The 68033-nt window shown below is 52.8% G+C and overlaps 3 protein-coding genes across 9 annotated transcripts; 1 reads left to right on the forward strand and 2 right to left on the reverse strand.

Moving 5' to 3' along the window:
* Positions 1-2347: 2347 nt before the first annotated feature.
* On the reverse strand, positions 2348-7105 carry RAP2B (RAP2B, member of RAS oncogene family). The gene has a single exon (XM_071566113.1). The coding sequence runs from the start codon at positions 6856-6858 to the stop codon at positions 6307-6309; it is 552 nt and encodes a 183-aa protein (XP_071422214.1). The 5' UTR covers positions 6859-7105; the 3' UTR covers positions 2348-6306.
* A 195-nt stretch (positions 7106-7300) lies between these two features.
* On the forward strand, positions 7301-39545 carry LOC139676788 (putative per-hexamer repeat protein 5). Of its 6 annotated transcripts, XR_011698734.1 has the most exons (9): positions 7301-7333; positions 9078-9144; positions 15069-15120; positions 17056-17182; positions 17807-17926; positions 21758-21960; positions 23100-23187; positions 24343-24444; positions 38738-39545. XR_011698734.1 is itself a non-coding variant. In XM_071566108.1 (8 exons), the coding sequence occupies exon 1, from the start codon at positions 7678-7680 to the stop codon at positions 8995-8997; it is 1320 nt and encodes a 439-aa protein (XP_071422209.1). In that variant the 5' UTR covers positions 7647-7677; the 3' UTR covers positions 8998-9144; positions 15069-15120; positions 17056-17182; positions 17807-17926; positions 21758-21960; positions 23100-23187; positions 24343-24444; positions 38738-39545. The 6 variants fall into 6 exon arrangements, 4 of the variants coding, with proteins under 4 accessions (XP_071422209.1, XP_071422212.1, XP_071422213.1 ...); XR_011698733.1 differs by lacking the exon at positions 15069-15120; XM_071566108.1 differs by lacking the exon at positions 7301-7333 and having other exon boundaries at positions 7647-9144.
* A 6418-nt stretch (positions 39546-45963) lies between these two features.
* On the reverse strand, positions 45964-49938 carry P2RY1 (purinergic receptor P2Y1). Of its 2 annotated transcripts, none has more exons than XM_071566563.1 (2): positions 49723-49938; positions 45964-48941 (listed from the first exon to the last, which is right to left on the reverse strand). In XM_071566563.1, the coding sequence occupies exon 2, from the start codon at positions 48871-48873 to the stop codon at positions 47782-47784; it is 1092 nt and encodes a 363-aa protein (XP_071422664.1). In that variant the 5' UTR covers positions 48874-48941; positions 49723-49938; the 3' UTR covers positions 45964-47781. The 2 variants fall into 2 exon arrangements, with proteins under 2 accessions (XP_071422664.1, XP_071422663.1); XM_071566562.1 differs by having other exon boundaries at positions 49719-49938.
* Positions 49939-68033: the final 18095 nt, after the last annotated feature.

Consider the following 68033-nt stretch of genomic DNA (forward strand, 5'->3'; position numbering starts at 1 on the left):
AACTACTGAGTGCTGGAAACCATGAGAGATGACAGGCAGTGCAACACCTGGAGCAGCTGCCACCAGGGGCACGTTGAGCAACTCCAGTCTGGCGAAGCCCGCAAAGAATCCAGGACTATCCCTCCCTCAGCTCTGAGTAGCTCAGGACGGGTTTGGGTCCGTGTCTCCAGCACAAGGAACACAGAGGTGGCACAAGGCTGGCTCCCCTTGCAGACAGGGCTGCCCACAAACCCTCAGACGAGTCAGACAGGTCACTGCTCTGCCACAGGGAAAGGCTGCACACCTTTAATCCCCACGGGGGCCTTCTGAAAATTCATCTGTGCCAGGTCAAAAGAGCTTGAAAGGAACCCAGAAAACTCTTTTTAGGTGCTTATAATTGGCTTAATAAACACACACTGACATTTCTATGCTGCTGGTCTGAGACTCAGGGAATGCAGGCACACAATTCCTGACTTTCTGTGCTGGCAGGACAAAAGTGTGGATGTTTCCCAAATTGTGGACATCAGATACAACTTTGTATGTAAGCACAAATATTTATGCTCAGCAATCTGTAACTGTCCCTGCAGAGGCTGAAGTACAGCAATACTGTAAGGGGAATAAATGCCTCAGGATCTGTGAACTCTCATTCACTCCAGGCTGACCCAGTTCTTTGGGAAATAAGCTTTTCCAAGCTGTTTCTTTGCTGGAAGTCCAGGCCTTGGAAGTATCTTAAACATACAGTGCTCTCCTTAAACTTTATTGCAAAAACATGTGGAGTGCAGGGCGAGTATTTCTGGAATCTGGGCAGACTGTGCTATACAGAAACTCAGATGTGAATCTCCTCTCCATTTTTTCCTTTAATTGAAGAAAAAAGAAAAAGATCCAACAAGCCAAGGGAAAGCAAAACTCACAGTAAAGCAAACATAATGTTTGAAACAAGAAAACCAGCAGAAAATAGGCAGCCAGCCCGGGATGAGGCAGAGTATCCCAAAAAGAAGGGAAGTCAAGGTCTGAAACATGAGAAATTCAGTGATTCAAGTACTCTGCTTGGAAGCTTTTATCTTAACTTTGTTCCTCATCAGTAAACTCGGCAGCAAAGTCCCCATACAAACCAGAGTACGTGATATTGTTGTAGTTCATTCAAGGGATAAAGTTATCATTAATCTCATTCTTCAGCACACACTCCCCTGAGTCACATTGCAACAATCAGCACTGTAAAGCTCCACAGAGATGAAAAGAGATTTTGGTGATTAGTGGTGTAGGGAAGCTCAGTCTAAGCATCAAATACCCTTGGTGGAGAGCACACTCACTGGGCAAACTTTCTTTGCACTTTTGGATCTGCTAAGCACCAGGAAGGGGAAAAAACATTAAATCCACAACACACACACACTGAGGGATGTTTTATACCCAAACCAGGAAAATGGAACCACCTTCTCCCAGCTGCCCCTGGCCCCAGCAGGACCTCCTCCTCCTGTCCTTCCACACCACGGTTTAGGGGAGCTGGCAGTGTGTGTCCTGCTCCCAGTCCCACCCCACAGACCCACCCCACGCTCCTCCAGGGCAGATCCTGCCCTTCCCAGCCAGGACTTCACCAGCCCTCCCTGCTAGGCCTGGGTCACTCTCTCCTAACAAGGCAGGAGGTGCTGTGTTTAATCCCTTGGCTGTCCCAGATGGGTGCACAAGAGCACCCCACAGTTCCTGCACACACTTCTCCCCTGCTCAGTCCCAGGAGCCATCTGGGCTCTGCTCTGAGGTGGGTGCACGGGCAAGAAACCACAATCCAGCAGAGAAGTCAAACACAGGGCACATTATGTGTTTCCTAAGAACTACAAAAGATTCAGTTTTGACCTCTAAATGTGTCTACTTTATGCTTTTGGAGAAAGTATTTTCAGAGTATCTGCAGAGACTTATCCTTCAAGTTCTCTCTCTGGACAGGAATAGACACAGAGCACCTCTGTCCTGACTGCTGAAATTGGGATAACTGGAAACAAAGGACTGGGTGAATATACCCACGAACGAGGAACTGTGAAGGGACATCTGCTGCAAATGATGGCCTGTACCTTTCTCAAACCCAGCAGAAGACAAGCAGCACTGCCCAAGGGGACAGAGAGGGTCCCTCAGGAATGGTGTCTGGGTTCCTGCTGGACAAACCTGGAGAGGGGCAGAGCTCCCAACAGCCGCCGAGCTCCAGCCGGTCTCCGTGCACCTCAGGGGAGCTGCCCTTGCCTTCCACAGGAGAACACGTGTGCCACCCCTTCTCACACAAAATTCTGAAAGAACAGGCAAGTTTCTGCATTTTGTCACTCCTGGAGGAAATCTGACCCCAACCAACACCTGCACACAATGAGTACCAAGTGAGGAAGTCATAAAGAGCCAGCTGCCCTTTATTGAAAATGCCCTTTGCACACAACTTGCTTTACATTCTTTTGAGAGAAGCAGAACCACCAGATCCCACAGCCACAGAATTCCACATCAGCTCCAGCACCATCAGCATCAACAAAGCCTGAGCATCATGGTGAGCAGACCCACACTTGTCTTGGGACTGAGGCTGAGAACATGGCACAGTTACAATCACAGACACTGGGATACCAGACACACTTTCTTGCAACAGAACAAGCTTGGATTTTTAAAAATACAATCATTATGTACAGCAAAATGTGTGACCACAAGACCAGCCTTAAACCAAGGCGTTGTTTACACAATTTCTGCACTGTCAGGAAATATTTTGGCTGGGAATGTAATTTTTCTTCCAAAACAATTATATATTTGCAATTCTCACTGTGAAAAGAGCAATATATCACCTCTGTATTGACATGGGTGTAACATATTCCCACAGGGAAAAGGAATAAAAGAGTACCTTTATACTGATACATTTCCCTCACGTGTTGAAGCTAATATAGCTTTCATTACTCAGTCAAGTTAAAGCAGGATGATTTTTTTCAGACTTTTCATAGACAAGGCCTATGTTTAACAAGCACCAAAACACTTCAGAGTATTTGGAAGATCAGACTACTGAGCTCTACACTTTGTACTGTCCCCACCAATCATACAGAACACTGAACACCTAAATACAGCCAGAGCCCTGATCAGACCACGCCACAGCTGCTTAAACACTTCACTGTTTAACAAATACACCTTTGGGGCCAGAACTTCAGTGTAGCACAGCAAGGCCCAGCACAGGGTGGGGCTCAGCAGGCTGCCCTCAGCTGGGCTCAGCAAAGCTGGGCTTGGAGTGTCACTGTGTGCCACCAACACCTGGGTTTGCCTTGTTCCTCTATCTCAGCACAGGCAGTGGGGGAACCAGAGGCACTGGAGACCAGGAGGATCTGCTGTCTCGTGGGGAGGACACAATAAATACCTGCTTTTATCAGCCAGAACAAGCTCTGTCAATGCACTGACGTAGAGCAAGGCCTGTTGGGTGCTAGAAACTGTACATTCCCATTGAATTTAAGGCAAAATTGAACCATGGCAGTGGCTGAGATGTGAATTTATGTCATTTTTTCTAAAATTTCAGGTGTGGAGTTTTGAAGCTGCAGACATGGCGACAGCTGAGCTTCCTGAGCTTTCACTGCAGCACTTGGGTTAAAACAAACCCCTAACCATGAGAGTTACTGCCCTGCTCTCCTACCATGAGAATCCTCTGGCTTCCAGTTCATTTGTAGGAACTTCTGGAAGATAAGCTGCAATGAGGTTTTCAATATTCACTGAAAAATGGGGGCTGGATCAACTTTTCTGTTCTAAGCAGGCAGAGGCAGCAGTGAGGGACCAGCACTGACACTGCCTCCTCCAGCCCTGTCAGCAGAGACAGACACAGCCCCACTGATGGCATCAGAGCAGTCCTTGCTGCAAGGATACATATGAGCTCAGGAGGAGAAACATATTTTCAGGCTGTAACTAAGTCCAAATTTTCAGTAGATACTTAACATTGCTACAAAAAGTGTCCAATTCTGACTAAAGCACAAATTCGAATTCCGTTTCCATCACTGTGAATTTCACTTAGAGAATCAAACACTGCACACTGTTCTTCCAGTGCTGAGGCACAAAGTTTGCACAGAGGAATTAGGGCAGGTAAGTTTTCAATTGGCCTGATTAAAAACCCTTTTACACATCACTGCTCAACCTTTGTTTTTGTGATGTAAGATAACTTCAAGTCTTCTTGGCAGAAAAAAAGGAAAAAAAAGGAGTTGCAGGGTTTGTGTGCAAATCTTTAAAGGGGCAAAGAGAGGAAGATGATGGAGGTAAAACAAGCTCCTTGCATCTTCCAGCTGAGAGGGGGCACAGGTCTCCTCCAACCCCAATCCCTCATCAACCAGCAAACAAATAAAGATATGCTTTATAATTTTAAAGAGTGATAATGCAATGAGATTAAAAGCTTAAATTTCATAAATAACTGACCTTTAGAATTTCACCCCAATAAACCATGTTGTTTGCAGTAAAGAACGTGAGCCTGACCTGCACTAAGGGCACACTACCTTCCTAAAGCTGCCTCTGAGCTCAGCCTTCCTCTGCCAAGCTGGCATCACTCTGGGCCAGGACCTGAGGGGAGGCAAAAACTGCATTAGAAAATGACTCCATGTCAGGTCAAACAGCAATCTTCTGCTTTGCCTTTTTTTTAAACACTGCCCTTAGATAAACCAACCCACCCACCTCTCACTGCTATCGAGATATAAATCAGGATTAACAGCCTGTGTGAAAGTCAGTGTTTCATGTGATACATAACAGTGCACAAAGTTGTTTTCTAAAAAACAGGATTTGTATTAAAATTCTTAAAATGGATAGACATCTCTTCAATGCACGTCTGCAGTTCAAATGCCAGTTGTTAGAATTTTCCTGGTACATCACAACGATGGGATTTCCTTCTTTGCCAGCTGGAGGTACATCCCACGACAAAAATCTAAGGGGAAAAGAACAACAAAAAAGCCCTCCCCCCAAAATCCCAAGGCTAAATTCTTGGAAATTTGAAGTAAATGAAGCCCGAACTCGCAAGACATGGAAATAACAGTAAAAAGGCTCAGATGGAAATAAGAAATAAATTCCACTAACAATAGGCCCTTTTGTCCTGGCTTGCTCGGTGTGATTACTGCAAGGAAACTGTTAAGTAGTTTTTGGAGTAGTAGATAATGGGATTCTGTGGAGCTTTCACAGGTTGGCACCGGCTGGAACAGCTGAGTTTTGAAGGCACTCTGCAGACACAGGGCTGCTGTTGGCCCTGCATCACTCATAGAAGTCTTTGCACTTGAGAGAGCTAGTCATCAAAATCAGTTATTGCCAACCCAAACCCAAAACCCCTCGGCACAAAAAGCACCACGGCTCCCACCCGCCAAAGGAAAAACCAGAACCACAACGAAATCACACACACACGCACGCCTAAAAATTGTGCAGATTTGTAACATTTTCACAGCTGATTTCAAAATAATAATAAAAAAACAAATAAACCCAGGAGACATCCACCACGCTACCACTCTCCTGCAAACTCCCATCCGATACAGCAGGTAAACAAAATAGAGCATTATTCCAGGGCTCTCGGCAGCGCTGCCCGGCGCCCCGTGCCTGGCAGCACCGATCGGGCACAGTCCCAGTTCCATGTGCAATTCTCCGGGCGGGGCGGCCCCGCACGGCCCCGCTTGCATAGAGACCCGGGGGGCGGGCGCGGGGCCGCGGGGTGGGCATCGCCCCCCGGGGATGGGCAGCGCTCCTCGGGGGTGGGCATCGCCCCCCGGGGGTGGGTAGCGCTCCTCGGGGGTGGGCATCGCCCTCCGGGGGTGGGCATCGCTCCTCGGGGGTGTCCCGGGATGTCGGCACCGCTCCCGAGGATGGGCACCGCTCCCCGGGGATGGCCAGCGCTCCCCCGCGGGTGTTCCGGGATGACGGCACCGCTGCCCGGGGCTGTCCCGGGATGTCGGCACCGCTCCCGAGGATGGGCACCGCTCCCCGGGGGTGTCCCGGGATGTGGGCACCGCTCCCCGGGGCTGTCCCGGGGCTGTTCCGGGCTGTGGGCACCGCTCCCCGAGGGTGTCCCGGGATGCGGGCACCGCTCCCCGAGGGTGTCCCGGGATGCGGGCACCGCTCCCCGAGGGTGTCCCGGGATGCGGGCACCGCTCCCCGAGGGTGTCCCGGGATGCGGGCACCGCTCCCCGGGGCTGTCCCGGGGCGGGTTCCCCGCGTGGCTCCGCTCCCCGGGCGGCGGGACCGGCTCCTCCCGCGTCCGGCGCCGACGCCGACAGGAAATATGCCACGACCAAGACTGGACGAAACGTACATGCCGAGAAAAGCCACAGTGCCGAACGCTGCCTGGGTGCCGCCGTGTGTCCCGGGGCCGCCGCCCCCTCAGAGGATGGCGCAGGAGGCGCAGCACGGCTCGTCCCCGTTGGGCTGCGCCGCGTAGTTCATCTGCCTGACGATCTCGGCGAACAGCTCGTCCACCGAGGCTTTGTTTTTGGCCGAGGTCTCCATGAAGGGGCAGCTCCACTCCTCGGCCAGCGCTTTGCCCTCCCCGAAGGAGACCTCGCGCTCGCCCTCCAGGTCCACCTTGTTGCCCACCAGGATCATGGGCACCCGCTCGTACCTCTTGACGCGGATGATCTGGTCCCGCATGGGCTTGATGTCCTGGAAGCTCTGCTGGTTCACCAGGCTGTACACCAGGATGAAGCCCTGCCCGTTCTTGATGTACAGGTCCCGCATGGAGGCGAACTGCTCGGTGCCCGCCGTGTCCAGGATCTCCAGCACGGACGGGGACGAGTCCACCTCGATCTCCTTGCGGTAGAAGTCCTCGATGGTGGGGTCGTACTTCTCGATGAAGGAGCCGGTCACGAACTGCACGGTGAGGGCGGACTTGCCCACGCCGCCCGAGCCCAGCACCACCACCTTGTACTCCCGCATGGCTCCCGCCTCCCTCCGCCGCCTCCCGCTCGGGGCCGCCGCGGCGGGCGGGGCCGGGCCGGGCCGGGCGGAGGGAGGGCCCGGGGGGCGGGCGGCGGCCGCGCCCCGCGGAGCCGCGCCGGGACAGCCCCGACAGCGGGCAGTGCCGAGGAGGAGGAACGGCAGCAGGAGGAGGAGGAACGGCAGCAGGAGGAGGAGGAGGAAGAGCGGGCGGAGCAGAAGCGGCGGGAGGAGGCGGCGCGGCCGCCCCCGGCCCCGGCGGGACGGCACTGCCGCGGCCCATGGCGGCCCGCCCCGGCCCCATTGGCTGAGCCCGGAGGTCCGTGCGCTCCCATTGGCTGCGCTCCGCGTTCCCTGCACGACCATTGGCTGCGGCGCGGCGCCGCCGGCTCCCATTGGCTGTCCAACGGCGGGCGCAGCCGCGCTCGCCCCGCCCCGCGCGCGCGACCCCGCCCGGGAGCCGGGAGGGCTGAGGGTGCGGGGAGCGGGAACGGGCACCGGGAACGGGCACCGGGAACGGGAACGGGCACCGGGAACGGGCACCGGGAACGGGCACCGGGAACGGGCAGCGGGAACGGGCACCGGGATTGGGCACCGGGAGCGGGAACGGGCACCGGGAACGGGCAACGGGAACGGGCACCGGGAATGGGCACCGGGAGCGGGAACGGGCACCGGGAGCGGGCACCGGGAACGGGCACCGGGAACGGGCACCGGGATTGGGCACCGGGAACGGGCACCGGGAACGGGCACCGGGATTGGGCACCGGGAACGGGCACCGGGAACGGGAACGGGCACCGGGAACGGGAATGGGCAACGGGAATGGGAATGGGCAACGGGAATGGGAACGGGCACCGGGAACGGGCACCGGGAACGGGAACGGGCACCGGGAACGGGCACCGGGAACGGGCACCGGGAACGGGCAACGGGAACGGGCACCGGGATTGGGCACCGGGAGCGGGAACGGGCACCGGGAATGGGCACCGGGAGCGGGAACGGGCACCGGGAACGGGCACCGGGAACGGGCACCGGGATTGGGCACCGGGAACGGGCACCGGGAACGGGAATGGGCAACGGGCACCGGGAACGGGAATGGGCAACGGGAGCGGGAACGGGCACCGGGAACGGGAATGGACACCGGGAATGGGAACGGGCACCGGGAACGGGAATGGGCAACGGGAACGGGCACCGGGAATGGGCACCGGGAGCGGGAACGGGCACCGGGAACGGGAATGGACACCGGGAATGGGAACGGGCACCGGGAACGGGAATGGGCAACGGGAATGGGAACGGGCACCGGGAACGGGAATGGGAATGGGCACCGGGAACGGGAATGGACACCGGGAATGGGAACGGGCACCGGGAACGGGAATGGGCAACGGGAATGGGAATGGGCACCGGGAACGGGAATGGGCAACGGGAACGGGAATGGGCAACGGGAATGGGAACGGGCACCGGGAACGGGAATGGGCACCGGGAGCGGGCCGGGGATACCGGGCAACGGGCACCGGGAGTGGGCCGGGGGCACCGGGAATGGGCACCGGGAAGGGCCCTTCGGAGCGGGCCGGGCAGCCGCAGCTCCTCTGCCCCGCGTCCCCCCGCCCGGCGCGCCCCGGCCTCGCTGTCCCCGCCCGCTGTCCCCGCACTGCCTGCGCCGTCACTGGGGCCGGTGCTGTGGCCGCCGCGCCGGGGCCGGGTCCCTGCCCAGCTGGCTCCAGAGGCTGGAGGTGCCCCCTCTCCACCGGGACCGTCCCCGTGGGAAGTGAAGGGCTCGGCTCGCTCGGGAGCCGCTGCCGGGACACCCGTTCCCAGCCCTGCCCGCCGGGCTCGGCACCGCCGTGGCATTGCCCCTTTCGGGGCCATGGGCGCTCCGGGAGCTGCAGCGGGGCCAGGCAGGGCAGAGCCACCGACTGGCCACTGCCACTGCTGGCAGAGGTCGGCCCTGGGGATCGCTGTCAGTCACATTCCTTTGGAGAAAGTGTCCTTAGTTGTTTTGGCACCCTCCAGCCTTTGGTGTTACATCTTAGTTCTTTCCTATTCTCAGTATTAATCCAAGCGGTTGTGGCATGTTGGTCCTTTCTGTCACACCTTCTTGTTTCAAAATCTAGTTTAAATACAGCACTTGGGGAAGACAAAGACTAAAGGATTTGAAATAATTTTGTAAGTAACATTCTCTTATTCCTGAACAGCTTTGAGATTAAATTCTGGAATTATTTTTGCAGCCCTCGTGGTGGGGATTCATCCCCGTGGTCACCTGATGATCCCCTGGGGCTCCTCTGCTGCTGCTGTGTAAGTCTGCAAATAAAACCTGTGCTGAGGAACAAGCATTGTGTTCCAGCAGCCCTGCTGTGGGGTGGGCAACAGTTGGAACAACTTGCTTGCAGACATCTGGTCTCCAGGGCACAGCATTGCCTGTGGCCTGTGCCTGGCAGTGCAGTGCCCTGTGACTGGCAGTAAAGTGCCCTGTGCCTGGCAGAGGAATGCCCTGTGCCTGGCAGAGGAGTGCCCTGTGCCTGGCAGTGCAGTGCCCTGTGCCTGGCAGAGGAGTGCCCTGTGCCTGGCAGAGGAATGCCCTGTGCCTGGCAGTGCAGTGCCCTGTGCCTGGCAGAGGAGTGCCCTGTGCCTGGCAGAGGAATGCCCTGTGCCTGGCAGAGGAATGCCCTGTGCCTGGCAGTGCAGTGCCCTGTGCCTGGCAGAGGAGTGCCCTGTGCCTGGCAGTGCAGTGCCCTGTGCCTGGCAGAGGAGTGCCCTGTGCCTGGCAGAGGAATGCCCTGTGCCTGGCAGTGCAGTGCCCTGTGCCTGGCAGAGGAATGCCCTGTGCCTGGCAGTGCAGTGCCCTGTGCCTGGCAGAGGAGTGCCCTGTGCCTGGCAGAGGGATGCCCTGTGCCTGGCAGTGCAGTGCCCTGTGCCTGGCAGAGGAGTGCCCTGTGCCTGGCAGAGGAATGCCCTGTGCCTGGCAGTGCAGTGCCCTGTGCCTGGCAGAGGAGTGCCCTGTGCCTGGCAGTGCAGTGCCCTGTGCCTGGCAGAGGAATGCCCTGTGCTTGGCAGAGGAGTGCCCTGTGCCTGGCAGTGCAGTGCCCTGTGCCTGGCAGAGGAATGCCCTGTGCTTGGCAGAGGAGTGCCCTGTGCCTGGCAGTGCAGTACCCTGTGCTTGGCAGTGCAGTGCCCTGTGCCTGGCAGAGGAGTGCCCTGTGCCTGGCAGTGCAGTGCCCTGTGCCTGGCAGAGGAATGCCCTGTGCCTGCAGAGGAGTGCCCTGTGCCTGGCAGAGGAATGCCCTGTGCCTGGCAGTGCAGTGCCCTGTGCCTGGCAGAGGAGTGCCCTGTGCCTGGCAGAGGAGTGCCCTGTGCCTGGCAGTGCAGTGCCCTGTGCTTGGCAGAGGAGTGCCCTGTGCCTGGCAGTGCAGTGCCTTGTGCCTGGCAGAGGAGTGCCCTGTGCCTGGCAGAGGAGTGCCCTGTGCCTGGCAGTGCAGTGCCCTGTGCCTGGCAGAGGAGTGCCCTGTGCCTGGCAGAGGAATGCCCTGTGCCTGGCAGTGCAGTGCCCTGTGCCTGGCAGAGGAGTGCCCTGTGCCTGGCAGTGCAGTACCCTGTGCCTGGCAGTGCAGTGCCCTGTGCCTGGCAGAGGAATGCCCTGTGCCTGGCAGTGCAGTACCCTGTGCCTGGCAGTGCAGTGCCCTGTGCCTGACAGTGCAGTGCCCTGTGCCTGGCAGTGCAGTACCCTGTGCCTGGCAGTGCAGTGCCCTGTGCCTGGCAGTGCAGTGCCCTGTGCCTGGCAGAGGAGTGCCCTGTGCCTGGCAGTGCAGTGCCCTGTGCCTGGCAGAGGAGTGCCCTGTGCCTGGCAGTGCAGTACCCTGTGGCTGGCAGTAAAGTGCCCTGTGCCTGGCAGAGGAATGCCCTGTGCCTGGCAGTGCAGTGCCCTGTGCCTGGCAGAGGAATGCCCTGTGACTGGCAGTGCAGTGCCCTGTGCCTGGCAGTGCAGTGCCCTGTGCCTGGCAGAGGAATGCCCTGTGCCTGGCAGTGCAGTGCCCTGTGCCTGGCAGAGGAGTGCCCTGTGCCTGGCAGAGGAGTGCCCTGTGACTGGCAGTAAAGTGCCCTGTGCCTGGCAGAGGAGTGCCCTGTGCCTGGCAGAGGAGTGCCCTGTGCCTGGCAGTGCAGTGCCCTGTGCCTGGCAGAGGAGTGCCCTGTGCCTGGCAGTGCAGTACCCTGTGCTTGGCAGAGGAGTGCCCTGTGCCTGGCAGAGGAGTGCCCTGTGCCTGGCAGTGCAGTGCCCTGTGCCTGGCAGAGGAGTGCCCTGTGCCTGGCAGAGGAGTGCCCTGTGCCTGGCAGTGCAGTGCCCTGTGCCTGGCAGAGGAGTGCCCTGTGCCTGGCAGTGCAGTACCCTGTGCTTGGCAGAGGAGTGCCCTGTGCCTGGCAGTAAAGTGCCCTGTGCCTGGCAGTGCAGTGCCCTGGGTGGGAGCTGCTCTGCCAGGCCCTGCCTGGGTCTCCCAGGGGTACAGGCTTCTCACCTACAAACCCTGTGGGCTGCAGCTGCTCCCGAGCTGGCACAGATGCTGTGCGGGTGAGCCTGGCATTGATAGGTATTTTATCTCCCCTGGCATCGCGAGGGCCAGGCTTTGGTCCTCTCCCTGCCTGCTCCCCAACAGCCCTTACCTTGGGACAAACCTGTGGGTGCTGTTTTTCCCAGAGCAGGACTGCAGTTCCTGGAAAAACTGAAAAAACCCTCTGTGAGTACTTGAAACCTCCAGTTCCATGAGTGAGTTGTCTCTCAATGTCTGCTCAGCCCATCCATAGATTTTGGCTTTGCAAACTAAATAACTGAGCCCACTTGGAAACTTTTAAGGCACTTCCCCCCCTCTTCCTGTCATTCCTTTGGTCCTCCATCCGATTCTCCCTCCCTGCAGTGCTCTGGAAGCAGAGCTACCCTGTCACCCAGCTTGCTGTGAGCCAGCCAGGCCTGGCAAGGTGCCCTTTCAAACCAGCTGTAGCAGGTGCTGGAAGGCTGCAGCATCACTGCAGAAATGTTCTTATTTCTTGTTCTGCTGTGCTCAGCTTTGGGAACAATGTGGGTTTCCTCTCCTCCTTCATCTCTGTAGCAAACCCACGTCTGAATTACCCATGTTGCCCTTTCTCCCAAGATGCCAGTTGCCAATTTCATAAAGACCAGACTGTAATGTTGGTTTAAATCCAGTCTATTCAATCCCAACTCACTGCTGGATTGTGGTGTAGGTTGTTTTTTCAGTGACAGAATAAAACTGCTCTCTATTTTTTTATTCTCCACTATGCTATTAATTGCTGATATTTCTGAAGAAGGGAATGTATCATGTTCAAAGTAACAAATGATCTTTACACTGTTGAGTTTAAATATGGAATATTATTTCTCAAGTCCCAGTGCTCTACTACATATATTAATTTAATCTCTTGTTAGCAGCCAGCTCTAGGTAATTAGTCTGCAGTGCAAAGGAGTCTGTGGGAAGTAAGTAAAAGCATCAAGTCTAGTTTTGTTAAAAATAAATTTCCTGTGCATGGCTACAGACCACTGAGGAATCTGCATGTTGGAAAAGCTGAACATCCCTGGCTGAGGGTTTAGACATTGAAGTTAAATAAAACATGAGAGTATTCAGCACATAATGTTTGAATTACAAAACACACATTATATTGGGTTGTTGTGCTTCTTGAATGGCACAGTGGTTTAGATTCTCAGGAATAAATTAATATTATCCTGAAAAAAGCTCTGGTTGTGCAGCTTTAAGGCCTGACAATGCAGCAGTCTGGGCAACATACCATCATTAGAGTTGGCTATATTAATTTGATTTTAAAAATGATCAAACCCATTTTAAAATTAATTTCAGGATGATTTAATACTATCCTAAAAATGTTAAAATAAAAATCACCTGAAAAGTATAGATTTAGTCACCAAACAGTTCACCATAAAATATTTACATGTATAACCAGCTTTTACTGCACTGAGTAACCTTTTCTGCTCAGTAAAACTGCTCATACCAGCCAAGGGTATTTCTGTGCATCATTAGAAATATGGGCTCAGTATCTGCTGCTCTTGGAGTTATTTGTCTGTGCCAGTAAAGGAGTGGGTTTGGGGTGGGGTTTTTAATGTATTGTACTTATTATAGGCAAAGACTAAACAAGTGTAGTTAAGAACAGGAACAGATACAATATCTAAAATTTCAGTACCCTGAAAAATTGGCCTGTGTCTGATGACAAAAAGATGTAATGCTCTAAAAATAAGCAAAGATTTTTTGATGCCACTGAAGGGACCTGCAAACCAGCTCTTTGGTGCTTCTTTGGAGAGGCATGGCCAGAGACCCAGAGCTGTGGGGTCAGTGTCAGCACAGGGATGTGGCACCCCCTGAGCCCTGACTGAGGAGCTTCTTTGGAACGAGGGTTTTCCAGACAAACTGGGCCACACCTGAAGAACAGAAAGGGCTGAGAGGAGTGGCCTGAGTTTCCAGGTACATCCTGCACAGGGTTTGCTGCTGAATCTTGCAAGGCCTGAGCTCTGTAAATGAAACACAGCTACACTCTAGGAAATGCAAGGCTGAGTAAAAGAGACACTTTGAAAACATGCTCAGAATTAGGTGAGTGAAGGTGCTTGTGTCTGAAATGTGAAGCTGCAGCTCTCCGGGGGGAAGAGCTGATGCCTTTCAGTCAGAGTTTCTCTGGCTCTTGTGAGTGACTACACATTGAAATAATTATTAATACATGGGAAGCTCTTGTGGCTCTGAAAGAGACTTCTGAGCTCACAGTGCTCTGCCAGGTACTCGCTAGGCAGGGTCATAATTGAATTTTAAGTCTACAAATCACACTAAATGTTGTATTTTGATTTCTCAGCATTGGTGCTGAGAAAATCCTGAGGGCAGTCAGGGCTGAGGATACTGCACACAGTCATTTCACTCCTGAGGTCAGCAGTGTTCCCTGATGTAACAGACATACCTTACCATTCACTTAGGATTGAATTATTTAACTGGTTCATAATCCAATATAAAACTGTTAAAGTCAGAATCATTTGGGGAAGAGATGCTGTTCTGTCACTGCCATACTGTCAGTGTGTGACAATTCATGTTGGCAGCAAACCTAAAAGTAAAAGGAGAATAATTACTGAGGGAAACTAAGATGAAATAACCTCAGAGGGTTCAGAGAACAGAATTGCACCAAGTGTTCTCTGGCATTGGACAAATCTGGATAAATTTTCAATATTTCTCATTTTGAATGCATGAAATTGAAAAGGGTTTCTGGGCCTGAAATAGTTTTTAGTGCAGTGGTATGCAAAGTCTTTATTCTGGATTTAGTGGCAGGATGATTTAGGTTAATTTAGGGTTCCTCTGGGGGGCTGAGGAAGGAGATGATGACACAAAACACCCAGCATCCAACAGCATTTCAATAGAATATTTAACTTGTCTGCACCTTGAGTTATTCTTGATTATTCCATATGTGAATACCCATCTGCAACAAGACTGCCTGGTGTGTGTTTATCTTAATCCACTGGCATTAGGATTTCTCATCCCAGAATCAGAGTGTGCACATATGGAGTGAAATGAGATAGTCAGCCCGGGTAATTCCATGGACAGGTTTCATTGTAAGTGAAACTGTTCCATCTGCTCAGCCCCAGACAGTCAGAGAGGAGCTGCTGCCACAGATTGCAGGTGAGTCAGGCCTGAGCTGGGGCTGTGACGGGGCTGTTTGCAGCGGGCTGAGCTGGTTCCTGCCCTGACTCAGCCGGTGCAGCGTCTCCCTCCTGCCAGCGCCTTCCGGAGCAGGAGCTGCTTTGTGCAGAGTCATCCCTGACCTCCTGCCAGGGAAGGGCAGCTCCACTGGGACTTTCCTCTGCCAAAACATCCTCAAGTGCAAAATACCCGAGTTTGGCTTTTTTAAAGAAATAACCACAGCTGCTGGTGGGTGTAAATAACGTACGGAGAAAAAAAACAAAGAAAAAACTGGCACATACACAGAAGAATAAATGCATTATTTCCATCAAAAGTACTGCCAGAGATCTTATCGCTATTGCAAAAGTAGCCTGTGCTGCCAGAACTTATCACTTATCATCTGCCTTGAATTGGTGTCATAATGCCACTTTATTTTTCTTTATAAAGAACACGTTCAATGGCGTGTTTGTATCCCATTCCTAGATACGATGTTTGTAGTCAAAATATGCATAATTGTCAAAGTTCAGATCTATATCTGTGTTCTTTATTTGTTGTCAGTCCCCTTCTGTTGGCCCCAGGAGCAGTTTACCTGAAAGGTGAAGGATTTTAGGTAAGCTCACAGAACTGAGAGAGCACTTATCTGTTATGTGTGCAGCACTCCAGTTGTTGTAGGTGTGGTGAAACAACTTTTGGAACCATAAATGTAACCTTGATAGCACTTGCTTGGAAACAGGGCTATTGTATGGTAATGAAACTGGTATAATCAGCCTGGAGTGAAACTGGTGACTAATTCAAAAAACAAACTTCCTGTCTGCAGCAAAAGCCCTTCTATAGGAAAATGCCTGTTCTTCTCTGTCCCATGGCATTGTGTCACACTGCAGCATTAACTCTGCTGGCACAGCAGACACTTACCATTTGGAGTTTTCACTCTTCACTTTCTTCAATTCCTCAGTCTCCTGACCAGGAGCAAAGAGCTTTTCCTGACAGAATCTCCTGTCATTACAGTGAGAACTGAGTGCTTCCAGCTGGGATCTCACTGTGTTTTGTGAGCTGGGAGAGTTTCAGAGGTCCCAAAGAGGCAGAAATTGGTGTTGCAGTTCTCCAGGTTATGAACTTCTCCTCTGTGTGAGGACTCACTGTAACAATCTGTCCCTGGCCTTGGATTCGTGGTGTAAAACTGGGGTGTGAGTATTGGTAGGGTATTGAGGTCTGGAGAATTTTCCCTAAGCAATAATGGGAGAAACACCTTCTTATTACAAACATTGCGAGTGCATCTGTGGAAGGAGACCTCCTAGATAAAACCAGAGCTGTAGTCCATTCCTCTTTCCCTGCCTGTAATTCCCAGGAATGTTATGGAGTGATAGATGAATCCAGCAAACCAGTGGGTCTGTAGCCTTTGTGTAGATAATGTGGAACTGGTGTGAGAAAGGGCCCCTGGATGGCAGAACAAAAAGAACCTGATGCCTCTTTGTGTCAGAAAAAGAGAAATAAAAATACTTGTTCCATTTATTAGCAAAAACTTGTGATTTGAACATGATTAAAACATATGAAAGGTTTTGGGTTTTAGGGGTGTTTGTATTTTTCAATGGACAGCATGGAATTTCCCCCCAGAATGCCATTTAATCAAAATACCTACTGGCTTAGCAGGTGTCTCCAGGTTTAAAAAGTGTCACACGGTAACCAATGAACAGTCAAAGCTTTAAAACCAAATAAATATGCAAAATAGCCAGCAAGACCTTTTGCCTGCTTTTGGCTTTGTGTTGGTGGTAAGAGCTGTGCAAGAGAAAGCTGCCACACAAGCAAGTTTGCTCTTTGTCCAAATCTTCCCCATGTGATTTTTTTTTTCAGGACTGGACTTGCAGAAGCTCACAAAAATTAACCTGTTTTTAGGCTCTTGGTCCAAACTCATGAAATATTTACAGTGTGGCCCACAAGGGAGCTGAGCCTCTCCAGGGCTCATGTAGGCAGGCAAACCACAGATCCCTCAGCCTCACCCTGCTGAGCCCTTGAGACTGGAGAAAAGAAAAGAAAGGAGGCAGGAGGAACTGCCCTTCCTTTCCTAACACCCAGCAGGTAGCAGGGTCAGCACACCCCGTGGGCCGGGTGGGCAATGGCAGTGCCAGCTCTGGCAGCCTTGGTGGTGATCATGGCACACCAGGGAAGGCCTGGCAGAGCAACTTCACTCTCCAGTCAGCTGGGAAGGACATGTGACACCAGATTTTGGGAATGATGGCATTGTTTCAGTTCGGGGCCGTGGGCTGTGTTCAGTAGTGCACAGAACAGCTCCTGATATACCCAGCAGAGTTCTGCTGCTGCTGCATCTTGAGTCGTTCAAAGCATTCAGGTGTAAATACTGATTGTTCTCTAAGTGTCTGTAGACTTGAGTATTTTGAAGTAATTTGGTAGTAAAAATAACAGCAAAGTAGATAAGGATTTTTTGATATGCTCAAGTAAGGCTCAGACTGATGTCACTTGTTTGCAGGCTCAATAACCTTCAAGTCCCTTGCAGTGCTCACAATGCCTTGTCTTCTGATTGCTTTACAAGGGTGCTGCTGTGGCTGTTTTCTCTGCCTGGTCAAGGCTGGAGGGATCATTGTGGCTGACCACTGATTGTGTCACCAGGCAAAGCACCTTTTCATCATCCAGGCCTTCAGCTGCTGGGCCAGATTAAGGTAAAGTGGGAGCAAACTGAGTCTTGCAACACCTGCCCCTGCAGATAACCCAGCCCAGCCCAGCTCAGCTCAGCCCCGGGTCAGTCAGGCACAAACAGCTGCTGGTGCACTGACAGATGAGCTCTGGGGGTGAGCAGATAAGACCCAGTGATGCTGATACCTCTTGATCTGTGAGCCTTGTTCGATATTGTCAGCAGGGCAGTCAGCAGTGCTGCTGTGGCCTCCAGCCCCTGGGGTGTGTGTGAAGGCTGGCTGTCCTCATGGCCTGTCAGGACACAGCCTGCTCCCCTGGGGCTGAGCCCTGCAGGCTCCTCACCCCACTGGGAAACCTCCTGCTCTGAGCTCCTGCACAACTGCAGCAAGGAGTAGGAGATAACAGCCACTGAGTGCAGATGTATTTCTATTTCTACGTACTTTATTTTGTCATAAATAGTTCCAGTAAGAGGACACCAGTCCATCAGTGCAACAGCCTCTGCTGGTGGCACTGAACGGCTCGAAGTGCCCCAGTAAAACACAGCCCAAACCAGTCCTGTCGTGACAAATGTCTGATCATGTACCAGAAAAAACAGAGTGAAAAATACTTGAGACATGAATTGACTCTGTGTGTGCTCCATCACTTCCCAGGGCTGAGGGACCCCCAGCAGGCTCAGAGATCCCACAGGGCTTCACCAGGTGCATTGTGACTGACCTGGCAATCATGGCTGCAGGAAAGCAGAGTGATGTGGAATCAGGAGCTGATCCATAGTAAGTGGGGAAAAAACACAAATTACTTTATTTATGAGAAGCATATTCCCCCAACAGAGTTGAATTCAACTTGTTTGTCCCACTTGCAAACAGCCAATGAGCCCCCTGGTCTGAGGATCTGTTCCAATTAATCCTGCTAATGCTGCTGTTCATTTTGTTCTTGATTGCTCAGGCAGAGGTGAACTTTGACACTCTCTCAGTAAGAGACAGATGTGGCATTTTAACATTCTTAACAAAATCAAATGTCAAGATGGCCAGAGAGTTCCAGTTTTCCTCTGTCCCTCAGGGGTTTTGCCTGGTTTCCCCCCTCCAGCCTGCCTTCCTTGCCAGCAGATCCTTTTGGGTAATGGTGAACTAAAAGTTTAAACTTGATGCACCATTCCAGATGGCATCCAGGCACAATGTCTGTCAGAATCCAGTTTATCAAAATCACTGAAAATTCCAATTCTGTTTTCCAGAGTGCTGACAGCAAACTTGATAGCAGTGGCAAATTTTGGGTTTGCACTCTAATTTTCAAGGCATTAATACAAATATAAGCTGCAATACAAAGCTCTAGTATGTCTTACAGTTTCGTGGCAAAGTATTGACACATCAGAAGCTTTTCAAAAGGTTATTTATCTTCTAGATGCTTTCCCAGACTGTTTAATGAAGCGTTGTGGTGTTCAGCCTGGTTTGTGGGCACTGAAGTGACTGACTAATGCAAATACATATCTAAGAGTCGGGTTTGATTTCAGTGGTAACAAGTGCCTTGTAACCTGTCTTTGTTCAGTAAACAACATATTTCATAGTTTACATCAGGTTGAATCCTTCTGCAAATATAAACAAATGCATTAATGGAACAAGAAAGTAAACTCTGGAGGACATTCATGGCTGCAGTGACTAATCAATTGCAAAGTTTTTTATTGTTGACTATTCCAATTAAAGCACCCAGCCCTGTAGTGCATAGCATCTAAAGAAAGAACAGTTTGGGGTCTGCACAGCCTGGAGAAGTGTTTGGAGAAGGTTTGGGATCTCCTGATTGCTGGGATTTGGAAGAAATATGCTGTGTCATGGCCTCAGTCTGCACTGTCATTGCTTAAATAATGTCATTGCTTTTAAAACTCCTTTAGTCTTCCTGATGACAGATTCTCAAACAAAAACATTCTCCTTATCCAGGAAGTATTGCTGGGGCAGGCAGGCAAACAAGGGCTAACAAAGACAGGAATTTCCCTCTGGGTTCACTGGAAGCAGAAGTGACTGTGATGCCTTTGCTGGTCTGGGCACTTCCCTCTGGCTGGGGAGAGGCTCTGGAGTTTGGGGAAGGGCCTGGGTGGGATGAGGCTCTGGAGTTTGGGGAAGGGGCTGGGTGGGATGAGGCTCCTCCTGTGGGGATGGGGAAGGGGCTGGGTGGGATGAGGCTCCTCCTGTGGGGATGGGGAAGGGGCTGGGTGGGATGAGGCTCCTCCTGTGGGGATGGGGAAGGGGCTGGGTGGGATGAGGCTCTGGAGTTTGGGGAAGGGGCTGGGTGGGATGAGGCTCCTCCTGTGGGGATGGGGAAGGGGCTGGGTGGGATGAGGCTCTGGAGTTCGGGGAAGGGGCTGGGTGGGATGAGGCTCCTCCTGTGGGGATGGGGAAGGGACTGGGTGCTGTACCCGGCCTGGCCGTCCCAGGTGGCTGGGTCAGGTTGGCAGCAGAGTGGCACAGGGAGCGCAGTGCCCGGATTGTGCCGTTCCTGCTCCGTGCCAGACTCTCACCCGTGTCAGTACCTGGTCTGCACATAAATACCAGCCGAAAGGTGAGTCACACCTGCTGAGTGGGACTGAAAGCCTTCCTGGCAGCTCCAGGGAGTGGAGGGAAGGGGAGAGCACTGAATAGCTGGCACATTTTACAAGGTGTGGTGCTGACTCAGGGTAGCAGCAGCCAAATCTGACAATTTTCCTGACCAAAAACCAGAATTAACCAGTAACCACCACACCACAACCCCATGGCTTAAACCGCCCCGAGTGGCCCTCAGCCATGCCAGGGGTAACACCGGGCTCCAAACCCAACATCTGTCCTGGGGAGGACACAGCTGGGAGCTGCAGGGCTGGGACCCACCACAGCCACGCAGGCAGCTCTGGAGCAGGAAGGGACACCGTGGGGTGACAGCACACTGGTGAAGGTGTCCCATGGCTTTGGATGGCACCAGTTGTGAAAAATGAGTAAAAGTTACCCAAAACATTAAAAACCTCTAATAAGTGATAGTGTTCCTGTGTGTTGTAGCAGTCCCATGAGTCTGCAAACAGACAGGCTGTGTTCTTAAGACAGTTACTTCACTGTTAAAATAACATATTGGTAGCAAAAGTACAGTTTCAAAGTAAAGTTTAGTGCAGATAAAGACCAAACCAGCATTCCTACTCCTACTTACCGTATGGAAAACCACTGACTGTTACAGCTCTGCCAATAACTGAGCTCACAGCACAATGAAACTCTGTAAATAGTATTTAAGCGTTGACAGTATTTAAACATTTAACTCACCGAGCCTGGTGTAAATGCACTTTCTCAACATTAGGAAATTTATTGCTTAATTAATGTTTTATGGCAGTTTGCATATGTAAAGCACTATATATGAATGCTGAGTATGATTCAATTGTCAGTATTTGAACATGAATTACATTTCACACAGGGTTTGGGAGAAGAAATTCCATAACATTAGGCAAAATGGCTTATGCATTCCCAGTAATTTTACATAAAATCTATTCATAGTGCCCATTGACTAGAAACAATATATGGGATTCTTTTAGCTGAACTGCTTAATTCAGCAGAGAACCACTGCTGCTTCACAGTTCATGGAGGAGAATTTAAGGGAGCAGCTGAGGCATCCAGTTGGATTCGACTAATGACAAAGGAACGTTTCAGAGGACAGAGGGGACACTGTCCACTGTGCTGAGGCACAGGCTGAGAGTGGAAGTGACCACTCTGAGCTGAGCCCTCAGACCAGAGCTGGGCCTGCCCTGAGGGCTGATCCTGCCCCCCCAGAGCTCACCCTGCCCCATAGAGCTGATCCTGCCCCAGAGCTGGGTCTGCCCTGAGAGCTGATCCTGCCCTGAGATCTGATGCTGCCCCATAGATCTGATCCTGCTCCCCAGAGCTGATCCTGCCCCAGAGCTGATCCTGCCCCATAGATCTGATCCTGCTCCCCAGAGCTGATCCTGCCCCAAGCCAACCCCACCACGGGGGTAACAGAGGCATGAGGAGGTCTCAGACACAGCCAGGCCTGAGCAGTCCTGCCAGATCCGAACTGTCACAGTAATTTTTTCTGACATTCCATCAAAGTGAGACAGTGCTTTTAGCTTCTGGGTTTGTTTTTCTTTCCTGTTTTTGATAATATCAGAGTCCTTAGGGCCTGGTACTGGAGGGCCATTGTGGACTATAGCCTTAGCACAGCAATTACCAGTGAAAAACGGGTGATTGTGATGAAATAATTGCCTGATGGTGTCTCAAACTGATTCATGCAGAAATTTCTAGCAACAGAAATTTTCTCTGTGCTGTTATTTTATGAAATAGTGTTAATAGTCACCCAAATAGCACAATACTTCTATAAGTAATTTTTTTCTCCGTGCTGAGTATCTCACAAGTCAGTGCAGTGCTCTGAGTGTTTGTCTCCAGAAGGTGACAGTTTAAGCTCAAGGAGGAAATGATTACAATACACACAGTAAAAGAATGGGCTCTCCTTGTCCATTGTTTTGGACAACATCCATGAGATCTCATTCAGAGGGGTGTAAAACCAGCCCCAAGGACTCCTGGTACTGATTATTTCCTGAAGAATGAATTTTCTTTTTTCCTTTCCTATTTTATGCTTCCTTGGGGCAGATCCCCTGCAGATCTCTTGGAGCTCTGAAGGAGATGGCCAGACCCCCCTGTGTGACCAAAACCCCCCTCTCAGCATGGTGTGCCTGGAGAGAATCCCCCTGTGGGGGACCAGCAGCCTCAGCTGCTGTTCTTACACCTTCAATTTGAGGAAGAGAGGTCTGAGACTCAAAAGGCTTTGTCCTGCTATCAGCTCATCTGCAGAGGTAATGAGAGGGTGTCCCAACACACTGTGCCTTTCCTGGATGGTTTTATCAAATGCCAGATACCCTAAATGCTGGTGGAGCTCAGGGATGCAGGGGCTGTTAATGGGATTAGATCACTGGTTCAGGACTATGTCAGAACCCTGTAATCTGATCCACGTGCTGTCAGTGGGCTTTGGTGGGGAGATCCCATCTCTCTCCTGCAGACCCTGCTGCAGCAGTGGGACATGGGCCTACAAACACTGGGATTTAGTCACTGGGTTTGATCCCATCTCTCTCCTGCAGATCCCACTGCAGGCAGTGGGACACAGGCCAACGACCACTGGGATTTAGTCACTGGGTTTGATCCCTTCTCTCTGTTAGATTATTTTATCTGTTATTTATTTATTTCTATGTGTAACTCATATAATTCTCTATTTAATAGAGTACCTCTATTCCATATTAAAAATGCACCTAAAATTTTGGATTCTGTATATCTTTTGCTATTCTGTTCCTGGGAAGAGCAGGCGTTCCCCATCCCTGCCTGTTCCCTGAGGATTCCATGCCCTGAGCCCACGCCCCCAGCTCAGCCCACGGCCGAGCCAGCTGCCTCCTCCCACAAATCCTCTTTTTATTTTCTTTCTTTCTTAGGTTTTCTGTTCCTCATAAATTGTTATTCTAGTTTCCAGCTCTTCCTAAATGACTTGCAGAAGCAGTGACAGGTTGCAATTTTCAATGCACTTAGCTGTTTTTTGTGAATAATCCTGTTTGACAGGCTTTCCTGCCCTCCCTCCCTGTCATTAGGCTGCAGCTCTGGCTACAGAGGAGCAGAGAAGTGGTTTGGTTGGGGGCACAAAGGAGAGAGGGGGAGATTTCAGCTGCTGCAGCCAAAGCAGAAACAACAGAACTGGTGTATGAAATCCAGCTGAAAAGCAGTTTAATTTTTTAGATACCATGAATATCTATTAATTAATGCTTGGACTGACATTGCAGTATTGTATTTGACTAACTTGGTCTGTGCAAAGTTGTAATTTTATTCATATAGTTTTTAACAATGATCTGTTAGCTATTATGAATCTCTTTTTTGCTAATGCTTATATTAATGCTTTCCAGTAGCATAAAATATGGAATCTAATCAATTTTAATTGTGTTTCTTCCTGAAGGGAATGAAAGGCTGACCTGAAGTGAGTGGTTGGAAGCTGAGCTCAGCCTGCCCCTGCCCTGCCTGGTCATGGGTTGGGCTGTGCAGAGGTGAGGGCACAGCACCTGCCCCAGGGCTTGGGCCACCCTCCTCCACCTGCACTTGCCCAGCACTGCCCAGGAGTCCAGCAAAGCTGGCTGTGCAAATATGTCCCCTTCACACTCACCAAAATGCCTTTGGGGGACTCCATTAGTGGGGCACAGTGGAGACAAGCCAGGACAGAGGGCAGGGTTGGGGCAGGATGCAGGTGGGATGCTCAGCCCCTTGCTGAGCTGCTGCTGCCTTGTGCCTGGTGCCTCTGTGTGCTGAAATCAATGTCATGGGATCTGGGACAGGGAAGCCTTCCCTGGTGAATAAGGGATACCAGGATATTCCTGGGCTGGTACAGGCCTGGGCTCACCAGGCCTTCTTGGGGGCTGTGGATCTGGCACAGGTCTCTGCATTTCCACTGCTGCTGTAGGTGGCTGCAGCACAGAGTGGAGTGAATGAGTACTATGTAAGTAGTTTATGTGTTGCACACATATTCAGTGGATAGAAAAGGTGCCCAACAAACCCAGCCTGCCTGTGTGGAGCATTAGTCCACATGTGCCTAGAGATATGTTAGTTATCATGTCAGTCAGCAGCCAGCCATGGAATCATGAGCAGGCAGCAATGCAGGATGGCCAGGGACACACAGCCACCCCCAGCACGTCACCCATCCTGGGGGAGAGCTGAAGGGTGGGTAGAAACACAGTCACAGACTGGTTTGTGTTGGAAGGGACCATAAAGCTCATCTCTTTCCAACCCCCTGCCATGGGCAGGGACACCTTCCCCAGCCCAGGTTGCTCCAAGCCCTGTCCAGCCTGGCCTGGGACACTTCCAGGGATGGGGCAGCCACAGCTGCTCTGAGCACCTGTGCCAGGGCCTGCCCACCCTCACAGGGAAGGACTTCTCTCTTATGCATCTTCCCTAAATTGGTGGGACAATCCAAGCTCGCCCTGACTGTGCCCTGAGCTGTGGGATACACCCAAAGCAGCAGCCAAATATTTGCCTAAGAGGTGTAGCACCAAACACCCCTCTCTGAGCCTGGCACAGGCACAGCCTCGTGGCTGTTCCCCTTGTTCACTGGGGCTGGGTCAGATCTAGCCAGGACCAATGTGAGCAGGAGTCTGTGGGTGCACAGCTCTGCAGACATGAATTTACACCTGGATCCATCCCTTTTACAGGCTCAGAGGAGATGCTGATGTGAGAAACCAGATCACCAGGGTCCCTCATTTCTCACCTATGGTGAGAAGGAATGAGCTTTGGGCAGGTGATGCTCCAGCCTGGTGAGTGATGTCTCTGCTGAATTGTTCTGGGAGTGCCACAGTTAACAGGGATGAACCCACATATTTGGATGTGATAGCATTATGGGAAGCAGCTATTTCAGTAAAACCTCACTTTTTCACTGGGAATTCTTGCATATATCCTGTTTTCAATGTTGATTCACCATACAGTTGGGCTCTCAAGGCCAAGCCCATCAGGGTACATGAACTCTTTCTTCCTTAGGCCCACACTTGTTTCTTTCTCTCCTTTTCACACCTTAAAACCCCTCAGGGAAATGTGCCTCACAAAGGCCTGCAGTGCCCAGAGCCTCTGCCAGTGCTGTCACTGGCTGTGAGGACACTTTGGGGAGCAGTGGCAAAGAGGGCTGTGGTTTGCAAGCACAGCGGCCAAGCTTCCTGGTGGGACATGTCCCAGGCACTTCTTCCCTCCCAGCTCAGGCTGTGGCCAGGGAGGGATGTGCCTTGGGATGCTCGTGGCACCCCGAGGGTCAGGGCCCTCAGCTGGGCACAGGGACCTTCACTGAGCATGGCACAGCAGGGCTGGGCCCTGGAGCCAGGGAGCTCCAGCAGCCCCAGCCATGTGTCAGCAAGATCACACTGCTCAGGAGAGCTCTTGTTTGGGCTGTGGCTTTTTTCTTGAACTTTGCTTCCTAGATTAAGCCCCTGCCCTTCCAGAGGCACTGCCAAGTACCTGTCAGCTTATTGCCACCTCCATTGTGCCAGTGGCCTTCCCAAGCCAAATGAATGTTGTCTTGTCCACGTAGGTGTTTTTGACAGTGATTTCAAAGAGGCTGCAATGAACATGATGAATGCTGTAACAGCAGCTGTTGGCTTTAGCCTGGCTGAATGATCCACTGTCTGTATTTGTGCTGTTGTGTCCCTCCATGTTGAAGCAGTCTGGGAAAATTAATTTATTTTGCTTCTTATTGATTAGGTTAAATTGTTTTCGCTTACCCTGTGCTCTGGAAAATATGTAAACCTGGTTATTTTGAGAAGCTAATGGGATTTTTCAAATTGTAGCAGACACATCTATTGCTGTGGTGTTTAAGGATGATTTGCCTCACACCCAGTTGTCCAAGTGATGGATGCACACGGCACATACACTTGGAGATGTTTATTATTCTGCAGGACAGAGGGAAATAGAAAATAACCTCCTGTTGCCTTTTAATTTCTCATTTCCTGCTTGTGACAGCAGATGCCATTTGGCTGCTCCAGGAGAGATAAATGGGTGGGACAGGTTCTGCACTCCACCAAGGAGCAGAGCTTTGTTCATTAGAGCAGCTCCAAACGGAACAATAATCATTAGGAAAACAAGCCAGAGGAACTTTCTAAAGCAAGGAATAAATGCAGATTATTTCTTCCAAATGCATAAAGGCTCCAAAGCCACCTAATGTGGCACTAATTGATTCAATTCCCACAGGGTGCTGCTGAGCAGACAGGTTTATCCTTGTGCTTCAACCCAGAGGCTTGGGAACAAAGTGGATAAAAGCTCTGGCCGTTCTCCTCAGGTGCAGCTGTGGTTTAACAGCAATGTGGGGCTGGTCTGCCCCAGTACATCTGACTTTGTGTGTGGAAGTTCATTCCTCACCCACTATTTACATTTCATCTATACTTAATTTCCTTTGAAAAATAGGTTTATTTTCAGTTTTCCTGGATTTGTTAAATGCCTGAGGTTCAATTAAGGGCAAAACATCAAGTCTAGACTCTGTGAGAATTCAGCTCCAGGATGGTACAAACATCACACGATAGAATCAGTGAGATGGCAGAGCTGGGAGAGCAGGAGCCACTCTTGGGGCAGGCAGAGGCTGGGAGGGAGCAGTGGGAGCAGAGAGACCAGGAATCCCAGTGGAAGCAGCCCACTGCTGCTGGGGATGCTGGTGAGATGAGTGAGGAACAGGACCCAGCAGGTCTCAGTGCTGTGAGTCCATCCACTGGGCACCTACTCCTGGGTTTCTCAAACCCCTCCTGCAGCTCCCTTTCTCCCACACTCTTCTCCTGACCACTGGCCCCTGGGACAGAGCAGGGCAGGGCAGGACAGCACTGGGAAATGTCACAGATCCCAAATGCTGGGCTGCCTGGGATGGACATCCTTTGGGACCAGGATGTCACCAGCGGTGACACCTGGAGAAATCCACACCACCTTTAACCCCCAACGTGGGTGCAAAGTAACCTTGTACCCCTGCTGTCAGACAGCTCCAAGGCAACAAGGCACAGCAGAACAAGCTGCACTGTATCCAGGGATGCCATGGAATCATAGAATGTTTTGAGCTGGAAGGGACCCACGAGGCTCATCAGTCCCATCTCCTGGAATACCTGTTGGATGCCCCAGTGCTGGGGGTAACTGGTGTGGTGCTCTGTGGCAGGGCACATGAACAGCCTTCCTGCAGTATTTGTGTTTATTTTATACATTCCTGCCTTTCTTTAATTTAGGCTGACTCTGGAATTGGTTTCAGATTCAGTTATATTTAAAAATTAAAAGAACAAGACCCCACAAACCAGCTATTGCTCCCCAGTCAGAACTGGAAGTTGGGGAATAAAAAATGAAGGTCTGGTTTTAAACAGCATTCAACACTCTGAACTGAAGAGCTTATCCTGTTTGCTTTAACAGAAAGATCATTACAGTAATTGGATTACAGCCTGCAAACACCTATAAGGACAACATGAGTGTGCTGGTTTCAGGTTTCTCTGGGCTGGCAGGCAGGTGTGATTTAGGATCCAGTGGCTCCATAGTGGCACACTGGGATGAGAGTGACCAGCCAAGATAAACCATCATGGAACAGTTTCCTGAGAATCAGAGGGAGACTCAGCCCCTTCTGGGTTTGTAAATCTGAGTTTTTCCTGCAGGAGCTGCTGCAGGCAGGGAGGAAGGTGCTGAGCAGTGCAGCAGTTTATGATACACAGAAGGTCAGAGCAGAAAATTTCAGGGATTTCTTCTGGGTTTGGAGTCCTTGAGAGTAAACTTACAGTCTACAGTGAGTAAAGTCTGTGAAATGCAAACCAAGATACCTGGGATAGCACAGAAAAAGTAATAAACCAAGTGATTATTGGAAGTTAAAGAACACAGTGTTAGATGCCTTTTACTGCAGACAGGAGCACCAACAACCCACACTCTGTGTGATGGGGGGGCTGGCTCAGCCCTGTTCCATCCTGCAAGATGGGATGAATCACATCCTTGGCCAGGAGGTGACTTACCATCACCACGGAGAAAATGCAGATTTGAATCAGCAACAAATCCTCGAAGTTCTGAGCAATCAATTGAAAAGACACAGAAATCCAAAGAATAACCAAATCACAGACTGGTTTGTGTTGGAAGGGACCATAAGGCTCATCTCGTTCCACTCCCTGCCATGGGCAGGGACACCTCCCACCAGCCCAGAGTGCTCCAAGCCCTGTCCAACCTGGCCTGGGACACTCCCAGGGCTGGGGCAGCCACAGCTTCTCTGGGCACCTGTGCCAGGGCCTGCCCACCCTCCCAGCCAGGAATTCCTTCCCAATATCCCATCCAACCCCGCCCTGTGGCAGTGGGAAGCCATTCCCTTAGTCCTGTCCCTCCAGGCCCTTGTCCCAAGTCCCTCTCCAGCTCTCTTGGAGACTCCTCAGGCACTGGAAAGGGCTCTCAGGTCTCCCTGGAACCCTCTTTTCTCCTGATACCTCCTGCGCTTGGGTGGCTCAGGGAGGGGCAGAGTCACGCTCTGGCTGTCCCTATTACACTGTCCCCAGCCCCACTGTCCCCATTACACTGTCCCCAGCCCCACTGTCCCCATTGCACTGTCCCCAGCCCCACTGTCCCCATTGCACTGTCCCCAGCCCCACTCTCCCTGTCCTACCGTGCGAAGGCCCCCACGAGCAGCCCCCAAAGGAGCACTCCCCACTCCAGCAGCCCCCAAAGGAGCACTCCCCACTCCAGCAGCCCCACGCGTGCCGCTCCTCTCGCCCCTCTCCGCCGGTTCCCCCGGTTTATCTCGGCCGGGAAGGAGGTTGCAGACGCCGCGGGCGCCACCTGGTGCTGCCGGGGCACCCCGAGGGAGCGGGCGGGGACGCGCCACGCGCGTGTTTTGCGGGATAAATCCGTGTAAAGCGGTTCCCGCTTCCCCCGGGCCACCTGCATCGCCCCACAGGGACCTGTCCCACGGGCGGGAACAACAGGGACTCTCCCAAAGAAACCAGGACCGCCGAAGCTGCGGGTCTTGCCCGAGCCCCCCAGCCGATTTAAGTCCCTCGCTCTGAGGATTTCCCCGTCAATGGCGGGGCTGGCCAGGCAGGAGCGCTTCTTGTTCCGGCGCTGCCCGTGGTTGCTGCCGTCACCAGTGTCCCTGCTGTCGCCGTGGGCTGGGGGTGGCACGGGGCGACACTGTGCTGGAGCCGCAGCCGTGGGCACCGTGGGCACCGTGCCCGTGTCCTGCCTCCGGGATGGGTCAGGGGGCCATGAGGAGCTGCTGACCCCACGTACAGGACCCCAGACCCTGTGAGGGGCCTCTGGCTGTCCTTGGGAGAGGGTTCTGGATTCAGTGATGGGAGATGAGGCTCTGCCTGGGTAGTGCTGCGTCAGTATGTGAATGGTCTGACAAACCCTCTGTGGGGTGGGTTGGTTTGTGTGAGCAGCACAGCAGGCCTGGGGCTCCCTGAGGGGTCTGGCAGGACCCAGCACAGTGCCCAGCAGGACCCGGCACGGTGTCCATCAGCTGCCAGGGCAGCCCCTCCCAGGGCAGCAGGGCTCAGCAAGGGGCAGCAGAGCCAGGGGCACACAGTTGCCAGCACAACACTGAACCACCACACCTGGCAAATGCAAAGGGTCTTGCAGACCCACCTGCACCAGCATCTCCCGTCATGGTCTGTGTGCTGCCCATGCAGAGATGGGCATCCCTCCAGAGCTGGGATCCAAGCACAAGCTCTTCCCTTCCCCTTGTGCCCCTGAGCACGGCCCGTGCTCTCACAGATCTGCCCAGGCTGTGACAAGCAGCAGTTTGGGTGCTGGGTGGTTTTGATCCCATTCCTGCCACCCCAGAGCACCACGTGTGCCGCTCTCGGTGCCCACCGGCCGCACTGCCTCGCCATGGCTCCTCGCCAAGCCTGACTCACCACATGGTACAAGACTTTTATATTTAGCCAGCCCGGAGACAGTATCTCCAACTTAAAAATAGGTGCAAATGAGCTGCAGCTCTCGCTAACAGCGCTGAGTGCACCAGAGGGGTCGTGGCTGTGGCCAGCCACAGGGCGGGGCAGTGCTGGGGCAGTGCCCATCACCACGGACCAGTGGCACCAACGAGGCCAGAGCCACCTCTGACCTCACACACCTGGGTTTGTGCTGAGCCTTCCTGGGTGCTGAGACTGAGCTCTGCCCAGTGCCGGGGCTGAAGGGGCTCTGCATGGCAGCCTGTTGGGCGCATAACCCCATCCCTCCATGCCCTCGGTGCCCTCCTGCCCGGCTCCCGGAGCCGCCCGTGTGCCGGAGCCGCCGAACACCCTGCGGAGCCGAGCCGAGCAGTCACCATGGAGATGGCGGCGGCTCCGGGCCATCCTTCGGGGAACTGCAGAGGAAGAAAAAGGCTGTTTTGCAGCGGAATTATTAGCAATAACTTGGATTTTTATTTAGATTATTATTTTCAGTCCTTCCCTTCTTGTTGTTCATAGATACTGGTGGATATCCACCCCAGTGCTGGGCTGACCTGGGTCTGCTGGAGCTGCCTGCTCTGCCCAGCAGAGACCCCGTGTGTCACCCACTGAGTCGGGTGCTCACTCATCCCCAGGGTGGGACTGTTGGCAGCCTGTGCCAAGGGCAAACTGTCCTTAGCTCTGCCCATCCCTCAGAGCCCTCTGGTCCCCGAGGCAGCTCTGCCTGTCCCAGCCAATGCAGCAGCTCCACAAGGAAGGGGCAGCAGCCAGGTCCAGTGAGAGCTCCTTCACAGGCCCTGCACAAGGTTGTGCTTTCCATAAAGGGGATGAATCTCTAAAAGAGGTTTCACAGCAATTACCTCTGTTTGGGAGGAGTTTTGTCAGGGGCTTTCACATCCCTCCCTGAGCAAACCTCATTCCAAGGTGCTCCAGTGAGGCAGCTCATCCTGGGGGTTGTATCCACTCTCCTGTACCACGATCCCTACAGATGGAATATCTGACAGCTGGGATTCTGAGAGGTGTGAGAGTGCAAGTGGCACTTGCAAAATACCTGTTGTTCCCACAAATCCCTCACTGTAAAGTGATAGGTCAGCTTTGGAAGGTATGGGCCTGTCAGAAACAACAGGCCCAGCTGATGCCAAGACCATAGGTGTGATGGGCAGGGGCAGCAGACACTCACAGTACCTGAGACACTGGAATCCAATGGATACATCACCATTCCTACAGGGAGCAAAACCCCTTCGTGCTAAATGATGCTTTGCAGTGTGTTTGTAAACTGACCTGTGGTGTGTTTGTAAATTGACCTGTGATGCATTATTTAGGAGCTCACATCATTAGGCCATCATTCTTTTAGTGGGATTAGGAAATTGTTAAGCTCAGGAGGAGCAATACATCATCCTTCCAAAAATAAAGCACCTCATGATTTTAGTGTGACTTCTTGTTACTGACACACGTGAACAGCCCGTGCTGCCAGAGCCTCTCCTATAAACATCCAGGGTTCTGAGGCTGTACCATTTACCTGCTCCATCCCTACGGATTCACATTGGATTGTTTGCTGAGCACTGCTAGAGCTCTGATTTACATTTCCCAAATATCACTCCTTTCTCAGACCCATTCCACCCACCTCGTTTTGCTCAGCCCTAAGCTGTGGTGCTCAGTCTGCCGTGTGTGGTGCTCAGCCCTGAGCTGTGGTGCTCAGCCTGCCATGTGTGGTGCTCAGCCCTAAGCTGTGGTGCTCAGTCTGCCGTGTGTGATGCTCAGCCCTGAGCTGTGGTGCTCAGCCTGCCGTGTGTGGTGCTCAGCCTGCCATGTGTGGTGCTCAGCCCTGAGCTGTGGTGCTCAGCCTGCCGTGTGTGGTGCTCAGCCTGCCATGTGTGGTGCTCAGCCTGCCGTGTGTGGTGCTCAGCCTGCCGTGTGTGGTGCTCAGCCCTGAGCTGTGGTGCTCAGCCTGCTGTGTGTGGTGCTCAGCCTGCCGTGTGTGGTGCTCAGCCTGCCATGTGTGGTGCTCAGCCCTGAGCTGTGTGTGGTGCTCAGCCCTGAGCTGTGGTGCTCAGCCCTGAGCTGTGGTGCTCAGCCTGCCGTGTGTGCTGCAGGATCTGTGCTCACCATGCCAGGAACACACAAGTGCTTTCAGTTGTGTCACTCCCCAGTTGCTCGGACCCACCTTTCAGTCCCTTCCCTTTCTGTCAGGTTGTGTTACCCCAGCCCTCCCAAGGGTTTCTCCCCTCTGCTGCTGTGGGAGTGCCCACAGTCCCCACAGCTCCCAACCCTCCTCTGGGCTGGACTCTGCTGACTTGAGTGGGAGGAGAGCAGAGGTCAGAAAGGGGAGTTGTCTGCACTGACACCTTCCCATCCTGGCAAGCACAGGGGGCTGCTTATGGCACGTGACGTCCAGCGTCAAGGTGTGATTCCAGCCCATGAGTTTTCCTGTCAGAGCTGCTGCTTGTCACAGAGTCCAGCTGGAGGTTGGCAAAATCCAGGAGGTTTCTAAGCAGGAGACACTCAAAACCTTCAGCTGTGCTAAGTGGGACTTGCCCAAACCAGCAGTGTGTTTGTGTCCGTGGAGGTGACGCAGAACTGGTTTGACATTTCCTTGCCTCAGCCCCTCACAGCTCTGACATATTCTCCTTGAGTCTTTATAAATAACAAGCCCAGGATGCACAGTAGCTGTAGGGAGCTGGGAGAGGATGGACTTCAGCAGCAAACCTTCCCTAATGGTTTCAGCTCCTCTGGGAAGAGGGATTCTTCACCTGAATGCACTTGGCAGAGAAGCTTTGCTAAGATATAGAATTAAGCTACTTTTTTTCTTTTTAAATGGTACTAATCAGATTAACACTGTGAAAGGCACCATGGAGAAGTTGCTTTGTAATTTCAGAAAACCTTGGAATCCTGACCTCACTATGGAATTGCGCTGGGGTGCCCTGACTCCAAACCTGTGCCTTGGCAGTGGGAGGGGAAAGAGATGGGAAGGGATTCATCTTCTCCACTGATCTCTGCTGGATATTCCCTAGGTGAGGATCCCTATGGACCCAAAGCACCTGGGAAGGACATGGAGACCCTCAGGCAGCAGCCAATGCCCTGGGATGCTCCCCCCAGCACAGGGAGTCGGTCAGAGCTGATCTCCCTACTCACAGCCAAGGGAAGTATCTCACTGCTGGGTTTGGGGTTTCTCCAAAATGGGTTTTATGGCAAAGGTATGGCAGTGCCAGAGGGGGCATGTACTGGTCCTGGTCAGTTTGATTATGGTATAATCAGATAATCTGTTTCATTTAAGCAAAGTTTCTCTGTGGTTTTCCCATCCTGGAGCATGGACACGAGCTCCTGTATGCTCCCAGTCCCTGCCCTGGACACAGCATGGATTGTCCATCAGCTGCAGCCCCTCTCTGGGCACAGGCTGTGGGGCAGCAGCTCCCTGGGTGGCTGGTGGGGGAAACCTGCCTGAGACTTAAATGAAGCTGCGGATAAGAATGGATGTTGCAATGGAGCACACCCACTGCTGCCCCCACTGCTCCAGCCCTTCCACAGGTACTCCCGGGTCCTGCTGTGTTTCTAACCCCTGGGTGTGTGTCCCAGCCGGGCACGGGGTCCGTGCCAGCCCCTCCCGGAGTGCAGGGCCCGGGGGCAGCGGGCTCGGGACCCCCTGGGCAGGCTCTGCCAAAGCCCCCGCAGGACCCGCAGCCCCTCGGGAGCAGCTCACAGGGGGAAACCACATTTCCAGCAAAGTGATCCTGTTCCAAGTGCTTGGGAAGGACGAGGGGCAGGAGAGGCTCAGAGCAGCTATTTTGGTATTGATTTCAAACCCCAGGCAGTGAGTGCCCCATCAGAGCAGAGATGCAGCAGCTCAGAGACGTGTGGAAGGGAAGGCAGACAAAAAAAGAGTGAGAAAAAGCCCCAGAGATATTCCTGCTTCCGTAGGAGGCCTTTGGAGGCCCAGGGATGCTGATTAACTTGCACAGGCAGACACAGACCCTGACATCAATTAAATACTGCTGATGAGGTGAGGTCAATAGTAATTATAACCCGCCCATATCTTCATGCATTTGAGACATATTTAATCTTTTTATTGAAAAGCTTTTTGCTGAAATTATGTAGTCTGTACTATTTCCTATTAAGTAGTTGGAAAGGCAGTGGATTGCACTTAATCAGCTCTGCTTCAGGCAAGTTCCTGCTAAAGAAATACCTTTAGGCCTTCTTTGGTGGTTTGGCTGTTTGTTTTATTTATTAAAAAAGAGCCTTTTAAGTGGCTTTGAAAAGGGAGATCATACTTATATCAGCATTTTCACATCCTTTCCATTATGAGCCTCAGAGTCAGTGACCATGACCATGGGACAGCTGTACTTTTGTGTTTTCCAGGGAAATTCCATTTCTGTGTGATTCTGGTTTTGCCCGATGCTCACTGAGCTCCCAGAGACACTTGGTCCTGCTGGTGGTGGGAATGGAAATGCTGGGTTGGTTCAGGAGGAGCATCATGTCTTGGAGCTGCAGAGGGAGCTCTGGCTTCCACCTGCACTTTCTGTTTGCCTTGTGAGTGTCCCGTGCGAGGCAGCTTTGGGTCAGCCATGTGGAGCTCTTCCACCCAGTTCAAGCCCAGTAGGGAAAATCACAGGGTTTACTGGCTGGGGACACTCTGTCCATGGCACAGCAAGCCCAGGACCACAGCAGGGGCATGGCAGCACCAGGTGCTGTGGAGGACAGTGGTGGGCACACATGTGCCAGCCTCCTGCCACAGCTGCCAGGCCTTCCCAACAGTGGTCATGCTGCAGGTGTTCACCCAACTTTGTGCACTACCCGTGAAACCTTCCTTACCTCAGCCCAGAGGCTGCAGAGAGAGCAGGACTCAGCACAGGCCTGGGGCAGAGACAGCAGCAGGTCTGGGGGAGGCTCTGAAGGGAGGCTGCGGACTGGCAGTGCTGGGAGGGGCAGTTCAGCCTTGGCTGCCTGAGCTCGACGTGCAGCCAGCAAGGACAAGGCGGCTCCTCCCGGCGCTGCCGCTGGGAACGCCCCGCAGCCCCTCCAGAGCAGTCTGGAGCTGCTCTGAGCTCATCGCTGAGTGGGTTGTGTGGGAGCAGCAGCAGCGGAGGGGGAAGGGGCCACAGGCAGTGCCGGGTGCCAGCCAGGCATGGGCTGCTCTGCCACCAGCTCTCCAAGGCCCACTGGCAGCTGTCACCTCCCCTCCTCAGCTCCTCTCTCTGCTCCTTTTGGAGAGGCTGTTCAAAGCATCGGGAGCCTCATGTAGTCTGTTGGCATCGTCTTGAGCACCACTGCTCACGCTGAGGGTGCAGGGGAATGGGGGCAGCTGTGCTGGTGCCCCCGACTTCAGGACCACCTCAGTGCTGCCTGGCCACACCAGGCCTTGTGGCGTCACCCTGGAGCTGCTGGTTGTGAGGCTGAGTCCCTGCTCCCACCCCATGAACCTGCTCCATGCCCCACCAGCTGGTGTGCCTGAGCTGCAGAGACTGTGGCTCCCATCCCCTGAGCTGGAGCTTACAGCCCCTCAGCACCCCTGGGATCCTCAGCTTGCAGCCCCTCAGCACCCCTGGGATCCTCAGCTTGCAGCCCCTCAGCACCCCTGGGCTGGAGCTTACAGCCCCTCAGCACCCCTGGGATCCTCATCTTGCAGCCCCTCAGCACCCCTGGGATCCTCATCTTGCAGCCCCTCAGCACCCCTGGGCTGGAGCTTACAGCCCCTCAGCACCCCTGGGCTGGAGCTTACAGCCCCTCAGCACCCCTGGGATCCTCAGCTTGCAGCCCCTCAGCACCCCTGGGATCCTCAGCTTACAGCCCCTCAGCATCCCAGGGATCCACATGTTAGTGTGGCCTAATGAGAGGTTTGGACTGTGTTCATTTAATGGTCACTTGGCACTGAGACAAATGTATTAGATCTGCTGGGAAAAGTTTATATCTCAGTTAAGTGGCTTTTACAGAGATGGGGTGTTAGTGCTTCTGACTCAGTGCTTTGCTGTTCCACAGACTGTGCAGGGGGTTTGGGGCATCCCCACCATTCCTCACCCCCTTCTCTCCTGGTGGCACCATTCCTGGACCCAGGGATGGGCTGGGGAGAAGTGGATCCTAAAGGCACTGAGGCTCAGATACAATGGTGGCTGGAGGGATTGAGACACTCGTGGTGGCTTTGGTGATGCTTGGGAGAGGCTGGGAGTGCCCAGCCAGGCTCAGGGTATCCCGCAGAGGAAAACACCTGTACTGGAGCCTTGGTCCCTCTTGAAGGTGTCACTGCCATCTGCCCACTGAAACACCTCACCTGACTGGCTAAAACATGTGAACAGCACTACAGGTTTGGAGTGGATGGAAATGAGAACCACACTCCAAACCCTTCCAAAGCAGAGACCTTGGAAACCTTGGAGCCTGACGCACCTCTCCAGGTGTTATATAAAGTAACTGTTCACAGCACGAGCTGGCAAATATCATATACGATAACTAACAATTACCTGGCACTGAAATATGACTCACTTTCAGTGATCCTGGGTGCGTGTTTATACCCTCTCAAGCAGTACTGGGAAAGAAGAGCAAAAGCCTTTCGAGGAGCCCTGTCCTGACAGGTGTCCTGTGTGTCCTGCTGCAGTTCCTGTCAGGGGGTGTGGGGGCACAGACCTGTTCTGCCCAGTCCTGGGGCGCTCTGGGCATTGCACAGCCCAGTCCAGCCCCACCCTCTGATGCAGAGCCCCCCAGGGCAGCCGTGGGGTCTGTGCCCTGCCCAAGGCCCCTCTGCTGCCCCGTCCATGTGGGGGGTGTGGGAGGTGTGTGGCTGTGGCTGCTCTGGGAGCACCTGAGCTCCAAATCCATCTGGTAACCTCTGTGCCCCAGCCAGGCTTCTCGGGGCAGCCTCTGCTCTGCTCTGTCACCTGGTTAGCTGCAGACATTAAATCTGGCATGTAATTACTGGTGCTGACACACTTAGTCACAGCAGGGAGGTTGAGCCCAGGGTTTGTGTCCCTGGCTGCACCAGGCAGGGCCAGCAGCACCAGCACACGGCCAGGGCTGGCTGCCCACACCACTCAGACCCAGCAGCATTCCACAAGGTGCAGATTGTTCCTGGGGTGTGCTGGAGAGACCTTGCCACGAATTAATTGGGGTTTATCTTAGACTGAGAGGGAAATTCTTCTGTTTGCTATTTTAAACGATTCAGCCTGAGACAAAGTGGAGTCAGAATGCAGCCCCTCAGCTCTTGGTGTCTGATGCTGGGAGAAGGATGGGGCCAAGTGGCTTCAGCTCCTCTGTTTCCTCCTGGGGATTTCCCAGTGTTGTGAACTTACTGGAGCTTCTAGATCTGCTCCTGAGTTTCACAGGCGTGGAGGCTTCATGGCAAATTACTGGGCAAATGGCAAAAGCACTGCCAGGGCATTGTGTTTGCCACCTCCCCATCCTTTGCAGAGAAGCATCAGGAATTCCAAGTGGATCTTAGTGTCTTAGGGCCATGTGCACACGCACATAGTTACACCCCCCTTAGATCCATCTGTGTGTGGCTGGTGGCATATTTTTAGATGGAATGTAAATTGATCTTGTTCGTGAGCTCTGGTCAGTGTGAATTGATCAAGAAAAGGAACAATTCAAAGCTTATGTTTCTGTACATTCTATTTAGAGGATTAATTCCCAAGGGTTTACTTTGGAGTCCCCTCTGAGACTGATGGTAAAAACAGGTGAAGAGCTCATGCCACCTGCACTGCTGCCCTGTGCTGCACCTCCTGCTCCCATGGGTTTAGTTGTTCTGGGCCAACCTGCACCCTGGAGCCCTGAACTGCCACAGGGCTCCACTCTATTTTGGGTGCAGGTAACTATACTTAGGGCTGAGTCATCCCTTCCAGTATCAGTTACAGGAGAGCTTAAATGGGCAGAGTCAGTGGCCAAACCTGCTGGTGAAGGATCAGGGCCACGATGCCGACCTGGAGCCTCTCTGGCAGCCACAGATCCACGGAGGAAGTGCCAGTGGGATACCGGCCCTGGCCCTTCTCCCGGGCTGAGCCCAGTGAAGAGCCATGGGGTGAATTCCAACCAGCCTCTGGGAATGGTGGGGTGGGTGCTGTAGCTGTGCTGGCTCTGTCTCTGCTGTGGGCAGGGTACCCATGAGTCTCCATGGAGGTTTTAAAGGCAGCATCCCTCTGCAGAGCCATCCCTTGAGGGCACTGTGGCCTGGGATGATACAGAGAGCTGCTAGCCAAAAATTCAGGTCTGCTCCCTTATGTACATCCATTAAGGGCAGCTGCTTATCCAGCCATTTGCTGGGGAATGGGACACTGAGACTCCCTGGGATTCCCTGGGCCTCACTGGGGTTTGACCTCTGTTGTTTTAGCAGCCTGCAGATCCTGCAGCCAAAGCAGCTTTTGGAGCACTGTCAGGAACGTGCCCATGGTGGTGCCATGTCCTGCTGGTTGTGCCCATGGTGGTGCTGTGTCCTGCTGGTTGTGCCCATGGTGGTGCCATTTCCTGCTGGTTGTGCCCATGGTGGTGCTGTGTCCTGCTGGTTGTGCCCATGGTGGTGCCATGTCCTGATGGTTGTGCCCATGGTGGTGCTGTGTCCTGATGGTTGTGCCCATGGTGGTGCCATGTCCTGCTGGTTGTGCCCATGGTGGTGCTGTGTCCTGATGGTTGTGCCCATGGTGGTGCTGTGTCCTGATGGTTGTGCCCATGGTGGTGCCGTGTCCTGCTGGTTGTGCCTGTGGTGGTGCCATTTCCTGCTGGTTGTGCCCATGGTGGTGCCATTTCCTGCTGGTGTGGCACCAGCCCTGCCAGCACACAGCACCCAGAAATGTTTGCCTTTGCAGTTCTATCCCTGTGCAGAGAAGGAAGGGTAGAGAACATTTTAATTGAATCACAGCCAAACAGACAAGTCAGCTCCTCCATCTGCTCCCAGGGAGGCTCTGGGTGTTGATTTGCCTCCGTGGGTCTCTCTGGGCCTGTTGGCTCTGGGTTCCACAGACACCTGTGGGTCAGGCTTCTTCTGGGTTTTGCTGTGCTCTGTTGTCACCTCCAAGTGAGTTTTTTGCCCAGAGCCTGAAGGAGAGGAAACAACTCAGAAACAAAGGAACATCTTGGTGAAAAGTGGTTGTGATGGTAGCAAGAGCTGGCTGGTAAACCCAGAGCTTTACTCTGAGTGGAGTCCCTTAAGTAATATCTGAATATTGGCATAACTTTTTTTAAAAAGCATTTAACATTAGAAACTTTATTTTAGTGTGTAAGTGCCAAGGTGAACGACAGCTTTGCAATCTCCCCCTGGCTCCTCCTCCTCCATGCCTGAAGCTCCTGCTCCCTCCAACATCCCTCTGTGGGGCTGGAAGCCCCTCCATGGGGAGGAGGAGGAAGGTACTGCACCTGCCGGGGCTGGGAGGGGCTGGGGTGAGGGGTGATGAGGTGTGATCAGGGTAGTGAGATTGGGGGTGTTTGGGCCACTGTGGGACTGTGTCGGGCAAGGGGAGGGAGCAACCCTGTCCCAGCCCTCTCCCAGCTCTCTCCCTTCCCCACACGACTTTGTTTTAAAACAAGTAGTCTTTTAAAAATCTAGGGCAAGTCAGCCTCCTGCCAAAATTAGTCTTTGTGCAAGAGCATGAGAAGGAATTTTAATGGGTAGTTGGTATGTGGGGATGAGGGCAATGACTGCTTTTACTATCTAAATGCTGTTTAAATAAGGCCGTAACATCAAACAGCTTTGCCACGCTCGCAGCTCTGTTTTACAGGAAGCATCACTGCTGCCACTCACAGACACACAAGAATGTTAAACAACAACTTTTGATTTGTGCCAAACATGTCCTGACACAGTGCTGAGGAGGAGGAGCAGAGCTCCAGCACTGAGGGAGCACGGGCAGCGCCAGGACCTGCTTCCCTCTGGCCTGGCAGCTGTGCCCACATTGGAACCTGCTCCAAGCCCCCAGGACTTGCCCAGCTGCAGCTGAGCAGCTCAGGGAGAGGCAGAACCCACCCTGCTGCAGCCAACCAGGTCCTGGAGCTCTGTGTGGAGCCTGCAGTGGGGATGGGAACAGGGATGGGTCAGAAATATCAAATAAAGACATTATTTCTCCTCTACAATGCAAAGTTTATTTATCTTCCTTGTATGACTGAACTTCTCTGGTGTCTATACTGAGGATATTAAAGCCCAGTAGTCTGCAAAGAATTAAACTTTTGTGGACTCATAAAGGTACTCTTTATTTCTGAAATTAATAATAAGATAATGTTTGGACAGCCCAGGGCTGAGGCACTGACCCTGCTGGGGCCAGTCCATGGGAGCAGCAGGGCTCCTGCCCATGGATCTCACTCCATCCCAGCTCATGGCCCCGGCCCAGGAGGAGGGTGCAGGGTGGCTGCTGGTGCTGCTGTGGGGCAGAGCCATAAACTGAATGGAGGAGACGTCTATGAATTATTCAGATAAACAGCTCTGCTGTTACTTGGCTCTAGGGGAATGCCAGGAAGGGTGAATGGTGTTTCCAGCACTTTAAATGAGTGGATCTTCTGGTGGTCACTCAGGAACATGACAATGCTCCCACAGGAAGGCAGCAGTCACCTGGGACTCTGGAAATGGGTTTTCTGGTGGGATGTCTGGTGTGTGCCAGGGCTGCAAGACATGCTGCTGGTGTCTGTGGTGGGCAGTGGGCCACTGCCACCTCGCAGGGAGTGACAACATTCCCCAAGGCCCCCTGTGCTGGTGCGTGTGGCCCAGGGGATATAAATACACCCAACACTCCCCTGTCCTCTCGGAGCTCATACAGAGGCACTGCCAGTGCTGTGACACCCACACTCAGCTGCCAGGGAACAGTGCAGCCTCCGGGTATTTATATTCCTGCCAGCACACACGGCTCAGGCTCAGCCATTCCCAGCAGCTCCTGCCTCTCCTGCCTCTCCCCCGGTCAGGTTCAGCCCAGAGGGGATGCCAACATGGGCAGCAGGGCTGGGACCCCTCCAGGTCTGGTGGGGCTGGACACCAGCCCACATGGCTGGTGCTGCTGGGCTGGGTAAACCCCCAGAAAGTGTCCCTTCTGCCAGGGGCCTCCGAGCACTGTCCTGCTTCCAGCCCCGCCTGAGCTCAGCCCATCCACACAGCAGCGTTCCTGGCATCTCCCTCCCACTCCCATCAGAGCCAGAGCCTTGTGCTGGCAGCAGAAACCTGAGCTGCACAGGATGAACACCTTCATTTATTTAATTTTTATCTGTTCTGCCCATTGCCACTTGCCACAGGCTGGACTGTGTTTTCCTAATGCTGTAAAATAAAGTTTAGAAACAAATATCCCCTGGGTTCATGCACTGCCCCAACTCTGCCAGGGGCACAGCAAACTGTTTGCCCACTCGGGCCAGGGTTAAATGAAGCCATTGTGGGGATTGGTCAAATGTTGGACTCGATGATCTTGGAGGTCTTTTCCAACCTAAATGATTCTGTGACTCTGTGAAACCAGAGAAATGCTCAGCCAGCACAGGTATTAAATCTGGTGTTCACACAGTGCCAGTGTCTGCTCGTGGCAAACACAACCAGCCAGAGCAGAGTCCTGCAAACCCCAGAGCCTCTGAACCTGCCTGGCTGTGCATTCCAAGGTTTCTGTGCTGAGGGGGAAGAGTCTGTCGGCTCTCAGTGGACACTGGAGGGATAAGGGAATTTTGGAAAGGCATTTAACAGCATGGTCTGTTGAAAACATAATTCACTGGCTGATAAGAAAATATAATTTCAATGGAAGGGACATTACAGCAAAGCTGAAACACCTGCATGGAAGGCAAAGATAAACCAAGAGGAAAAAAAAAAGAATACTAACTGAATCTTAAAATAAATCAGGTGAAATAAATGAAATACTTATATGTTATATTCCCTGTACCTGTTGTTGGCACCCCAGAATTGCTGTCAGACCCCACATCTGGACCTTCACTTTGGAAGGTCAGGAAGTCTTCCAGCACAAGTGGGGTCCCCACAGCCTGTGCCCAGCCCCTTGGAGTCCCCTGAGCTCTGCCAGCAGCATCCCCTGCCAGAGACCCCAGAGTGGGGCAGCCACCCCACACCATGCCAAGGGAACAGGACAAAACTCCACACGGTGTGAAGTTGGGGCAGCTGCAGGCAGTGAAACGAGTCAGTGGCATGAAAATACATCTTGACATGAAACCTGAAATACCTCCATGGCAGGCAAGGCACAGCTAAGAGGGTTCCATGTTTTAACTGGCTTTGATATGTTAAGCTGTTTGGGAAGGAACACTCACTCTGCTTCCTGCAGCAAAATCAAGATGCAGCAGCACTGCCAAAGAGGAGAAAAGGCACCTTCTGTAGGGCACATTTAACTTTGCTGTGTACAGGGAAAAGGGACTGGGAGCAGCTTCTCTGGCTGAGTGCTGGGAATGGGAGAGGGCTTGGAGTGGGTGGGAATGGGGCAGCAGGTCAGCCTGGGGCCTGTGGGACCCCCGAGGTGTGGCCCTTGTCTGTGCCACCTGAGGACACACAGACCCCAAACATCATGGAATCACAGAATCAGAGTCAGGTTTGGGCTGGAAGGAACATTCAAGACTGTCTCGTTCCAGCCCCTGTCATGGGCAGGGACACCTTCCACTGTCCCAGGTTGCTCCAAGTCCTGTCCAACCTGGCCTTGGACACTCCCAGGGATGGGGCAGCCACAGCTGCTCTGGGTACCCTGTGCCAGGGCCTGCCCACCATCCCAGGGAAGGATTTCCTCCCAATATCCATCTATCCCTGCCCCCTGGCAGTGTGACTCCTTTCTCCCTTGTTCTGTGACCACAACACCACGTGCCTTCAGCCTCTAAGACAAAGCATCACTCATTTGTTCATTTATTTTGATTCTCAGTTGATGCACCTGGTTCCTCTCAAGGTTTTAGATTTTATTTGCACATTTTTATTTTTAGTATTTTGCAAACCATTTTTGCTCTATTTCTAAGGACATACTGCTGCCTGAAGAGTCACCTGGAAAGGTGAATTAAGCACAGCAACACAAAGGGCAGAAGACGTTTCATAATGTTACTGGGGCTGCTCCAAGTGAGTTGCTGGGTGAGTGCTGGTGTGCCAGCACTGCTGGGGCTGCACTTCTGCTGCCACTAAAAATAGGTGCAGCTTCAAACCCAGTGCAGGTGCATGCAACCAGCCTTGTGCTTTATTACAAGACAAAATGGCTTTGTTCATTAAAATGATAGACAAATAAGAGGATTTTTTACTATTTAATTGAAGAAGTTACATAAGCTGAGTGTAATATGAAGCAGCACTGTCCTCGCAGAGATTGCAGTCAGATTTCACCAGAATTTGCACAAAATTTTAGCAATATTAAAATCCCTGGAAAAATAAGCCTTTCCATGTATATCCTTGAAACACACAGTAATTCAAAGCCACACAACACATAATGGTTTGAATTTCCCAGCCTTTGTCTTCAAAGTATCAAGTCGCTGTGCCCGTGCAGACAGGGTCCAAAATGCCACGCTGTGGGAGGGTTTGGGTTGGTGCCAAGCACCTCACCTTAGAAACAACACAGCAAAGGTAAGAGGGAGAAAGCTGAGCTGTTCCAGCAGAGATGGTTGTGGTGGATTCCTCCCCAGGGTAAGGACTCATCACCTGTCTGGACTCATGTACCCCCACAGCCACCCCCCTGCAGCTCCCAGTCCCAGTGCTTGCACCAGCCCAGGCTGAACTGGCTGCTCAGGAGCTTGAAATACATTTCTGTGCTCAAACCCACCTTCAGGCCTAGAGTTTCTCTCAAATATGTCACCAGAGGTGCAGACACCACTGCAGGTAATAACAAGTTATAGACTGGGAAAGTAATGAGCTTACCCCAGAAAACAGCAATACCTGATTTTGCTCTTTATTTGTGCTTTTGGTCTGGACCAGTCTGAAGACAAAAACTAGTGACAAGGTTAAAAATAGACTCCCAGAGAGACAATTCTCAGTTCCTTTGTCTCCTGGCACACCAGTGTCGGGGTATTTGGGTGTCACAGACCTGGCTTTCCAGGCAGGACTCTCAGGGTGGCAGTGATGAAGAACAGCCCTTCTCCATCACTGCTCTGCCCAGCTATTAGAGGACCTGAGGGAGCAGAAGCGGCACCTGCACTCTGCAGGCTCCAGATGGACTCAGCCCTGCAGCTGGAGCAGCCACAGCAGGTGCTGGGACAGGCATCCCATGCCAGAGAGTCCCCAGAGTGCCTGGAGCTCTGTGTCCTTCCTCATCCAGAAGGAAGAGGATGCCAGGCTCAGGGAAACCTTGTGTGACCCTTCCTGGGGCTCATAGGGCACAACCCCGAGGGTTTGGGGGGCACACTGAGGAGCCAACCCCTCGGTGTGTCCCTGGGTGGGTGCAGGAGCAGTGGGAGGCTCCCAGCACTCACACTGGGCTGGCAGCCACTAAAATGGTCCTACAGACTGCCCAGCCCCTTCCACCCATGGCAGGGGGTTGAGTGGGGAGGCAGCTCACCAGGACACCCAGTGTGGCCAAAAGCAGGGCCAGGCACTGCTTGTTCCTCATCCTGCTCATCAGTTCATCAACTGGTGTTACATGAACTGGATGAAAACAAAAAACCCACAGTGCAGTGTTATGAAAATGTACAAGTGCCAGCAGCTCACGTGTGGGTTTCACACTGATTTCACTCTGTGTTAAAGATATGTAAGAGTTACTGGGCACAAAGGAGAGAAAACATTAAGCCCGTGAGCTGCAGGAAGGAAATACAGCTCATGGAAGAGAACTGGTGTTGGTGTGGATCACTGTGGAGTGCTGGGGCAAAAGTTAAGCTCTAAATAACTATTTACTGCAAACTTTGTGGTGTCTCCAGTGAGTGATTTGTAGTTATTAAAGGATGCCCAAGCATACCCAGGGGAAATACAGGTTACATGCATGACCTCAAAATCAGAACTCGTTTAATCTCATTTGACAGTCACAGGCTGTACAATATGAAGGTGGAACTTTGGGAGGTCACAGTAGTGAGATGATGAGCTGAATCCTGTTCCTGGTAATGACAACCCATCATTGTCACTGATTCTTAATTACCAGCCCAAAGGCCAGAGCTGTACTTGCATTCTCTTTGCAGATCAGATGGATCAGAAACTCCAGGTGAGTGGCAAAGAAAAGGTCACTGACTACACCCATCTCCAAGTTTAAGGATAAACACAGGGATGCCTTGGGCCCCTAAGGCTGGTGGATTGTCTTCAACAAGCACGTTATAGAAAGGACCAGTTTAACCACAGACTTGCCCAGACCCCCAGGAGCTCATGGCTCTGCCTGGATGCCCAATCTCCTCCACATGGCCAGTGTTTCCTCAGATGGGACACCCAACACACACAGCTCTGTTGTTTCAGTAGGTGTGGGAGGTGACAGGAATTTGGTGGGATTTTGCAGTGGCTTCAACTGCCCCATGCCAAATACAGCAATGCTGTAAGACAGAACTCAACAGGAGGTTGTGAGGCTCAGCTCCACGTTCCAGTGGATTCAGCTGTGACATCTCAGCAGTCACAGCCACAGGGCACAGGAGCTGAGAGATGGAAGATCAGCCACCAGTTAAACGCATTTGATGGCCCTGCCTGGTGTGTGGTGGGAGGCTCCTGAGCATGTCCACGTGGGAAGCTGTGAGTGCTGCCTCCTGCCACAGCTGTTGGGCAGGGAAAGGGACCTTCATCCAGTAAAGTGCCAGAGCAGACCTCAGTGATGACCTGGGAAATCCTCCCCATGGCACCGTCCCCTCTGGCCAGGCAGGAGCAGCAGAGCCTGGGTGGGCTTGGAGGGGAGCACAGGCACCTGCAGGGGTTGGGCTCAGCAGGGAGGGTGACCCAACAGGGTGCCCAGGCTGCATCTCCCTGCTCTGGCTGGACACAGCTCATTCCCACCATGTGTCCAGCCACCTCAGGGTGGGCTCTGTCCCCTCGGGCTCCACACACACCCTGACAGCCCCAGCTCTGCCCTGCTAAAGAGCCACATTGCAAAACCCCCCTGAGCAGCTGCAGAAGGCCCAGCCTGGGTGTCAGTTCTGCATTCTGCTGGGGCCCTTTGGGATCTTTTTGCCAGCATCAACCAGTGGAACATTTTATTTCCTAAATGAAAGGGAGAAATCGACCACGAAACCCTGGAAATGAACAGGATTTTCAACACAGAGAAGCGGATTCAGAGAATATCCTATTTTTATGCTCCCTCTCCGTGTAATTCATCTGCCATTCCAAACAAGACGTGCCTCAGCTGAATGAAGCCTCAAATAATCACATAATAGGAGAAGTCATTTATTGTGAATCAGGCTCTTTCTGTGGTATATAAATAGTCTGTTCTGTTCCATGGGCTTTGTCAGTCAGGATTAATTAGCAATTGACCCTTGGTTGGGATTTCTTCTCCACCTCTACATTTTTCATAGGGCTAAATGAGCTCTACACGTTGCTTAAGAGGCTTCCTAAGCTGGAGTTTCATTTACCTCCAGGCTGTACTTTAATTTATCACCAGGTTACATATCACCAGCGAATAGTCAGGGTGGAATCAAGTTTATTATAAAGATGTTCTGTTAGAAGACACATTATTACAGTGATTGAAACATGCTCTTCAATTTTCCATTAATGCCCAATTCTGAATATGACCACGGAGAACCACACTCTACATACTTTACATTTAGCATTCTAATAAATAAGTTCAATAAATAGGGATTGTGCAGGTGAAGCCGTACGTGTGAACAGAAGCTGCTTTACAATGTTGTCAAAAAATAACCAGAGCTACTCTTGTTTGTTACAAACCACTGGAAATTGGTAAAGTAAAATATAAATATTTTACCCTGACTATGAAGACTGGAGGAACAAAGATCTGTTAAAGTCACCCACAGGATTACACAGAACTTAATTTCGTACACTAAATTCATAATTTAGAGCATGCTTTTATACTGCTGTTAGCACAAAATATTTTCAAATACATTCATTAAAAATATGAGAAACGAGTGAGACTGCCCATGTAAGATTTCGCCTGTGCCTGATCACTGGCTCTCTTGTGTTACACAATATTGCAGTTTGGCTAATTTTGGATGAACTATTTCACATTTGGAGAAGATCTATAAGAAAGGACCGGATTTAGTCTTTAGTATATGGCAACATGTTGTTAATACAGTAATTTATTTGCCAAAGTACAAAAGAATTAATTCCCTTCCCCAAATACTGTTATATATATACATATTTAATACATATAATCCATATATATTATCCATTTTAATAATTTTTTTCTCAGGAAACAGCTCTTGAGTTGTCTGTAAAGATGCAGGAACAGAACCATTCTTGTACCAAGTGCAGGTACCTCGAGCACCCGTCCTGTGCCTGCCTGGAAGGGCCAGGTATTCCCAGCACACCCATTTCTGCGCTCTCCCTGTACAGACCCCGCAGGCTCCCGGTGCCAGGCGGGCTCTGGGCAGCCTCTGTGCCAGGCGGCTCGGCCGGCGCTCCCGGCCAGCCCAGCCCATGCCCAGCACGTCCCTCCCTCTGGCCGGTGCCGCTCTGGCCGCCCTGGCACGGCTCTGTGGAGTGCCCTCCGCCCGCCCTGGCACGGCACCGGAGCCGAGTGCCCCCTGGCCGCCTCTGCCCACCCACACGTGGCACCGTGCCCGTGCCGGCAGCGCCCGCGTGCCCGGCTCTGGGACACCCCCTGCCAGCGCCCAGGGGCCACCTCACCGGCAGCCTCTGCAGCCTCTGAGGGGTCCAGTTTGTCAGGAACAACCACCGCAATCCGAAAGCACAACCATGCACACACCATACGTCCACCTTTAGTAAAACACCAGCACTGAAAGAGGACTGAACCATAAATGCCACCAAACTACCAAATAATTATCAGCACTAGAAAGAATAAAACTGTAAATGATAACTGCGCTGTTTGATTTAAATCCTTGTATAAAACAGCAAAAGGCTTGGGCTGTGACTGAGCCTCAGAAGAGAAGATACTGCTCTTATTTTTATTTCCTATTTTTAAAGACAGGCTGACTGAGAACATTTTTGAACGTGGGAGACTAAGTCATTAAACCAGAAGCACTTGCATTGCTTTCCTCCTTTAGGGGATTTACTTCATTTTACTTTATCTGACACAAGTCAGAAAGAAATGAGACTATTGAAGGAAAGCTGAATTTTGACACATTATTTTCCATTAGAATCCTTCCACTGACTTTGTTAAACTTTTTCCAAGATCAGAAAATGAGGCTTTACCAAAAAGGAGTTTGAGATTGGTAGATTTTCCTCACACACTTGTAGCCCTACAGCCTCCTACTGCCTCAAAGCAGAGGATTTTTTCAAAGTGTTCCCAAACCTGCCCCATTTGTTCACAAACTGGTATCTCCGTTCTGTTTATACTCCGATAAAATATTGAGAGTCATTTCCTCACTTTTGGACTGCACGTTGTGGTCGCTCCTTTTGGAGGATTTCCTGGTGGCCCTGGAAAGGCGCCTTCGGAAGGTGTCACCGGCCAGGAAGTACAGGATGGGGTCAACGCAGCTGTTGAGGCTGGCCAGGCCCCTCGTCACTTGGTAAGTGGCATAAACCTTATCGTTGAAGGCACACATGTCTGGAGTCTGAAAATCCACCCTGGCCCTTAGATTTAAGGTCTTCATCACATGAAAGGGAAGGTAAGACACGGCAAAGACCGTCAACACGATAATAACCAGGTAAATCGACTTTCTCCTGAGAGGAGAATTGTCCAGATCTTTGTAAATCAAAGCTTTCACGATGAGCCCATAGCAACCAAGAATCACTATGAAGGGGATGCAGAACATCAGCACTGTGGTGCACATGCTGTAAATGAAGTAACTTCGCAGGTAATCATCGGCTGTTGTGTCATAGCACGTGATGGTTTTGTTTTTCCTTATCCCCGTTCCCGAGTAGAAGAGAATTGGAGAAATCACAGCCACGACAAGGACCCAGACCAGGCTGCTGATGTACATGGCGTTCTTCTTCTTCAGCCTCCCCAGCGACTTCAGGGGGTGCACCACTCCCGTGTACCTGTGCACGCTTATGCAGGTCAGAAAGAGAATGCTGCCATACAGGTTCACGTGGAAGATGAACCTTTGCAGCTTGCACATGATGTCTCCAAAGATCCAGTCTGTTTTGTTGAAGTAGTAAAAGATGAGGGCGGGCAGAGTCAAGACATACAGGAAATCGGCCAGTGCCAAGTTGAACATATAAACCGAGATGCCGCTCCAAGGCTTCATGTGGAAGACAAACATCCAGATGGCCACACTGTTGCCCAAAAACCCAGTGATGAAGACCAGAATGTAGACGGTGGGCAGGTAATAGAACTGGAAGCCGGTTTTGGTCAGAGAACACTTGGTGGTGACGTTTCCCATAGACCAGCCGCTGCTGGGTAACAGGTTGGGTTCAGTTCCATTGAGAGCAGCAGAGAGAAGGACTTCAGTCATGATCCTTCTCCCAGAGTCACATAGGTCTGAGGCGAAGCAACGAAGTCTCTACACGGACAGTGAGGCATCTAAAAAAAGGAAAGAGCAAAGGAAACCTCGCTGGAACGTGAGCCCTGCCCTGGTTTTCCTTGGAGGATTTCGAGCGGCGCTGCCCGGCAGAGCGTCCCCCCACAGCAGCCGGACGCGCCGGGAGCCAGAGGACACCCCTGCGGGGAGGAAGGGCCGCGCTCCCGCCCCGGAGCACCGCACGGCGCCGCCACCGCCGGAGCGGGGACAGCGACAGGGCGGGCGGCGTGGAGGGAGCGGAGCGGCCGCGGGGCCGGTCGGACCGATCGAGGGCAGAGGGACCGATCGGGGAAGAGGGACCGATCGGGGGCAAAGGGCCCGGTCGGGGGCAAAGGGCCCGGTCGGGGGCAAAGGGACCGATCGGGGAAGAGGGACCGATCGGGGGCAAAGGGGCCGATCGGAGGCAGCCGGACTGATCGGGGGCAAAGGGACTGATCGGGGGCAGCCGGACTGATCGGGGGCAAAGGGGCCGATCGGAGGCAGCCGGACCGATCGGGGGCAGCCGGACTGATCGGGGGCAGCCGGACTGATCGGGGGCAAAGGGACCGATCGGGGGCAGCCGGACCGATCGGGGCAGAGGAGCCGCCGCTCCGCCCGTCCCCCTCGGCGAGCGCCACCGCCCCGCCCGCCCCCGCGGCTGCCGCCCCGTCCCACCGCCGCTCGCCGCGGTCCCTCTGCCCGCCCGGCCCCGCTCCGCTCCGCCCGCCCGGCTCCCGCAGGTCACCTCCGCCCGCCCGGCCCCGATCCCGGCATCGCCCCCGGCCGCCGCCGCGCCCCACCTGCCTCCCGCTCCGCCGTCGCTCCGCGCTCAGCCCGCGCTCGCCGCTCGGCGCCCCCGGCACCGCCCGCCCGCGGGGGGCGGTGTCCCGCCCGCGGCTGCCCCGGCGCACATGGCCGGGCCGGGCCGGGGCAGCGACTCCGCACCCTCCGCAGCCGCCGGAGCGCGGCCGCAGCCCCTGCACCGGGCACCGGCCCCGGGCGGACTGAACGCGGGCGGGACGAGGCGCTGGCTCGGCCCCGGGGCGCGCCCGCCCCCCGCACCGCCCCCGCACGGGCGGCGCCGCCGCTCCCCGCCCGCGGCACGCGGGGCCGGAATGGGCACAGCGCGGCCGGGGAGCGGGCACTGGCCCGCTCCGAGGGCACTCAGCACCCGGCGGCCCCGCCCGGGCACCCGCCACACGGAGCTCGGGGGGCACTGGCGCTCGGGCGGAGCCCCCGCCGTGCAGCGGGTGCGGGGCACGGCCGAGGCCGCTGCCCCGGGCACAGCCACCCGCCTCCGATGGTGTCACCGCACAGCCCGGGCAGGAGGACAGACTGCGCTGGGCAGAAGGCAGGGTCGCCTCGGCCCTCGCAGCGCTGGGGAGGGTCCCCAGACTCCCTCAGGGATGGGCCAGCGGGGCACCAAACCAAGGCTAAGACCCCTCTGTCCCTCGTCCTCGCGGAGCTCCAGTGGGGGCTGCGGGTGCTGCTCCTGAGCTCCCGCCAATGCTGGAGCAGCCCTTCCCTGATTTTGCTTTCACTCAATCCTTTGAAATGTGCTCTGCAACCCAGTTTAAGTGACACGAACATGTTAATTGCTGTAAATGGAACAGCTGAGCAGAAATATGCTCTACTGACCTCTAATTAAGCGCTATACATTTGGCACTTGAGTCAGAATACGGTTATTATTTATTGTCTTAGCAAAACACAATCTGCTGGTTTCAGCCATTTCTTCCTCGTTCCCATTTTCGCTAAGTGTGGTGGGTGAGACATGAGCCAGTTAGAGCTGCTCTCAGCTCAAAGCTGTGTTCTAGACACAGCGTTATTAGTCCTTCATGAATATGTATTCATTTCTCAAACTTTTGAGTCTGTTTAAATTATAAAACTTCTTTGCTGGGAAAGCTTAATTGGGAAATCAGCTGCATATTGTACCCCTGTGGGAATATGCAAGTTGCTGCAGATGGAGTCGCCAGCCTGGCTTCGCTTTTGGGGCAACTTACACAGGCTGAAGCGTTGAAGCAACAGCTCCAGTTTTGCAAATACAATGTCTTTTCTTCTGGGTGGTAGGTTTTTCCCCTTTTGTACTCATCTACTAACTGCTCGTTCACTTTTTTAAGATTCTTTTTCATTTTAATACCAATTGAATGTGAAGAGAAAGAACAGCGAAAAAGGAGACAAGAAGAGCAACACCTGTAAAATCTGTGTTGTACAGCAAATCTGATTTGCAGAGCTGTTCTGTGGTGCCCTCTAGGATTTGAGAGCACTGGAGAAATGAATCCTGACTCTCGGCATTCTCAGGAGAGCAAACATCCAACCCACAAACCAGACACACAGCAAATCCAGTACAATCATATCAAGTCTACCAGGCTGGTTTAGAGAAAAGCCATCTTGCTCCTCAGAGAATCAGCTGCATGACCCAAAGCAGAGTTTGTTTCAATAAAGAACTTGGATCATTGTGTAAAAAATAAAAAGAATATGCAAAACAATGCTATTAGTAGAGGAGAAGCCTTTTAGTTTCTCCCTCCCTTTGTAATTGCCATTTCATTAGTGACTTTCACAGTCCCACTGCTCACTGCAGCTTCTCGTGGCAGCTTCCTTGAGTTTCCCATCTTGAGCAAATTTTGAGTCATGCTGAAGCCACAGTGATAGCATCAGTAAACATGCACTGTGAACTCCAGCCTGTTTCCCTCAGTTCCCCAAGCAGTGCCGTAAATCCAAACTGCAGAGATGAAGGGTTGGAGCAGCAGTTCTGAAAGATGCAGCTGCCAGGGAAGGGGCACTCCTGGGATCTGTGCTGGGGCTGGAGCCAGGCTGAGGTGCAGCAGGGCTGGAGCCAGGCTGAGGTGCAGCAGGGCTGGGTGTGGGGTCGGGCTGTGCAGACCCTGCTGGGCTGCCAGTGCTGCTGGAGCACAGGCGGGAGCAGGAGCAGGCAGAAGGATGGGCTGTGTGTGCTGGGCTTGCCAGGGCTCCTGTGGCCACGTGGCATCAGCCTCAGGGGCAACACTGACAGGATAGAGACACCCCCTGATGAAGCCATGGCTGCACAGAGACGTGACACCTTGATGGGCAGAGGGCTCCTGTGGGACCAATAAGTGTACTCAAGGATGAATGCAAAAGTGCAGCCCTGAGGAGAAAGACTTGGGGTGGTTGGTTGATGAGAAGCTCAACATGCCCTGGCACCCAGAAACCCCCCATGTGCTGGGTTCCCACAGCACGGGCACCAGGTGAGGGGGAGATTCTGCCCCTCTGCTCCACTCTGGTGAGACCCCACTGACATTCCTTTGGACTTGCCGAGGAAGTCTCCAGACCTGTGCAGCCTGTGCTGCTCAGGCAGCTCATCCCTGCAGCCCCATGGGCACCCACAGGCTCAGCATGGCCCTCCCAAGCCCACCAGCACTGGGGATGGAATTCTCACATCCTGGGGATAACAGTCTGTGCATTCTGACTGCAGTGCTTCAGCTGAGAAAGGTCCAAACACTTCCAGGAGTAAAGAATGAGGCAGATTTTCGCAGGCACACTGTTCCATGCCTTCATCCACAGCCAGCAAACGAGTGCCTTCCTGCCTGCCATGCCGAGCTGTTCCTATTTTGGAGCACAACATGAAGCATGTTGCATTAGCACCTTTCTCTCCATCGCTCCAGCATATGCCTGGAGCTGACTTGGTTTCTGTCTGGTAGAGCTGGAGCTGAATTCCTTCCAGCTCAGCCTCTTAATGCACTTTCTGCAAAATCTGGGATTTTATACTACTGATTTCCATTAACTGACTGTTTTGTTCCACTAACAGCTGATTTAACCCAAATGGATGATATATCTTTAATCAGGAGTAAAGCATGTTGGAGCACACATGGAAATTCCCAGTCAGCTCATTTAGCTCTGAGCTGTGGAGGTGTGGGGGAGTGCAAAGGGAATGGGCTGCTGTGAATCCTGCAGTTTCTACCTGGTGGTGGTTATCAGGAAGACAAAGATTCAGCATTCCAAGGGGTCTGAACAAGGGGCCTGAACCAGGTGCAGGCTGAGAGCTGGTGGAAAGGACCCTGTAAATGGTCATCTCAATGGCTGCTCATAGAGAGGGAAAATGTATACATATATGTGTGTGTATATGTACATGCACACAGAGCATATAAACAGGCTGTGTCTCACTTGGGAGTGCTGCTGGAAGGGGTAGGTGAGCACAGACCTTGGACACTGAGCTGCTCTCAACTCCTCACCACAGGACATCTTACCTGCTGCAAAAAGGCCTATTTCACATTTTACCTGAATTGGCTTGTGACCTCCCTATTTGCTTCTGGAGAGTTTAATTCCCTGTCACCTTAGGAAACTCTTTAGATCAAAGAATGCTTTACTACACTATGTTTTCTTTTTCGAGTCTCTGAAGCTTCATTTCTTCCTTTTTCATATGTCTCAGAAAACAGCCTCTCTTCTCAGCACCCCTATACACCCTGCAGGCTTTCCACAGGGAGCCTGAAATACAATTTATTTTATTTTAAAATACCACTGCCTGCAGTGTTTAAAATACTTTATAATATTCTCTTTACAACACAGTATTCCCTTTTCCCCTTGTGAAGGGCAGGTTTGTGGTGGGCAGTTCTGCACCAGCCCCAGGGTCCCTGTGGCACAGGGCACTGCGGGAGCTGCTCTGGTGCAGAAAGGAGTCCGTGTGCCCTGGAAGAGGGTGAGAGGGCAGCAGGGGCACAGAGAGCAGGGGCTGAGCCCAGCGTGCAGCCCCCCTGCCACCCCTCAGCACTGAGCCTGGCACGGCACAGACCCTCCCACCACGGAGCCTCAGCCGGCTGTGTGTGCCTTTCCCCAGGAAACAAACCAGGGAAATGGAGCTCAAGAGCTGATAAGAACAATTAGACGTCTCTGTGGCAGCTCCGCTGTGTCCGCGGCAGCTCCGACGTGCAGGGCTGGCGGGAGGCAGGTCTGAGCTGAGCTCCCAGCCCGTGCCCGGGAACTGCCAGCGGGACACGTGCCCAGAGTACCAGTGGGGAACTTGTTCCTGCTCTACAGCTCCCTGTGCGAGGCTGTAGCCAGGTGGGGGTCGGTCTCTTCTCCCATGTAACAAGCACAGGACAGGATGAAGTGGACTCAAGTTTGCAGCAGGGAAGATTTATGCTGGATATTGGAAGAATTTAATCACTGAAAGGATTGTCCAGCCCTGGCACAGCTGCCCAGGGCAGTGGCAGAGTCCCCATCCCTGGAGGGATTTAAAAGCCATGTAGATGTGGCACTTGGGAACATGGAATAGTGGCAGCTTTGGCAGTGCTGGAGAATGGTTGGACTCCATGGTCTCAGAGGGCTTTCCCAACCTAAATGACTCTGAGATTCTAAGATTCAAAGCTCCAATGATGTTTCTGTCCTGTACTTGCTGTCCTTGGAGACTCAACCCACAGGTTAGGTGGTGACAGGATCCTGCTGCGCTCCAGCCCCCTTGGAGATACCCCTCCAGGTGCCTGCTGTGCCCAGGGAGCAGCTCCCTCCCTGCCAGCATGAGAAGGGCTGGCTCCTCTCTGCATTTTTAATGTCTGAGCTGACATTTTGCTGTCTTGAAAACAAAAGCTGTTCATCAGCTAATTAAATAGATCTCACACAATATCATGCACACCCCAGGGAACCAGAGGGTCCCAACAGGGAGTGAACTTTGTGAGGCAGAATGGCAGAGGACTGTGCTGGCAAAAGATGATAATTCTATAATTGGCTGTGGTTGATGTGGTGAGTGTCCAGCACGGGAGGACAGTGTTGGGTCTGTGAGGCCCAGGTGAGTATCCAATGGGAATCTCACATAGTCCCACAGGAGTGAATATTCCACACTTTTTCTTCTCCCTCTTTGCCTTTCTAATATTATGAACCAACAAGGATAATGAAGCTGCTGTTCTGGAGTCCCCTCTGTATTCCAGAACATGCAAATGGCTTGTGATAGTAGTGCTGCTGCCGTGATGCCCTGAGATAGAGCACAGCAATAATTGGAGTTAATGGAGGTGACTTATTAATCCTGGTAGAGCAACTATACTTCCAGAGTCTAAAGATAACTCAGGATCCTGGAAAACTTGTTCTAATTACAGCAGGGAGCAATCTTGCCTCCTTCCTATATTGCCATTTTAGACTGAAATTACTATTCTCAGTAGAAAAGCTCTTTTGTTCAGCTCCCAGCCAAGAAAGACAGCTCTGCTGGGGCGGCTGGAAGTGCCTTAATACTCCCATTACAGTTTCCTCTAATGGCCAAGAAGACAAACAGGCCAGAAACAGTGAAGATCACATACCAGGGGAGACAAAATTAAATATTTCAATTAAGAACTTGCTACTTAATGCATGGGGAGGATGAAGGGAAAGAATGTGGAGCTGCCCCTGAGGTGCTACGATGGAAGCTGTGACCCAGCTGGCAGGGCAGCCACTGCAGCCTCATTGGGCTCTGCAGGTGCCTGGTGCCTCTTTCCAGTCCTGCAAGAGCCTTTGGCATGCCCAGGTCTGTGCTGCCCATGCCCAGGTCTGTGCTGCCCATGCCCAGGTCTGTGCTGCCCCTGCAGTGAACTGGATTTCCCCGACAGGCTGAGCCCTGGCTGCTCCGAGCCCTATCCCTGCTTTTCCCTGGAGCAGCCTGTGAGGTGATGCCCAGTCCTGAACCTCTGCATAATGGGCTGGGCTGGGTCTCTCTAACCAGGTCTCTGCCTGTTTCTCCATTATCTGGGCAAAAGCCTGCAGTGGGAAGGCAGTTGTGTTTTCCCAGCCCAGTGAGGGCTGGGAAGAAGCTGGAGTTGGATGGAGCAGAGGCAGTCCATGCTCAGGGAGCTCCATGGCACTGGTGGTACCAGCTCTGCTGCTCCTGGGAGTTTTCAGGTGGATTCATTGTTAACTCTACTCTCTGTCAGTGATCTCATTTGAGGCCATGGAATTGGGTCTTTATAGACCTGTGTAAATGTAGGCAAAATTGTTTCTTGATGCTTTAATGTAGTTTTGATAAGCTCAACCCTCAAAATCTAGGACAGCTAAAATCAGGCACTGTTTCAGGTGTTAAATTTTCCAGCTGTAAAGAAGATGTCAAAACTGATCTGGAAGAGTTTGTTAAAGCTAAGATAATGAACTCAGAAGGTAGTAATGTAATAAGGAGCCACAACCTCAAGCCCAAAGCTGTGGAGGTGACTCTCACTGCTGCTGCCAAATCCATGTGCTGAAGTCCTCCAGGGCAGTTCTTCTTCCACTTTTCTTTTTTCCCTGCCCACCATTTCCTTCCCCATGAGTTCTATACGAGCTGATTCTGATAAAGGAACACACCACATCCCCACACATGGCACTGTGCTTCCTGTGCTGTTATCCTGGCACAGCTGAACTGGTGACTCATGGTTTCTGTGCAGGGCATCTCGCCCGTGGTGCTGCACAGTGCCCGTGCTGGTGTCAGTGCCCGTGCCAGTGCTGGTGCCTGTGCCCATGGCTGTGCCCATGGCTGTGCCTGTACCTGTACCTGTGCCTGTGCCTGTGCCCATGCCAGTGTCAGTGCCCGTGCCAGTGCTGGTGCCTGTGCCCATGCCTGTGCCCGTGCCTGTGCCCATGCCCATGTCTGTGCCTGTGCCTGTGCCTGTGCCCATGTCTGTGCCTGTGCCTGTGCCCATGCCCATGCCTGTGCCTGTGCCTGTACTCGTGCCTGTGCCCGTGCCCATGCCCTTGCCAGTGCCAGCAGCTCTCGCCAGCCCATTGTGCCCCATGGGCTCCACCAGGCTCACTGCCTGGCAAATCCTGCTCTCTTTCACTTGGTCTTGAATTCAAGGCCTCAGAGCTCCCAGTGCTGACCAGTCAATGGTTTGTCTAATGGATTCAAAGACCTACTTTGGCACTGGTTTTACAACAAGGTTTAATTAAGGGAAGGAAGTGCCTCAGAAATACCAGTCATGGAAATGGAAACCAAATTACTCAGTTTAGTGCTGCCACATAATGAATCCTGAATTTTTAGCCTGATGCCAATTCTCTTTATTTTATTTTGGGAATATCTGAAAATGCTTTAATGACAAAGAAGTGTCAGAAGTTCAGACTAAGCATTAAATGTTCCTTTTTTTGGTTCTCTCTTCCAATGGATGTGAAGCTGGTGGGGGTAGGAGCACCCTGAGCAACCCCTCTGCACTGATGTCTCCACAGCCAGACCCTTTTATCCCTTCTCCAGCTATTGTTCCCTTCCTCATTATCCCGCAGGCAGCTCGTTGTCTCTGCAGCCGCCCTGGCCTCCTCCTTCCTCCCGGAGCTGCTGCACGGGCTGCTCTCGTTCCTCATTAGCAGGATGTTCCTGGCTGGTCTCTACCCTGTCCCTCATTACCAGGGTGCTCTCGCTGCTTTCTGTGCTACCTCTGGGTGAAGCTGAGCACACAAATCCTCTCCTGTCTCGGGGCACCTGGGCACCTGCCTGCTCAGTGCCACTTCTGTCTGTACACAACAACTGAAGGCAAAACTCAACAGCTCCCAGTGATGATGGGGAAGAGGGTGATGCTGAGGAAGAAACACAGATATGCACCAGGACCTGAAATAAAAACCCCTAAAGCTAATCTTGAAGGACAAAAATTGCCAGCTCAGCCCTGACTGGAAGCAAACCCCCTGGCACATCTCACCAAGGCCATTTTCAATACAAGGGGCAGTCGCTGAAGCAACAGCTTCAGTTGGAGCTGCACAAGCTGCAGCTTCCAGGTGCTGGAGGGACGTGGCCCTGCTGCAGGGACCCCTCTGTGCCACATCCCCTCCTCCCTGAGAAATGCCAAATACAGATAGACACATCCAGCGTGTATCCAAGTGGCAACTCTGCCCCTGCTCTGGCAGTGGGAGCCTCCACCCCCTGCACCCAGGCAAGGCAGCACCCACTGCCTGCTGCAGGCACATCTTCCCCTCCTGCCCTCCAGCCTCGCTGTGCTGATGCTTTCCATCCCCCAGTGAATGATTGTTTGTTGAGCTCTTAAGGGATCAACCTTTGGCTTTTCAATTTGGAACTTTGGGAGTTTATTTCATGAGCCCAGTCTAAAAATGTGCTTAAAAATGCTGGTATAGACAATCCTTTTTATAATCCCTAGAATTTGACTGAAAGAACCCACTGTTAAGGAAAAATACCTCTGTTAATGTTCAAACAGAAGTGAGCCTGGTTGTTGTCATACAAACCTTTTAAAGCTATTAATGATTGATTTTAATGTCTTGTATCTAATGGGTGGGCAAGATCAGCACTGCCTTAAAACCATAGCAGAGTGGGAGGTGGAAAGGCATAACCTCCTCTGGGAATTTCTCTTTGCTGCTTTAATTTCTGAAAGAAGAGAAATCGATTATAAATGGGGCAGAGGTAGAAGAGCTGCACTTGCAGAGCTGCAGAGATGGTTCTGGTAAGGATCAACACCAAACCATTCTGCTGTGTCACAGGAGCTTTCCTGAGAGAAACTCATCCTTTGTGCCCAGGACCAGCATCTGGTGCAGACTGAGCTGGGTCTCCCTCCCTGGGCCTCCATTGCAAACTGTAGATTGAGATTTTTTTGCCCTGTTCTGGTGAGAAAACTGATGGACAGGGTGGAGAGGAATTCAGTCCTAATAAAACCCAAAATATTGTCATGGGCAGGAGGAGCAGGGAGTGACACCTCTGCAGCAGCAACCACACCTGGAGTGTGCTGTGCACTGTGTCCAGCTCTGGAGCCTCCAGCACAGGAGGGATGAGGGGCTGCTGGAGCAAGTCCAGAGCCCACGACGATGCTCCCAGGGCTGGAGCCCCTCTGCTCTGGAGCCACCAGAAGGGGACAGAGCCACGAACCACTGGCTGATCTTGTCAGCCAATTTAACTGATGCAAGTGAGGAGGGAGCAGTGAGGAGAAGGGAGCAGGTCTCTGTCTCCCACCTTTTTTGTGCTGTGCCTGGCAGGAAGGCACAGTGCACAGTCTTAATGGAAATAAATACCTCCCTGGTGCAGGTGCTGATGAGGCTTCATCTGTTTGGCCAAGGAAGCTGCCACAGGAACTCTGCCAAATTCCCTTGACTCCGTGGCTGCAGTGAGGAAAACAGCAGCCAGGACCAGGGCTTAGTACTGCTGGAAGGTACTGAGAGGGGAGGGCTCATCCTGCCCAGCTCACTGCCCAGGTAATGAGATCAAATCTCAGAAGCTCTGGTGGGGCAGTGAGCAGGACTAATTCTATGTAAACTGACAGGTCTGACTGTTGCACCCATTTCTAGAAAGAATGGGGGTGCAGGTGTCCAGCTGCCCTCTCCAGAGCCGAGGGGTGCCAGGGTCCTCCAGCAACCCTCGATCCCTGTGCCCTGTGGCTGCCCTGGCGTTTGGTGAGGGTGCAGGTGAGGGTCACACGCTGACCCCCAGGTGACAGGATGGCCCTGAGGGCATGTCTGGTGGCATGAGGAGCACACTGAGCTCTGTGCAGCAGCCTCCTGCCCTTGGGTCTGGAAGGAGCTGTTTTGGTGCCAAGGGACCCCCATGCCAGCCCCTGCACTGCCCCCAAGCTGCTGGGCACCAGCAGTGGGAGGGATGGCACAGCTCTCCTGCCTGGCACATCAGCTGAGACTGAGCAACTCGAGAGCAAGGCCTGGCTTGCCTGAGTGCTCGTTCCCAGCTGGCACGTGCCTTGGAAACTGCACTAGTGCCCAAGTCAGCTGCAGGGAAGAGACTTTGGAGCTGGGAGATGTGGCAGCCCTGGTGACACTGCTGTGCTGGGTCACTCCTGGCAGCTGCTACCCCCCTGGCAGCTGCTACCCCCCTGGCAGCCACAGGACCCCGGGATGGATCAGGTCCTGCCTCACCTTGTGCCAGCCCACGTGAGGAGGGGCACACGGGCTGGGCAGGCCTGGGCAGTGTCCCAGAGCAGCAGGGCTGCCAGCCTGGCCCCTGCCTGTCACCATGGCCTGGAGTGACCACAAGGCTTTCCCACCACACCTGGGAGGTGGCAACTGAAATGGTTTAAGATCCCCTCCAACCCAAATCACTGAGTCTGTGTTTTCAGGGCTTGTGCTGCCCTTTAGGCTGCTGACCATCTGGGCATGCCAGAGCAGAGGGACAAAGGGATGTCACTGCCATCTTCACCTCCCATCCTGATGCACAACCCCCAGCAGCAGGGCCCTGGCCAAGGGAATTCCTGTGTGAGTGACAGATACCAAATGACCCTGATTTCAGAAACAAGGGCTGCTCTTTCATGAGAAAATAGTGTGCCTGGTAAACACTGATGGGAGGATAAGGGGGCAAGAGGAAGGGTCAGATACAGAGACTTCTGTCCCATTGAAGGATGTGTAGAAAGCATAAAACCTATTTTTGAGAACTCCCTGGCAGGCAGGTTCTCTGTGCTGAGCCCCTGCTGAGCTCCAGCCACGTGGGAGAGCCAGAGACAGTGTGGGGGAACCTCCTGGTGGGGCCTTTTCCAGCCCTGCTTGGCATTAAGTGGCTGCTGTGCCCCAACAGCTGCTGAGAGAAGCTCTGATACCCCCATGGAGCCCTCGCACACTTGGGTCCCTCCCCAGCTCTGGGCAGACCCCCTGCCCTCCCTGCCAGGTTCCATCTCCACACATTTAAACCTCACCCCCTTCCGTGCTTTTCTCTAGTGGCTACAAACTGACCTTTTAAAATTACTTTTTAAAGCTCTCATTAATACTAAAGTGCATCTAAATGAGGGGGTGTGTAAAAAAAGGCAGAGCCTTTGGAGGGAGGGAAATGCTGAACTGCACCAAACACATCATTTAATTTATATTATCCTGTTTAAATTAGTGCTGGTTTTTAAAAGGCTGTTTAAAACCAGGACAAAGAATTCCCTGGCAGTGTTAACTGGGCCACTTCAAACAAATGGCTTTAGCAGAGAAATGCACAAATAAATGTGCCTTTCCAGCAGTGAGCACAGAGCAGGCAGTGAATGCCCTCTCAGTGAAAGCACAGAGAAATAACAGGATCGTGGTTATTGATTTCGGGGTTTGAAATTACATTATTTTGTTCTTCAGAACATGAAGAATTAATAGAATTGACTCAAGATTAGTATTCAATTATCCTGGGCTAGGGGTTTTTGTGGCTGGTGCTAAAACAATAAACAAACTGTCCCTGGGAGAGCTGTCACCTCCCAGGGGTGGCTGCCAGAGAGCCTGTGAGGGGCTGCCAGGGCTGCCCAGGGCCAGCCTGGCCAGTGCCCCAGGAGCCCAGTGCTCCTGCCCGTGCCCCTGCCCACGACCACCCTGCCCCCCTGCCCCAAGGGTGCCCACTGCTCCTCCAATTAAGGAACATTAAGGACAAGCCTCATTTTTCCAGCTGGAAACAGTGAAATGCATCCACAGTGGTTTATTCTGGTGCCTGCAAGGTCCTCACAGCCTGCCTGTGTTTTGTCCCAGGACCACTGATCCTCAGCACTCCGGCTGTGTCCAGGCACTGAGCTGAGCAAGGAACAGGGAGACCTGCAGCTTCTAAACCTGCTCTGCACCAGAGCCAGGCAAACACCTGTCCTACAGGAATCGAACCTATGGCAGAGTTTTTGAAGCTCTGACTGTAGGTGTGACACGGTGCAGATGCCCTGGGACTGTCCCCTCGGGCCAGGCTGCCCTCTCCTTGCCCTGTGCCCCAGCTCTCCAGGTGTCCCAGTTCAGCAGGTGGGACCAGTTATCACTGTGTGGGGGTGACCAAAGCTGTGTATTCTACCCCCTCTATTCCTTCCCCAAGGACAATGGACTATTTGCAGCAGCTGCCCAGGGAGTCATGGGCACCTTCACCCCCAGCCTGGGGGGTGTGGCTGCCAATGGGCCATCAACAGTTCAGGGACACCCCCTGGCTCCAGAGTTAATCACCCACTGTGTGAGTCCCCACCCTGGGGGAGGGACTGGGTGCTCCCTGAGGGTACATAATCAGGGGTGGGGGGTGGGGTAAGAAGACCTCAGGGACCACTCATTGGATCCAGAGGAGCAGCAGGACCTGGACAGGAGGAGACCACCACTCTCGACCAGACTGGCACCGTCATTTGCACCAACAGGTCTCTCGATTCTTCCTCTTTTGGACTTGGGGGAACCACGTGGGGTTTGCACCTCAGGGTGGTGGGTCATACTGGGTTTTGTGGGTTAAAACCAATTTCTCCTGGGCCATTGTATTTATTGTAATATTGTTATTAAGCTGTAACTCTGACTTATGATCTCTTTTGTGTAGAGTCCATTTCTCCTGCCAGTTTACCTTTAAACCAGCACAGCAGGGCACGTGGCTCCTGCCACCCTCATGCACAAGCAGAGTGTTTTGGTGGAGAGGATAAATCTCTTTTGTAGGAGAATAGGAGAAAATATAAGTATTTTTTCTTTATAAATATATATATATATATATATACTCTTTAAGGTTCCCACAGCCTTGCAGAGGAGGGATCAGAACAGCACAAGTGAGCATGTTTACAGCTTCACACTTAAATTTGAAACGTGTTTCTAACCTGACATCTGTGTATTTTCAGCCCTTCCAAAGTGCTTGTTTTGCTTTCTATGGCTTCTGCTTCATTATTCTAATTTAATAAAGCTGCAGTGAAGGCAGAGCGCCGACTCTTTGTGGCTAATGAAAGACATGGATTTGTTTGTACTTCTTGTTATAGATTTTTCCTAATTACAGGCATTTTTCAGAGGCAGTTGAAAAAGTAAATGAGCAGCTGTTTGAATGTGCAACCTATTATTGTATTTCCTAGAGCTGCAGAAAAATTATTGCACTCACAGTGAGATGCGTTTAAAGCAGGAGAGCAGAAAAGACTTTTTCCAGGTAGGAGTCCACTCATCTCCTTTCCTTGCTGCTACTGACAAGGAAAAGGCAATTTGTCGGTCTGTCTGGTCTCCCTGGGGGTCTCCAGCAGCTCCCAGTACGATGTGTGGCTTTCCCCAGGGGGCCCCATAAAGCTGTCAGGGCAGGCAGGAAGAGAAGGGGGCCTGAGGGCAACCATGGTGGGTACAGGACAGGGCTCTCCAGGGTGTGGGTGAGCACAGGGGCGATGCCAAACGGAGCAGAAGGCCCCTGTGGAAGGTGCTTTTCAAAGCAAATTAGAACAGCTTTGAAAAGGAGGGTGATGGAGCAGCACAGCCAGAGCCCGTGGAGAGACCCTTGGGCAGCTCAGCTGAGCCCCTGGCACAGGTCGTGGTGGGCACTGCACCCAGCCCAGGACCACCAGCACAGAGGGCACCCTGCTGCAGGGACAGGGGCCAGCACAGACAGCTCAGGAACGGGCTCTGGCACTCAGCCCACCAAACCTGCCCTCCATACAAAGCCCAGGGTCACTCCACTGGGACATCATTCAGATGTATCTGTACAAACATTTCCATTAAATGCCAGTGGGAATCCCCCCCGAGGTAAACACAGACTCTTCTCCCCAAGCAATGGTGTTATTTACTGCACAGTGTACATGTTTAAAGCCATAGGCAGCCCTTACATTAAGGGAGGGCAGGGCCATGACCAGCACCCTCCCAGCCCAGCTCTGCTGCTGCCAGCTCAGCCTGGGCACTGCTTGCCATGCAGCTCATCGGGACACGCACAGGTTACAAAACTATTGCTAAACTCTGCCAAGTCCCAGCCCCTGCACGTTTGAGTCATGCTCCCAACAAAGGCTGATTTTCCAAGAAAAGCAAAACACTACACTCTTCTCCAGCCTGTAGGCAAGAGGAGTTGTGGGGTTGGCTTTGTTTGGTTTTTTCTTAGCAATAACATACTTGATTGGAGCAACCATTTAAGACATGAATGAAAACGAAAATCAATTTGGAGCCTGCACTCTTTGATAGGGCAAATCAGGAAAAAAATCGAATTTCCAACCAAAATGTTCACATTTTCCCCAGGCAATGTGCTGCAGAAGGACAGTTGGCAACTCTGGTTCTTTGCTGACCAAACTTTTTTGTAGAGCAGGGAAGAATTGCAGCGTCAGAGTCTCAAAGGTGCTGCTGGAATTCCCTGCTGCCTCTGTCACTGCACAAGGTGCACCAGGCAGCAAATCATTGTTCTGTAGGGTGAGGTGCAGAGAAAATGCTGAGCATTTACCTAAAGGCAGAAACCCAAGAACCTTCCCTGCATGCACTTCCCTGGGTCACAGATAAACCCACAGCCACTACCCCCTGGCACTGCCACCCCATGCCCAGTGGGCACCCCTGAGCCCTCTAATCACAGCCCAACCACCCTTTCCTAGGACAGGACCTGCAGGTACCTGGTTAAAGAGCCAAGCACGGCAGTTAAAGAGGAGCCAAGAGATTCAACTCACTGCTCAGCCCACCTGAGCACCTCCAGGATCCCAACCTCTTCTCTGCTAAATGTGCCAGTCCTGCTGGCACACAGTGCTGGCAGCTGCATCACACTGTGCACACGAGCTCAGTGGAACCCAGAATCAGGCAGCTCTTCCTGCAGAGGAGCCATCTCCCCCCTCACAGCCTGAAGCCAAGGGGCTGAGCCAAGCAAGTACAGCAGAAGCAGAGCCTTTATGCTCCCTGCTCTTTGATCTCCCTGTTATCCCAGGTGAAGGAGTTCAATGGCCGTTGTTTGGGGTGGTGCTTTGTTTGGTTTGGGGTTTAAGCACGTAGTTTTTATTACTTAAACAATAAAGAGGAGGTTGCACTCCTCATGCAGCTGGCAACCTCACCTATGGGTGCCAGTCCCCTCAGGGAGGTGGGAAATGTCCCCTGAGCTGTGGAACACGTTTCCCAGAACCTGGGAGTATGTTTCTAAGCTAATTCCCTTCTTGTTCTTTCATTTTTCCTTGCAAGCTGCTGCTGTGCTGTTGAGCAGGGCTCCCTGAGCCCCATGCCAGTGGGTGGGCTGAGCAGGGCACAGGCTGGCAGGGGCTCAGGTGCCAGCAGGTGAGCAGGAGGTGCTGGGAGCAGCTGCACTGCCCTGGCCTGGCACTTGGGCATGGCTGTGATGGAGTGAGGGCACGGCCAGGCTCTGCTCCTGCCCTGCTCCACAGGCTGGGCTGGGCTGGCACAGAGCAGCTCCTGGCCCCTGGCTGTGGGCAGGGGGACACAGGGCACCCCAGGAGAGGAGAGCCCAGAGCAGCCCCAGCCCTGCCACGGGGCTGGATCCCCCTGGGGTTCACTGGCTGGTCAAACAGCCTCTACTCTTGAAAAATCCCAACTGGCTTTCAAAGGCTGAGAAAAGTGATCCCTAATGGCTCCTCTCTTATCTGAACTTTTGACCATTTCTGCTTTTGTTGACATTTTGTGACTTAGTTATTTATAAATTTCCTTCCCTTCACCACTGGCTGCTCTTCACAAACAGCTGTTCTGCACAAACGGCTTTGCAAGAGGAGTTCTGCCTCTCAGGCCAAGTTATCTCACTGCCCCCAGATACAGGCTGCTTAATAATTAATGACTTTTTTTATTTCCTGGAATTCTGCAGCGATTCCTCTGGTGCTCTGAAGGACCCAGTGCTGTGCTGGGTGCTTGGGCAGGGGCCAAACGGGCTGCAGTGGGCACAGGGCAGAGCTGCCTCCTGGGCACCTCTCATGCCTGCTGGAAGGTCTCACAGTGGAAGTTTTTTAGTTTGCCACTTCTCACAGCTCTGGGGAACAGTTCTCAGCTGTGAAAAACCCGGGGCTGTTTGAAAAAGACACCCAAGTCTCAGAGACAGTAACCTTGTGGTTTTCCAGCTGCTCTGGTGGTGTGACCTGTGCTGGTACCTCTATGGGCCATCACACCTCTACTGGAAACACCAAATACTGAGAGAGAACAGCACCTGACAGTGCTGTCCTCCACAAAGAAAACCCTAAGGGGAATTTCCTCTCTCCATAAAGGCCTTGGAGGTCCATGGACACGTTGCAGAGCTCTGCCCTGCCAACCCTGATGGCCCCTTGTGGTCACCGACGGCTCCACCACCAACTCCCATCACAGCTCAGGGGCAATGCTGGAGCTGGTTCTGAAAACCAAACCCATCACTGTTTCTCTTCCTGGGCAATTCTGACATGTTCTGAAGTGAGCTGCAAATTTTTAACATTCATAGATGCTATTCAGTATTTTGAGTCAAAATATTAATTTTTTTCACATTGAGTAGTGTTAAACCCAAAGTGCTAGAGCATGGCAGCACTCAAACTGCTAACAAGATTCTGCTCTGAAATGTACCCATAAATAGGACAGACTGGATAAATTATACCATACAGCTCCATAAAACTGACATAAAACCACGAGCAAAGCTAACGGGGAAGAAAACCTCTCCTCAGCAAAGCTTAACTGAGCACTTTAATTCTCATCTCCAAGTCCTTCCTTGTTTAACCTGGGTTTTAAATGACCTTTGAAAGTTTTGGGGTTTGGGGTTTTTTTATATCTTCTTTTCTTTTTTTTTTTTAGTTGCTTGTTTTTTTAGTTTTTAAAATAGCTGTAGTTCCACGCAGTTTTGCAGAGTGAGTTACAAGACTTTTCCTCTCTCGTTGCTTTTACTCCCCTACTCGTGACAAACAACAGCAAGCCTGGTGGGAAAAGGCCGGTGAGGCAGCCGGAGCCTCTGCAGCCAGGCTGGAGCTGTCCCACAGCTGTGTCCGCAGAGAGGCCGTTCCCAAACTCCGCTGAAAGCATCCCCGGAGCAGCTCGGAGTGCAGCAGCCTCTTTATCGCGGCGGGCGAGGCGGTTCCCTTTCCTCCTCTGATAACGCATCGCACATTTTTGCTTTATCGCAGCAATTTCTGCGTCAGTGAAACGCCAAGCACGGCAGGAATGAGGCTCCAGGGAGCGCTGGGCGCCTGTTGTGCATCACCCCTGACGGACACGGACACGGACACGACACGGACACGGACACGCTCCCGGCGCTGCCGCATCGCCCGCCCCGCAGAGGGACCGTCCCCGCCCCGGGAGCCGCCGGGACCGCCCGACCATCCGGGATGGGACAGCCCGGGGAGAGCAGCCCCAGGGCCGGGCTGCGGTGGGAAGGTGCTTGGCTTGGTGGGGGTTTTAAATGTTGCCTTCTTCCTCTGTGTGTCGGCACAGCAAATGAAGTTCCTGTGCCCTCGGGGGCTGCCGCTGGCCAGGGAAGCTCCTCAGCTGATGGACAGACACACCCGGCTCTCAGGGCCTCAACTCAGTGTGAGTTTGACAAGGCAACATTTATTTAAAGCAAATTCCCATATGATTTTCAAACAATCTTTTTTTAAATTCCAGTGCATCAGAGTTATCTTTTTAATGAATTTTACAGTATGGTGGCAATTCCCATCCACTACCAAAACTCAGGAGTGTGTATTTATGTTCATTTTTTGATCTCTTTTCCTTTCACTCTGCACAAACATGCAAAGATCGTAACCTGCCTGCACAAGGAAGTGCCAACACGTGGGGGTGATGCCCACAGAGGGGCTCAGGCACTCCAGGACCAGCAGTGCCCGTGGGACCGAGCTCAGCACCATCCATCCCTGCTGGGCTGTGGGGAAGCCAGGGTGGAGCGCCCTGCCAGCTCAGTGGCTCCCAGTGCCAAGGCATCCCAGTGCCCATCGCTGCAGGTTTGGTGTGCAGGACAAGAGCAGGGCTGGCAGTTGGCACCTCAGCATGTGAGCTGTGCCCAGCGCAGGGCTGGGGGCTGGCAGCAGCTCCGGGGTGGGTTTGGTGGCAGCAAAACCTCCCCTGTGCCTGAGCCACCCTGAGCCAACCTGCCAGCAAGTCTGGGGGGAGAAGGGGCACAAGAGGCCAGCACGCCCTGACTGTGGCAAAGACAGAGGACAAAGCACAAGCTCTAGCATGGCTTTAATGCTCCTCTTCTAAGGGAGAAGGTGGAATGCAGCCATACTTTAGCCCTAATGGAGCCACCCCGCCATGTAGTGCCCAGGAGTGACCGGGCAGTGGGGCAGCTGTGCTGGCACTTGCTGTTCCCTGGAGCGACACACAGGATGCGGTGGGAAGGCCCGGGAGTGGCAGGAGGATGCGGTGGGAAGGCCCGGGAGTGGCAGGAGGATGCGGTGGGAAGGCCCGGGAGTGGCAGGAGGATGCGGTGGGAAGCACCGCGCTCGCAGGAGGCTGAGCCGTGCGGCACAGCCGCTCCACGCCTGCAGGGAGACAGCTGGAACTCCCCCGGCCCAGACACAGCAGGGATGACTCAGCCTCGCCCGGCAGGAGCGGCAGGAGCGGCGCGGGGGCACCACGTGCTGCCACAGTCGGGCACAGTCGGGGCACCTTCCCGCTGTGCCCCCGCCGGCCCGGGGCGCTCCGGCAGCATCCCAAAGCGCGGT

The sequence above is a fragment of the Pithys albifrons genome, chromosome 11, assembly GCF_047495875.1.
Source record: "Pithys albifrons albifrons isolate INPA30051 chromosome 11, PitAlb_v1, whole genome shotgun sequence".
NCBI lineage: Eukaryota > Metazoa > Chordata > Aves > Passeriformes > Thamnophilidae > Pithys > Pithys albifrons.

Excerpts from the sequence above, each read along its gene's own strand:
- RAP2B (XM_071566113.1), bottom strand. The coding sequence starts at position 6,858 with ATGCGGGAGTACAAGGTGGTGGTGCTGGGCTCGGGCGGCGTGGGCAAG.
- LOC139676788 (XM_071566108.1), top strand. The coding sequence starts at position 7,678 with ATGGGAATGGGCAACGGGAATGGGAACGGGCACCGGGAACGGGCACCG.
- P2RY1 (XM_071566563.1), bottom strand. The coding sequence starts at position 48,873 with ATGACTGAAGTCCTTCTCTCTGCTGCTCTCAATGGAACTGAACCCAAC.